General features: G+C 34.6%; 4 protein-coding genes, 2 long non-coding RNA genes and 1 pseudogene across 7 annotated transcripts; 4 read left to right on the forward strand and 3 right to left on the reverse strand.

Moving 5' to 3' along the window:
• Positions 1-7,962: 7,962 nt before the first annotated feature.
• Positions 7,963-15,239, reverse strand: LOC145725663 (L-dopachrome tautomerase yellow-f2-like). 2 transcript variants are annotated; one of them, XM_081974510.1, is made up of 6 exons: positions 14,994-15,239; positions 14,159-14,349; positions 13,738-14,010; positions 12,852-13,025; positions 9,085-9,374; positions 7,963-8,363 (listed from the first exon to the last, which is right to left on the reverse strand). In XM_081974510.1, the coding sequence occupies exons 1-6, from the start codon at positions 15,152-15,154 to the stop codon at positions 8,025-8,027; spliced, it is 1,428 nt and encodes a 475-aa protein (XP_081830636.1). In that variant the 5' UTR covers positions 15,155-15,239; the 3' UTR covers positions 7,963-8,024. The 2 variants fall into 2 exon arrangements, with proteins under 2 accessions (XP_081830636.1, XP_081830631.1); XM_081974505.1 differs by having other exon boundaries at positions 14,159-14,352.
• A 5,232-nt stretch (positions 15,240-20,471) lies between these two features.
• LOC145732074 (uncharacterized) lies at positions 20,472-21,461 on the reverse strand. The gene is made up of 2 exons (XR_014178945.1): positions 20,895-21,461; positions 20,472-20,777 (listed from the first exon to the last, which is right to left on the reverse strand). It is a non-coding gene; the product is annotated as an uncharacterized LOC145732074 (long non-coding RNA).
• A 10,529-nt stretch (positions 21,462-31,990) lies between these two features.
• Positions 31,991-36,992, forward strand: run (segmentation protein runt). The gene is made up of 3 exons (XM_081979738.1): positions 31,991-32,949; positions 34,639-34,803; positions 35,828-36,992. The coding sequence occupies exons 1-3, from the start codon at positions 32,493-32,495 to the stop codon at positions 36,313-36,315; spliced, it is 1,110 nt and encodes a 369-aa protein (XP_081835864.1). The 5' UTR covers positions 31,991-32,492; the 3' UTR covers positions 36,316-36,992.
• Positions 36,993-43,052: 6,060 nt separating this feature from the next.
• On the forward strand, positions 43,053-44,381 carry LOC145726728 (uncharacterized). Its single transcript, XM_081975952.1, has 2 exons — positions 43,053-43,210; positions 43,275-44,381. The coding sequence occupies exons 1-2, from the start codon at positions 43,171-43,173 to the stop codon at positions 44,285-44,287; spliced, it is 1,053 nt and encodes a 350-aa protein (XP_081832078.1). The 5' UTR covers positions 43,053-43,170; the 3' UTR covers positions 44,288-44,381.
• A 3,019-nt stretch (positions 44,382-47,400) lies between these two features.
• On the forward strand, positions 47,401-48,768 carry LOC145726706 (uncharacterized). Its single transcript, XM_081975936.1, has 2 exons — positions 47,401-47,556; positions 47,635-48,768. The coding sequence occupies exons 1-2, from the start codon at positions 47,517-47,519 to the stop codon at positions 48,690-48,692; spliced, it is 1,098 nt and encodes a 365-aa protein (XP_081832062.1). The 5' UTR covers positions 47,401-47,516; the 3' UTR covers positions 48,693-48,768.
• A 588-nt stretch (positions 48,769-49,356) lies between these two features.
• On the forward strand, positions 49,357-51,137 carry LOC145731710 (pyruvate kinase pseudogene; annotated as a pseudogene).
• Positions 51,138-65,628: 14,491 nt separating this feature from the next.
• Positions 65,629-67,662, reverse strand: LOC145725998 (uncharacterized). Its single transcript, XR_014177463.1, has 2 exons — positions 67,173-67,662; positions 65,629-66,827 (listed from the first exon to the last, which is right to left on the reverse strand). It is a non-coding gene; the product is annotated as an uncharacterized LOC145725998 (long non-coding RNA).
• Positions 67,663-68,355: the final 693 nt, after the last annotated feature.

The following is a 68,355-nucleotide window of genomic DNA, read 5'->3' on the forward strand; positions in this document are numbered from 1 at the left end:
CACTCATTAGACAAGTCATACAAAAATAGTAATTAAGATACCAAGGGCATTATAAGGACAATAATGCATGATAGATGAGAGAGATGAGTCGACAGGGTAGAACACGAGGGCCTCCAAACGCCAATGACCTTAATAGGTGTCACTATTGATGAAATAATAGCCCTGTCGGACATTATTATATTAAGACAACCCAAATTTAAACAACAAAGTAGTGTCCCACGAGTTCTCAAACAATCATAGTTGTGCCCGAAAATATGTTAAGTACCTATTCAGATATCATAAAAAATGTATGTTTTGACCTCCTGACACAAGGATGCAAAAGGAAAATCACACACACACAATATCTTTCCTTCTCTCAATTCCAACCGTTAACTAAAGTTGGTTAAAATTTTGAAATTCTGACAAATTTACTACGCCTCTGAATATTGGGAGCATTAGAAAATAGTCGTCGGTAGTCTTCGGCAGACGGAAGTGGCGATATGTCAGCCTTACCAATCGCAATTCATATTCCCCTAGGTGTCAGGGCTACCACTCCAGCCGCTTTCATTAAAACACTGTCCAGGCTGCAATTAGTTTCACGGACTACAAATTGCGTTATTCGTCTTTGCCATTCCCCGTAGTTAAATCACTTACAATACGGTGGATTTTGTGTCTACTTAATTTTGTTCCGAAATTCGTTGGCTCAATGAGTTCATTTAACTTTCGTTATTTGTCTAATTTATATACGGCAGATCGCCCCTTTGGAATTGGGTTGCGACTAGGAATTTATCCTGAACGTGAAAATTGTCTTTTGAATATTGGACATTGCAGTACAATATGCGCTTATTTGATAAAGTTTAACAAAATTATAGGGGCTGATATTGACTGCCAAAAATTGTCGAGCTTCATGACAAAATAAAAGGAAAGTCCTGTCGATGAGCATATTTGAACGCTCATTAATATTAACAATTTATGGATCAGTGCATTTTAACGCTCGAGAACTGTCAGCAAGCTCTAAATTATTATATCGGTTGCATGGCAAAAAGTAATCGAATTAAAAACCGCAAAAATCGCGATCAGTGACGTAGCGTTACGTTGATCCCATTAGCGAATTCTAGAACATATGACATTATCGCCAGACTGGGACCAATCCAGAAATAATGCCCATGAATATTAAGCAGCCAGCAGTGTCGGAACGAGCGTTCAAATTAAACCAGAATAACAGAAAATCACACTACAGTTCGCTAAAATATCCAGCGATCCAGCGCATTCATTATTAACCAGACATGCAATTCCACTAAAACATCGATAACGACCGCGAGCCAAAAAAAAGTGAGCCTAAACCGAAAAACAAAAACACGTTTGCTAAAAAAGGCCCAGCATAGATCTACCAGTTTCCGATTCCATGTGGATTTGCAAATGTGTTTGGTTTTGTGTGAAAAAAAGGGGTTTTTAGCGTTTGAACGTTGAGTTTTGCTCGTGGTTTTATTTTTGTCCATGTTGGGCGGTAAATATGTTAGGGATTCGACCGGAACCATATCCAACAAACACATTTACAGACCCCTGATGCCCTTCTGGAATCCCTTAGAGCTACAATACCTAAACGCGATATGATGGAGAGTTACAACCCTTGGCGAGACAATATTGTTAATCCACACTCCAATAACTTTGACTCTTGTTTACACGTTTTTCAAAATCTTTCAGAATATGCCTAATATAAGTTGAATAGTAGTGGATACAGCACACCTCCCTGTCGTACCCCTCTTCTAATCAGTATAGCGTTGCATATATTATTATTAGCAGTAGCTAATTCATTATTATCAGTAGCTATTTATACTATTCTGAACTACATGTACTTAGGTACAAATGATTATTAATATTCATCAAATGATAAGTTTGACCATAGTTTCATAATATTTTTGATCCAATTGCCAGACCAATTTGATGGAAGTTGTTTTTCATGTCCTGATAGTTTCATCAACCTAGTTACTGTAGAAGCTCTGTGTGAATGGTTCGTGACTTTATGGTACTAGTTTCCCAGTTGGGATTTGGGGTCAGGAAAAAGCGATTACAACAAATACTTATATTTGAATCAGCTTTCTGAATAAACAAAACAACAAAAACTAAACAAATTTTCAAATTTGAGGGCAAGGTTTTAATTTGACTTTGACATTTTGCACATGAGCTGTCACACTCAAATCACAACTTAGCCTAGGTGAACCTTAGGGTGCCCTTAATTACGTCGGTGGAATCCGCCATTAGCTAATTAAGGACTACCTTAGTTTTCTCATAACATTAAAAAAAATGTGCCCCTTTGTACAAATTTGTTTCATTTATTTTTATAGAATATATCCCAAATTTCAGTAAATATCGAGTTGATTAGCATTAGTGAATGGCTTGGTCTCTACAAGTGCGTTTGCTCCTCTCTTCTCCTTAAAATTGTACTAACAGGACGTTAAACAGATCTTGGACAACCCAAAAACTTGAAACTTGTATAATTTTCTTAGGCTAATTGTGACCAATATAAAGAAATTTTGAACTGAAACTGAACAACTATTGTTGGAAAAAACACAAACTATCAGTTTTGAATTTCCAACAATATTTTTGTTGACAACGTTGTAAACATGAGTTGGTACGTTTACACCCATTAGAGTAATATAGAACTAAATACTGTTCAGTAATGCGATAAACCAAATGTCAAATCCACGTGAATATACTAGTGAAAGTTATACTTTCTCCTGTCATCTGGACTGCGCCCATTTTCTATTATTGTATATACAGGAGTGTATACGACTCGTCGTAAGGTGATTCCGCAAAGTTAAATTAAAAGTAATCCTCAGGAGACCAAACGGCTAGATACCCAAATAGGTGAGGCCAAAGTAAGAAAGAAGAAAAAATAATACTTGTACCAATCTTTCTTATTATTTTGCAACATCTGCTACAAAAGATCGGAGTAGAAACTATGGTTTGATAGTTGGGCAGACTGATCGTAAAAACTTTCAGGCCAAAATATACGTAAAAATGATCTGGCTTATTGACCTAATTAATGACATCAAGACTGCATGTTTTTCAGTAGATCATCATAAAACATTAAAAGGAATCCTAAAAATGACCGAAAAACCCGAAAATAAAATATTTAAGGGCAGGCATTTAAAACTGCTTTAGCTGTGTGACGTTGATGAATAACTTTTCACTTAGTCGCGCCATCTGGTAGATAAAAGCACTTGAACAGCCTAATTATACCCCAATTAAAAGGTAATAAAAAGACGTCAAGCTTTTGGACGCGCGCTTAACCCTTTACCATCTGTCTTTGGTCTCGTTTTAAAGGGATTGGTGGCTTGTAAACGTTTTTTTAAATTCGCTTAATGTCTTACATTAGTTTAAATTCTTATGAGTTTTTATTTAAACTATTTTTACATACAAGGTTGAGCAAAAGTAATCACCCAATGTTCTTTTGCTGTAATGTTTGTTTTATCCAATTCTGGTCTGTGAGGCCTGTCGACGTCAACCAGTGACTTCAAAAAAAAACATAAAATGAAATCCGAAACGGTGAGAGAAGCAGCTTGTAAGGAAGCATCTTCAAATCTTCCACCAAAATTCTCCGTAGGAGTCCCGGCTAATGCCCAATTGCGTGGCACGTCGTCCTCTCCGTCGTCCTCTCCGTCGTTTCTCTCCTCTTCAACATCTTGGACAACAACAGCGATATTCTTGGTAAATTGGTGTTTCTCAGCAGAACGGATGCTCCGGGGTCTTTGAAAATCTTGTGTTGGTTCCTCAAGACTAGTGGCCAAAGGCCACAGTGTTGGCCCAGTTAATGTCGACGAAAAATGGAAACAATTATTCCTCGATCGTTTGCTGAGTAAACCGATTCATTGTTGGTCGATTTGTATTCTGTGCTTATGCTCTTCACAAATGTGATAACCCAATTGACATTAAGCACCATTTGCAACAGTTATTCCGTTTTCCAATAGGATGATTACTTTTGCTCCACCTTGTATATGTTTAATAGGTTTTTTTGGCTATCGCTTGGGTTTTGGATCACATGTAAAACAAACGGGGGTTGTTTACAGGGGTTGTTAATAACCGTCAACGTTTTGCCAATTTTATTTATTTTTGCATCCTCAGGATTATATTTTACAATATTTAATATATTCAGAAGTAAACCAGATGATGGTTGTGCAACTCGAATTTTGATTAAGATCCCCACATGCGACCAATTCACTGAATAAATCATCTATTGACTGAAATGATGCACATCGTAAAATAATTACTTTATGCTGAACCAAGCTCTATTTGCTAATATACGTCCTCGATTTCGACTAGTAATTGAAAGTTGAAATGATATTTGAAAGCTTTGAAAGGCTTTATACCCCTTTATGGATTTAAGCTTATTATTACAAACATGTGTTGGAGCAACAATCGTATTTTTAATACCACTTCAAAATAGCCGCATTTTTTTTAAATATTCTTTATTATTTCGTTTAGCCAAAATCTGGTTTTTAACAAACTTTAGAAAGAAAACTAAATAAAGTTTTGAATACATGGTTCTTGGAAAATAAAATCTGCAGAAAAGTTTTTTGCACTACCTCATCTTTTATTAAGATTTTATTATGATTATAATTATTTTAGAAATAAAGATGGACTAATAATTTTTATTATTTTATTTTACTTCTTGTAGTAGTGTACCCTGCAGATATTCTTCTATCGCCACAAATCTAATAACAAAACTATGTCATAATTGTAATGGCCGTTGATTTCATATAATATAATATAATCGTTAATTATAATAAATAATAATCGTGGTTAAGCTCTATGAAATGGTATTTGTAAGAACAATAAAAATTAATTAAACTCAAAATATAACCAAAAGATAACCAACATGTGCTCATTTTAACATGTTGTAGTGCAGTCAAAACCAAGTGTTAAATGACTTATTAAAACATCAATTAAAAGTCTCAAAGGAAATTGTATAATTTATTTATTTAATCCTATTAATATGAGTTCATTTTGTAATTAGGTATATCAAAAAAAGTTTGGTCGAAATTGATGAACTAATACATGAAGCATGTAGCCTATAGGTATGTTAGCTTTATAAACGTTTAAAGCAAACACAATTAACTAACACAAATATGCACAAATTAAGTACACAATTATTTAAAACATATCCATTTTCTTTGCCATTGGTTGATCACAAAACCGAAAATGTTATTAGTTAATTACTGATTCTAAAAAACTACTTCAAAATTACAGTTAACTAAATTATGCCGTTAACATTCACTCCTTTTTTCACATTCTTTCTCACATATCAAAAATTATATCGCAACTCTGGCAATATCCACAAATAGCACCGAACCGAATGCAATCAGTTTTAATTAACAGCGCAGAAAAGTTTAAATTTGCAATGAGTATAAATCTTTGTGTTCGGCCATTCGGGGATTTAGTGTGGAACGCATGATAAAACTGTACCTAACCCGAGTTTTACACGCTAATGAGGGCGGCCTGGCCAGTTACCCACCGCAGGGTTGGATTTGACCCCCCTTTCCAACGATTTCGGCGAATGACCCGCAACGAAAATCTACATCTAGATTTCTTTATACTATACTGTCAAAAATATGTTCAATGATTTTAGTAAAACGTGTTTTGTAACAATAAAGCGGCCTTAAAAAGGAAAATCAAATTATCTTTCTACAAACCCAGAGATCCTGTTATTATAATATTGCCACGCGAAGATTGACCGCATTGTCAAATAACAATAGTTACTTCTGGTATAAACAAATAGACATAACAACACTATAAGCGCCGCCAAATTTCTTTTTGTAAGCCTGACTTTGAAATCTCTTTTCTTCCTTCTCCTCCATTCTTCAGTTCTGTGGACATTTGAACAGTATTTCCACCATGTTGTTCCACTTTGTCCCCTACCAGTCGAGATTCCAAAGAAGCTTTGTGCTCGTAGAATCTAGTGCGGTCAAACAAGGAGTCCTGCCCAGGTATTTCAGTGTGTAGGAATTGTTAATTCTGGGAGAGATGGTATAGCCCCCGTTCGACAGATCCTCACGAGAGAGATTGAATGATTCATTATTTTGTTGTTGTCATAACCTTTAGATAGTATTTCTTCTGGCACTGCCTTTACGAATTTGTTTTAACCGGTTTAACTCCGATATTATAAAATTGAGCATAGGGCTAGTCTAGTCTTCCAGTGAATTAATCAGATTTTTAAATCATTTCTGAAACTTAAATGCGCTTGGTTAGGCAAATGCTTCTTAGATAGAGCCGACTGAAAAGCTGCAGCTCGGACCCAGACATGATGGTCTCGTTTGTATTACTGAACAGTATGTTAAGTGATTTGATGATCTTTATGGCTTTTGCCGTCAATTGGCGTCCACGTGTTTTGTCAAAGAAAGAAAGCACAAAAAATCAAATCTAACGTGACTTCCTAAAATTTGGAGCTTTTCTCGGGACGATTTCCTATGTCTTTTTGTGTGTCTGATGGTTAATAAAACCACAAAAAAAAGTGGTCTTCTTCAAGAACTATCTGGAGTTTGTTAACCTTTATCCAGCATTGAATGGCTTTTAGGGCCCTGTTACTTTTGTCAGTGGTCTTTTTGGGCATGTCAGCTTCTACGAAGTCACAAACATAGCATACTACAGATCTCGCGGAGCCAGTTTACCCATGCGTCATCAACTTATGATAAGGAAGAGCACATGCAACATTGTTTTCATCCTTGCCTATCGTTAACTTTTAGAAAGTGTAATTATCCAAATGAATGTCTTGCACAAAAAAGGATTAACTGATTAGCGCTGTAATTTCAATTTGAAAACTATATGCCAATTAATTTGATTTGTCAGACCATGAAACTTGACTTAAAATATGAAACTTATCCGGGCTTAAAGGCGTGGTCCAATGGAAATCCCTCCTAGCGTTTTGTCCACATCTGCGGCGGACATTATCCAAGGCGATGACGTACCTCTCGGACTTCTCGATAATGAGATCATCGAGAGGTCATCTTCGAGACTTATGAACTGACGTAAAAGCCGGATTATTGTTCAAGACCATGCTGACGTACCTACATTGTTATTAATATTTCCTTTGGTTGATAATAAAATGTTTAGTTTTCTATAATCAGCAAGTGTAGGACGTCGTTTCGTCAATCGATTTCAATCAAATCTGTTTCAAAAAGTTTTGTCAATTTTGCTAAAAACGAGACTACTTGTGGGTCTTTCTGAATACTTAACATTGAATAATGTACATATTTGCTCCTGTCATTTAAAAAATAATGAATTAGTTCCATACTGTATGGACATCTTTCATTATTAGTAAGCATGATCTTCTACTAGTGTATAATAAATATTACTTGGTATAAATAATAAAAACTATAGTCAAATTATTACCCTTTGAGAATGACGTCATGCAGGTGAAAAAACACGCATGTCTGGAATTAGATCACAAGTTTTAACCTACAAATGCTTTGAAAAATTAGTGTGTTCAGAAGTGACTGATGATCAATTGGGATGACATCTGGAAACTGTTTCTTTTCGTACTCCAAAGAAAGCAGCACATTTAGAACTAGCATTTGGGCTTGCTCATTGTAGCGCATCATTTTTATACCTTTGATATTGGTTTATATCAATCTGACAGTAAATGTCAACGTTTTTAATTTGACAGTATGACAAAATTAATAACGTGCCTTTTTTGTAAAAATTGTTTATTTCACATGTTTGATATGCGAGAAACAAAGATGTAAAAAGATGACGTCATTCTCAAAAGGTAAAAATCCGACTATAGTATCACAGGCTGAAATAAAAAGATAATCTCTAGCACTAAAACCTCAGTGGATTTATCCCCCCAGTTAAGCTGCCACGAACGTATGTGGAAGCTTGATTCATATGCACATTTGCGCGTATGTGCTTCACAAAAGAGGGTTAAAGGTTTAATGATTGCGATTAAAAATTGCTTTCCAGGCGTATTATAATAAAAATGGCTCGACAAATTAAGACACTTTTTTCTGTCAGTTTACTAATACTCGTTCGTACAATGATAATGGTTACTATGTGGATATTCTAGTTTGGCACTTGGTTCCTTCTATTGCTTTTCTGACGTCATTCGCCCACACCCTAAAGTTAGTTTCATCGTAGTTGAGGCGGCCATACAAAAACCCAGGCATAGTATTTGTGAGAACGAAGACTTTGTCTCCAAAAACTTTAACATCAGACGGGTAAATCATCTTTTGATCGTCTTTCTGCACTAAAGAAATAGTGGACAATTCGTTATTCACATTCCAGCATCCTAATGCGTTCTGATTGACTAATGCCAGAAACATGGTTCCAGTTGGTTTGTGAATGTCTGCAGTAGAAGTCTGGGAGTTTGGACCTCGATCACCAATAACCTATACAAAGAAATAACTTTATTATGCGTAAGATATCCAAAAACTGTCAGTCAAGAATGAAGGTGAACAGAGGATATCAAAATAAAATGTTTTTGATTTTCAATTTACCAAGTCCACTCGAGTTATAGGGAAATGGAAGCAGGAATGCCGCAAGGTGCAGTACTGTCGCCATTTCTCTATAACATTTATGTTTCAGATCCACCTAGAACTCAGCGGACCAACTTAGCGCTCTACGCGGATGACACTGCGATCATGGAGCAGGAGCTGCCGACTCCTGACCGGATATCTTCAAAAGGAGACCACAGCATCGGAGAAATGGAAGATAGACCTAAACGCGGAGAAAACGCAGGCCATAGTCTTCAAAAGAAGACCAAAAATGAGGATAGAAGGCAACGTCAGGTCAAAAGACATGGACATTGAGTGGCGCAACGTGGCGACGTACCTTGGGGTCAAGATGGACAAGAAACTCACGTGGAGAAGCCACATACAATACGCCAGACAAAAAGCCAGAGCGACCACAAGCAGGACATCGAAGCTGGCAATTTGGAACAAAGTGACGCTCATCAAGTAGGTTCTTCAACCGCACCCTTCAATTCTTCTTCAACCTACGCCTCGGCAGTCGCACCTAAAGAAACTCCACACACATTTTCTGTTCACTCTGTCATTCTCGACCAATATTTGAGAACTTTCTTCATATTAATTATACGCAGGCAAAACTTACAATAAAGTCATCTCCATGATAACTTCTGGTTGCCAAAGTCTCGTTCCTTAATATCCTGGTGGATACTTTATACATATGGGTGCCTGCCATTGCATGGAAATACATGTCACGATATCCATCTGATTTGATATCGGTCAGCTCCAAACTGAACACTCCATCGTTCCACTGAAAAGAATGACCTGCTATTCTGAAATTTCCTGCTAGCGGTTCGAGGAAGAAGTAATTGTGTGTGACTCTCCAAGCTCGATTTTTACGCAAACTGTAAACTATGACACCATACCCTGCTAGATCTACAAAACAAATTATTATTAGTATGTTGATGCATTTTATTTTTGTTGAGAAATTTGTGATGATTTACGAGTGCGAAACTATAATTTATTTGACCAATTTTTTCCGAAATGTTGCGCAACATTGTGGAATTTTGTTCAAAACATATCTTTGCTCTTACAAAAAATCTAATTTTATAAAATCGTGCAAAAAAGCAAAAAGCTTAAATGTTACTTTGACTGTAACAGATCGTGTGAAAATTTTGTAAGAGTCAAAGTAACATTGAACTTAAACTATAAACGTTGTCAGTAAGTCTGTTTTTGCGAAGTTTTGATTAAAATTTAAGTAGTGAGGGACGATTAATGGTTTCAATAATGGCGTTTTTAACTGCTTTAAATGCAATAAGGGCACTTTGAAAAATTTGGTCTTTACACTTGGCTGTGTTTTTGAGCTACGTGGCAATAAAATTTAAAAAATAAATGTGTTACTTATCCAATCTCATATTGGCATATTAATGAGTCACGTTAAGGGTTGGTTGAGGGGGAAGAATACTCAGGTTTCCACAGGTAACCCACTCTTTATTACGTAATAGTGCCTTAATCTCTAGACGATAATCTTACCCCCAGATGGCTAAGATGGCGGGGACCATGACGTGGTCTGGCTTCTAGGCAAAGGTACACGGAGGGCAACGCTTTAGCGGTGGTGAATGAACCCTAGACTTAGGTCCGAGGGCATTCACCGAGCCGGCAAAGACGCGAAGAGCCTAACAAAGGGAGGTAAGCTGGAACGGCAACTCGTGCTGCGCGTCCACACTAATTCCTTTGTTAGGGCTGATCTAGGGTGTGGCACTTGGTCACCTACTGCTCCACTTTTAAGTTGCACAATAGGCGTACCCAGACTAACCCGGAGATCAGTCAGTGACTTCCCTCTGGGGAAGACCCCAGAGTTCGGTAATCTGTACGTGCTTTTGGTGCAGTATTTATACCCACATCATGACCCCAATTCGCCAATCTTGCTGACACAAACATTGTACTGGGGGAGACCGGGGCAACTTAGGGTAACGGCACCTAGTGTAATCTTTATGTTACATGCCCCTCCCCTAGAAAGTGTTCGCCCCGAACACTAAAAGCGAAACTTATACGTAAAGTCTACATATACTAATGTTAATCTTAAATGCTATAGGGTGTATAAAGGTGGTGGAACGAGTCCTTTATTTCTTCACTAGATTACAGCTTAATATAGTCCTATTCTTAATGCTTGCGAGAGATAGGGGTGTACTTTAAAATATCACAAATGTTACATTGGGTCACCTTTCAACCTTGCTGTTGCGCCTATCTTATTGCCTTCCTTATTAAGCGAAATTCCGTAAATTGCTCATTGTACCCTTCTTTGGCACCATCGTCTAAGTGGAAACGCTTCACCTAGGCTTCATCTCATCATAGTGCCTTCTCTTGGCACTCTATTCTCTAAGCGGCAAACTTCATCGCTTAGCTTCATTTCTTCATATTGTGTCCTTTTGCGTGCTCCTTTAGCACACCTATCCTTGGACAAGTATATTTCTTCCTAATTAACGTGAGCCCATCTGGAGATGCTTCTTCAGCTCGACTTATTAAAGACTTCGGGTGCACACGAGTGTAAGTAGGACCGTCGTGGCGGGACCCATCTGAAGATGTCGGCTTCTTCAAGACATAAGGCTAGTTCGCTTTTCAACAAGGCTGTAGCAGTTGATCGATAGACGCAACAAGATTGCCAGGTTGACCCTAAAAAAAAATAAAACAAGATCCCAATCATTACTTTGTTTGCCATACATCTCTTAAAACATAAATAAAATCATTATGTAAACCTGTACACTTTGTTGTTGTAACCTAGAACTTCATAATTGCACGAATTTGCTAGGTCATCACATACCTACACTTAGGTCAGGGATCGCGACACTGGCCTAGAAATCAAGATATTGTAAATAAATAATTGCGCTAACTATACACATATTCTATGAAACCTAATTAAGAAAATTTTCCTTTTACCATACCCAATATAATACAAAAATAATGTGCTGCTATGCACCAAAAATGTTGCGCTATGGTTGCCTTCTTAGAGCGTCCTACAGGCCCCTCCTTGACATTGCCCTACTCAGTTCAAGCAACTGTGGACCTGCAGGCTAGCCCTTTTTCTTCCACAACCTATCATTGTGTTTTCGCTATGTCTCTTCCTTACCCTTCTGGCCCTTGTCTTAGCTTATCTTCTTCCACTTGAGCTTCTGTACCTTTTTCCTGCGCCGTTAACTGCGTCTGCGAGGGCGTGTCCACTAATGTGAAGATTAGCAGACGGGGATGAAACGAGGCGCCTCCACCATGTCACGTTAAGGGTTGGTTGAGGGGGAAGAATACTCAGGTTTCCACAGGTAACCCACTCTTTATTACGTAATAGTGCCTTAATCTCTAGACGATAATCTTACCCCCAGATGGCTAAGATGGCGGGGACCATGACGTGGTCTGGCTTCTAGGCAAAGGTACACGGAGGGCAACGCTTTAGCGGTGGTGAATGAACCCTAGACTTAGGTCCGAGGGCATTCACCGAGCCGGCAAAGACGCGAAGAGCCTAACAAAGGGAGGTAAGCTGGAACGGCAACTCGTGCTGCGCGTCCACACTAATTCCTTTGTTAGGGCTGATCTAGGGTGTGGCACTTGGTCACCTACTGCTCCACTTTTAAGTTGCACAATAGGCGTACCCAGACTAACCCGGAGATCAGTCAGTGACTTCCCTCTGGGGAAGACCCCAGAGTTCGGTAATCTGTACGTGCTTTTGGTGCAGTATTTATACCCACATCATGACCCCAATTCGCCAATCTTGCTGACACAAACATTGTACTGGGGGAGACCGGGGCAACTTAGGGTAACGGCACCTAGTGTAATCTTTATGTTACAATATCTTGATTTAAAAAAAAAACTTAACAATCCAATCCAAATAGGAAAAACAAAGTATCTTTTTTAACGATAAAAAAGCAAAAACCCCATGACAAAAAAGTTGTGTATTTATTTGCTTGCTTCCTTTTATTACTTGTTATGTTGTGAGTGTTATTAGCACTTTCCCTCAAACAGCATTTGAAAAGCCACTTTTCTGCAACTTGTCTTTTTTGTGTCGTTACCTTAGCGTCGTGTCACTGGTGTCCAAACTAATAATTCCTCAATCCTAAACATTCAAAGTAAATCATCGGTAATCATACATTTTTTTCATTCAAAGTTCAAAAAAAAGCTCTTCTTCAGAAGTTCTTCTGGCTTAAAATAAAACACTTAACATATTGTGAAGAAACATCATAGTTATAAAAAATGTATTCACAATTTGGTAAAACTTTTGTAATATTTGGTAAACTATGTGAAGCACATCAATAAGATTCATAAAAATTACAGAACAGCTGACTCTCTTTGATATGCCCATGTAAATCTTCACAAATTTTCTAAAACAGTAAATGATACAGTAAGGTCAAATTATAACCAACATACCTGGAAAATATGCAAAAGCATCCCCACAGGAACCTTTCGGTGTATCAATTGTCAGACTAGCCAACACAGTAACAGGTGTCAGCACGTTCTCTGGGAAGTTAAACCGGTGAATAACTTTGTCGGTTTGCAGATTTATGATTACCAGTTGATGGGGCTTTACTATGGTTCTGTTTCCTGTTGAAAGAAATGATGTTTTAACTATGACCTTCATATAAAAAATGACTTTACTGTAAAGTAATAATTTCATCGACATGTTTGACCTGTTTATCAACAACAAGCATACCTCGATAAAGCGATAATTACACGCCTTGATATTTATGTGTTCCTATAAATTTGCATTCTTGGGTAGGTTGTTTAGAACCAATTAAAAAGGATTTACTTCATTTAACACTAGCATAAACGATCCAATAGCTTTAAGAAAATATTAATATTCAAGTTTCCGAGAATAGTTAATCTAGTTCAATGTCATTGCCAGCATTAGAATTTATAAAAGTATTTCCTTGTAGCTTAGTTTATATGCATTGATACCGACATTTTACGTAGGTCAGGAAAGTTAGCGTAGCTTTTGCATACTGTTGTGAATTTAAATGTTATTTCTACTGTAGCCGAAAGAAACAAAAACGCAATAGGTTTTTATTCTTGAATAATCAAAAAAACTTAAACAAAACGACACCTAATTAACTTTCAAAAATTTTAAAATATGACACAAGAATTTTAATATTCTTCTAAGAAGAGAGAAGGGAAGAAGATTAAGAATTAAAAAGTAGAACATAGATGCCACAAATAATTTGTCTGGAGAATGTTAGAAAACGTGTTACAAAATTCACACATATGTAGGTATACACAGTATTCGCAGTATTGCATTATTTCACTAAATCACTCTTACCTAGTGTTTCAACAATTCCAGTATCGACAAACCACATCCTATCGCAAACATCGATGGCGATTCTATAAACAGAAACAAAATTCTCCAGCGAACTGCTGGTATCTGGATACAAATTCATATCCCAGTTAGGGTATGGATTTAGAGGAACATTGTGACGGTTCCGGCTGTTTAGTGATACATAGTTTAGGGTGGATGGCACCCCTAAACGTCGTCTAGGAATAGTTATAAACAGTTTATCCTTCCATACGTTGGCACCCATTGGAATATTGTTTACTGTAAATTAATTGGGAGGTGTAAAGGTTATTAGGTTACCAGCAGCATTATCAACTTGTTTGGGTAAATCCATAAATTTGTTGGGGTTATCATATCACACTTTTTTGAAAATCACAAATAATAATAGCACTATTTTTTTTTAGCTTACCATATTGATAGTCGATAGAGCCGTACGAAATATTTTCTTTATTATTGATATTATTTTCCTTGTTGTTTCCTGCACTGTTATTTTTTTTACCAATGGATGTAGCCGCGTTGGTTTCTCCGTCAAAGACGATGGGAGAACTGTCAAATTTTATACCAGAATCGCTTCTCTTGTACTTTCCTTCTCTAGCCAACCTGTTAATAAGTTAAGATACAGTTATTATTGGGAATCTGTAGAAAAAAGTAATTTAATTTTTATCAACTTATGCTTTTATTAAATTTGTTGGTAACAACTGTGTTTGGTGCAAATTGGTTCTCACCCAATTTAATTGCAGAATTTGCACCACATATGAAATTAAGTTCTATCTTATTAATTTGATTCAAACAGATGTACCTAGATTTTCCTGTAATTTGTTCTGTGCTTTATGCCAAATAATGCATTTTACTGCATGTTTCAATAAGTCATGTGTGTGCAAGATCTTTCCTAATGGCATGCTAACATTTATATGGGCAATCTTCGTTTCCTATTTTATGAAAAACATTTTGGTTTAAATAAACGTATGTAGATTCCTACACCTTTAGAGATAAAGGATGTATCTTGTCTCGTGATATACAGTGTGTCCTAAATTTACAACAATTTTGTTTTGCTTTCGAAATATTTTATTTCAAATTTAACTAAAAAAATCGAGTTGTCCGGTTAAAAATTGACCAGCAGTTAACACTAAATTTTGTAGTATTTTTCTTTGCAAAATCTAAAATAAGAATGATAAATAAATATTCAAATTTGTGTATAGTGAATCAGAATTTTCTTAAAAAAATAAAAATTTATATCTACTTACTGGTATGCAGCTCTTGAACTTAGCTGATCTTCAGGCCACTGAAACGTCATCCTAGTCCAGCTAAATTCCTCATTAAGACCAGCCGTCCTAACGTACGTCACACAAAATAATACCGTCAGCAACAAAACATAAACCGCCATAATTACGCTCCTTGATCGCATAAATAAGTCTATTTAACACTATCAAAACCTTAAGAAGTTATCCGTTTAACAGCTGACATTGAACTAACATGAGATCATGTTGCATGCAGAAATAAATATGGTTGTTTACGTTTTACAGTTGGTCTTAAAAGCGTTCCCAAGATAGTTGCATTAATCGTTTTTGGTTTGGTTTCAAGCTGGTGAGATTTAAACGAGAAGGTTTTAATGACATTCAAGATTAAAACGGTGTCATCAGTTTTATGGAGAAATACTAATTAATTCTAATTGCTATACCAGATACAATGTTAAAAATAAAAATATATCTTTTTGACAAACACAATTATTATTAGAAAACAGGGTGCTGTTTTTAAAAAGTAGAGTTTTATAAATATTCTATATTATCTCGATTTAAGAACAGATATGGTTTTTCTTTACAAAATAGCTTTATTAAATTTCATCCTATTATTAGTCAATTATTCAACGCTTGCAACGATTTAAAGAATTTTTTATTCACTGGAGGTTTAAAAAAAATTTAAATCACTCTAAATATCATTCGCTTATTTACAGATGTAAACAAACAAACATCAATGTCACATATACAGTCTGTCCCAAATTCGATGCTCACCATTGGGATCTCAGTTATTATCGAAGTTACAAAAATGTTTAAATTAGAAAAGTTTTAAAGAATTACATGGCTAATTAAAATCTCTTTTGAAAAATAACCCAAGCATGTTTTGTTTTCGAGATATTTGAACAAAACTGAAAAATGATGATTTTTTCTTTGGCCATTATTGTGCAAATCGTTTAGTGGACAACTGTTAAACTAAAATAAATATTTGTATACCATACGATACATCAATAAAATGGTAATTTTTTCGCCTATTAGATGATAATAAAATTAGATATGGCTTCCATAAGTAAAACAAAAGTTAGTGTTCTAACCTCAAAAATAAATAAAGATAGAACATTTTTGAACATCCCTTCAACTCAGGCTAACTTTAAACGAATAAGCTGTATGTGTAATTTTGATTGAATCAATTATTTGCTTTGGCTATTTAAATTGTTTAATAGTAGAGACCTACAAGTTTGTTAAATTATCAATTATTTTTTTGTTCGAATGAAAATATAAAACAACGAATGGTCCAAATTTAAATAAACGAAAAAAGAAAGAAATTCTTTTATTTATTTTATTAATGTAATGTAAATTATCACTTTAAAAGCTTTTATGCAAATTTTTGAAGTGCAAACTTGCATTAAAATTATTCGGATTTTTTTAAAAACCGATGCAACCAATTATACGTGAAAAACATAATGTCTTTCTGTATCGACTCAATATCTCGTAATCCATTAACTGCATTCGGTAAATATTCATACAAAATAATCGAAGTATTAAGGGGATCGGTAAAGACTTTACGTTTTTCGATCGCGATGCTTGGCCTACGTGTAGAAAAATATATAAAAAACAGTGTTCGTTCTTTGTTTCTGTCGATAAAAATACGGCAGTGTTAACACAGACATTACTGTTTAAGCGACGAGGCTCCTAGAGTGATATGGAACAAAGATGCAAGATTTCCGCTCCTTAATTCGAGCAATTTTTTAGTCCTATCTTTTAACCCAAATTACGACTTTAATTTTTAACTTATTTACGTGATTTTTTTTTATTAAATAGCTAAAGGTTTGGGGAATGTGCGAAAGTTATTTTTGTCACCAAAAAAGTTTTGCAGGTAGGAAAAATAGTGACTTGAAAATTATGGTAATTTTATCATTTTGTTAAAATGCTTCTAAATATTTTAATTTACGTACTATTAAATAGTATATTCTATATTAAGAGCGGAAAGTATATATTTGCCGCTTGCACATGAAATTTGCAGCTTGAGGCGAAGCCGAACGCTGCAATCATGTAAAAGCGGCAAAAGTACTTTTGGCTCGAAATATAGACGATATTTTTTCGACGACTGCTGTGGGGTGGATTAGAAGGACAACTCACATCATTTTCGTCGCTCGAACTCATTGTCACCGATAAATCACTTTGACGGAATGTGGTTATTTCAAACAGGTATGTCAAGCGTTGTTATGGAAACGCCGAAAAAAGTTGGTGACTAGATTGTTAGTAGAAAGCGAAAACGCTCTAGAGCAGAAAATGATTCACTTTCTGCGCACGTGCGGCGAATGACCACTTTCTGCTTTGAAATGGAAGCGTACATGAGGTACTTTCAAAGTCAGTCGTCGAAAAATTATATTGACTTTCGCACATTCTAGCAAGTGTCTTCTTTCATATGCCGTTTAAAAAACAGCAATACCTAGCCTAGTTTTTTTTTTAATTTGGGTTAAAAGATTGTCATAAAATGCATTGAATCTCCCATAAGAGGTTTTGCTTTACCGATGCCCTTAAGTGAACCCATCAAGTGTTTTATTTGTGGCAGATTCGGATAAGTTTCCGCACTCGCTTAACAAGCAACAGAAGATTTATTGTTGTACTAGTCTTGCATATGGTACGAATAGGAATACGAAGCTTTCCAGAAAGAGTGTACCGACAAAAAAAATTAAACAGAGATAGGTAGTGAACTTAATCTCGAGACAGAATTTACACTTTCCACCGTGGTTTGTATACTCTTTTATTTTTAACAACGATTAGTGATTTGTTTACAATCTTGACAACGTCATCATTATTCTATTGTGTTTCTAATATTTTGAGCTGAAACGTTTCTTAAAGTGCTTTTAACATGGAGAATTCTGTGTCTCGAGATAAAGTTCACCTGGTCATCGTCTCGGCGATCTAATCTCTCGATAGAAATCAAACACTTTCCACCTGAGTATGTAATACATACTCATACATGTATGTTTGTATATACTATTGTATATGGGTAGGTATAATCGAAAAACTAACGTTTCAATTTAGCTATCTACTTGAGCTGTTCTAATGTGCATCAGGGACTTTAGTGACATGTAGGTCACTCCTAACACTTCTACCAGTTGATTTTTTCTTTCTATTTTAGTTAATCACCTTGTTAGCTTCTACTTAATACACCTTTACTCCTTCCATGTAAATGATGTAAATCCATGTTTCTTTAAGAAATTGTGAAATAAAATTGGAAATTTCTTTAAAAAATTCTTCTTGTGAGTAAGTAACATAAGGCTTCTGAGCTGTTGTATTGTAAGTAATTTCTATTAGAAATAATTTTTTTGCTATACTTATAGAATGTTTCAATTTTTCCTGCGACCCTTGACAGTTGTAAGTATAAGTAGGCATTTTCAAAACTGATATGGAAACACAAACCCAAAATTTCAATCTCGCGGTTAAAATTAAATAATCATTAGTAATAACCTTACAGGTATTATTAGTTCAAACTCGCTTTATTGTAATTAGAGTTTAATTCACTTTATACATTTTATTACAGTGTGTGTGTTTTTTTCATTATACGCCACTGTGCAGGAGACAAAAGCCGTAAAAGGAAATAAAAGCGGAACCAATAAAGAGCAACAAAACTCGAAATCCCAGGGCTAAAGTGCCAAATATATGGCCCTGTATAGGTCGGCAACGATCCCAGTTCTGGATCTATGCTGGCGCGATTTCTGGTAAGCCAAAAGTCAGGATCAAGATTGGAGTGCAGAATATACGAGCAGATTTCGCAGACGATGCACTGCCGATATTCCCCAAGGAGGGACCGAGTTTATCAGGACATTTTTATGGCATTCGGATGTGCATACCCACCCATATGCACCGTTTATTTCTGTTGTCTCTTTTATCCATAAATCTATGACCGTATTCACTAAATTTCGTAACATAATAAGCTCTATTTCATTTCACTTGAAACTCTCTGCACAACTAACCATTTTAACGACCGACTCTTTCTTACGATTTTATTTCTGTCATTCTGCTTGACTGGAGAGTCCTCAAAATATTCTATTGTGTCCTTTGGAATAAAGTTGTGAGATAGACCTAATCCCAACTAATTCTTCTTTTCGCTACCAATACAGCAGTGGCATTTGTCGGTATAAAAGACTTTTTGTCGGGGACGTTTATTTATTTCTTTGCATTGTGTAGCAAAGGCAAGTCGAGAGGCTTGTAAGTTTAATTTAGGGGAAGTAATGACTTTTAAGGTAAACAATCAAATCTGGGCCGCTTGTTTGTCAGTAAACGGAATAGTGGGTTATATCGTTTTACAAAATTATTACCCGGAGTTCTAAGTGTTGATCTATCCACGCAATTTTATATTAAGCCAAGCATGACATGATTTATTTATTTAATACAATATTATTTTTTACTTAATGTTGCAGGTATTTATGATAAAGTTATTAGAAAGTTTTTAAGCCTTGTATTTATGCGCAGAACTAAAATGGCCGTTCGGTTTTATTAGACACTTTAACTGTCAGGAAGACGTAATACTCAAGATGACGTAAACATTACACACGCGTTTATGTTAAAATTTGTTTGTTCTTGTTTTCTTTGTATTTTGTATACTTATAACACGTATGCTACATAATGGATGACATTTTTTCAGGGTGTGTATTCTTGAAACGAGGGAAGGGAGTTATTAAAAGAATGACCTGTAGAATGTGACAGGAACCCGTTATTGTCAGCTTTCTGTCACATTCTATCAACACTTCTCCTGAGATTTCCGTTCCCTGCTTTCAAGAATTAGGTCCCAGGTGTCCAAGAGCACCATGGGCATAGGAGATTAACATTCAAAAACATTTTGGTTTTCTTTACGCTTGTACGGTTCAGTTGATTGAAAAACTTTCTTAATAAAGTAGAGTGCATTTTCGGCTATCAACTGTGATTTTCCAATACTGTTTCCAATACAGTGTTGCCAACCTATTAAAATCAGAAACAACAAATGCCATTTCATCTCTTTAACAAATTTGAAAATTTAAGAATAATTTTGAACCCACCTAAAGCTAAGAAAATGAAACATAAAATCAACCGATGAATCATCTTCAGGCCTGTAGGTAAAACTTGAACATATTTGAAGTATTGATAACCGAAAATACTATATTGTTCAAACTTTGTTGAACTGGCTACAACCTACATCAAAAGCGTCTCCTGTTCCACTCCATCTTTAATAACATAGTGCTATATCGATGTGAAACGTGGCAAATGAATACATTTTTAGAACGTCGTCTATTGGCACTAGAAATGGACTTCTGACGAAGAGCAGCTGGGAGATCTAGACTGGAAAAAATACCCAATGATCAGATTAGACGAAAAAAATGTCATCAAAACAGTGTGTTGTTCTATTTTCCCAAGAAACCTTGTTGGTGGAGTGAGACGGAAATCTCAACAAGCCAAGAAAATGAGTCGTCTCCACCAATTTATAGAACATATCTCCAACAAATTTCGGTAAACCAAAACGGGTTTTCAATAAAAAAAAACAAGTTTTTATTTAAACATAATATTTCGTATTTTGTCAGCACTACACACCAGCAATAATGTAGTGGTACGCTCCCAATATACAAAACTCGTTTTGTTACAAAAAATAGCTTAAACAGAATAAAGTTGTAAATATTATTGGCATCAGCTGCATTCTTCTTTGACGAATCGTACCACCCGCAAGTAAATCCTAATCCCGTTATCCGTAACTCCATAATATTCCCTCTATTTGCTCATCGCATTCAATTCAATCGGGCAAAACATGCGTGAGTTCTGTTCAAATTTAACCAATATTCAAAAACGAGGCCACTTTACGAAACAAATCAACTCGAAACAAATATTGGCACAAGTTTTCCGCTACTGCAGTTTCAAATACAAATGTTTGCTTACTTATGTTATTTATATTGGACCGGATTTTCGTCCGATCTGCGATCAGACTGTGCCAAGACCCTTCAAGAACCAGTAGACGATTAGTACTGTCTAATGTTCGGACCCTTGAGGGTTCACAGTAGCAGGGCAACCATAAAAGAGATTGCCGCAAACCTTTTAGTTTTGGTATAGTAGGTAACCATTGTAAGGACCGCCTGCTTAACAATAGCGGGACTTTTTTTATGAGATGGATAAACACGCAAATTGCCGACGTGCCTTTAGAGTCCGTTTTCGGGCGGCATTGTGATTGAATCTTTACAGTTTAGACGAAATATAAATACAAATTCTAGTTTATTGCGTTGTAAAATAATATCGGTTTACCACAATATAACTTGGTACCTTCCTAATGCAATAAAAACCTTTCAGACTCATAAAACTAAATTTCATGTTTGAGTGTCAAAAACGATATTTCTATAAATACAAGAGCTTCCATGCTGCCTCGAGCTGGTTTCTATAGTATACAGACTGTTTAACAGTGAATGGTACCTTTGGTGTTTATGAAATTGTGGACATACGGTCATTCGGAAAGCTTGCGTATTTACGTAATGAGTGACGCTCTATCGATATAAAATAGTTTCCTCATTGATACGTTGCCGCTTGTACTAAAAAGTAACAGCAACTTTATTATTTAAAATGGAACTTACTGTTATAATCTCCACTGTTAATCTGAGGTACTTGAATGGTACTGAGATACTTTGGAGAGTATGGATTTTTTTTTATCTCCGCCTGGATCGGTGGATTGAGCAACTCACCGGGTGGCAAAGGAAGAGGATTTCTAAGCCAGGCTAGCCTACGTAGGGTAAAAAGTAGCCTAGCTCACAGACCCGAAAACGCCTAGGAGTCGGACTCACTCAAAGATGACGACCCCTGGGAGAAAAAGCATTGCGAATTGGAAAATAACAAACTTAGAATTGCCACCTGGAATGTCATGTCCTGGACAACAAAGGTTCAAGAAATAATTAATGAATTAAAAGATAATGGCATCGAAATATGCTCTGTCAGTGAAACAAAAAAGGAAAGGATGGAACTCACTGTTCCATCTTTCAGAACTTGAGAATTTAATTAATGTTTAGACTACCGTTGTGCTGACAATTCCACCATTTTTATGAATAAGATAGGTATAGGAAAGTATTAGCATCAATTGCGAACATTCTTGCGAGGAATTCAAAAGTGAGATTAGAGACAGAGTGTTCCATTGGTGTTCTTTCCGACCTGGCAACACCGCAAAATATTTTAGGTAGAGAGTTTGGACCCAACCTAGGCTACACTCCAAATTTGTACAAAATTGAGCCGTTCTCTAGTTACTTCCAGAATCAATTTCTTCCCGTAATAATAGTTCGTTAGTCCTTATTATTAAACTCTGAACAAAGCTTGTTCTTTCTCGAATCAAAATAACCAAATAAGAACAATTTTCAGCAGATCTCTACAAACGTCTACGGTACCATCTATTGTGGACACACTGTATAAAGTTCAAGTATTATGGATGCTACTATCATTCTGATGAGGTTTCCATCAGATAAGGGGAATATATTGGAATAAAGTCTCGGTGTACCAAAATGAATCAATTCCGCATACGGATGGCAATCGGGAGATCAATGGGGGGAGACACAAACCCACGTGATACGGCCGCATTGTTACACTAAACTACCGACTTATCTCTGCACATTTATCTGGGAACATCCTGAGCTATTCTATTTCGGATTTTAACAGTGACACTCAAACTGTTACCATTTTAATACAATCTAGTATACACCCTGATTATTATAACGTTAGTTGCACGTCATTTCACAGGTGATTCTATTGTCAACCGAACTTACTGGAAAATAACATTGCATAGATATGGAAATTTAAATTACGCGCCATAAAATATGTCGGCGATAGTGCGCAATATTGTCTGTTTTTGAGCTATTCCGATCACCGATTATCTCACCAAGTGTCAAAGTTTGACGTAAATAACAGCGTTTTAGAAATTTTTCCTCCTTTGTGATCCTATTTTACGTTTCAGCAGTCATCATTCAACGGTTCACTTGTAGACAAACAACATCTTAACAACCTGCTATTTGGCTGTTTGCTATGACAAAACCGTCGAATAGTGGCTCCAAACAACTCTATTCTATTAGATTATTGTGTGAAGCTTAGCTCTATAGTTTGATCTGAAAATGTTTCTGCAGTACTAAAGCTAAAGTACTACCACTTACTAAGGCACTTGATCTCACCAATAAGTTGAATTTTTAAGCTTCTACCTAAAAATTGGCGCAACAAACCAATCTCCATTATTACTCAAAGCTTATACACAAATGCGGAGTTAAAAACAGATTGGATCTCAAAATCATTAATCTAGGTCTTAAAACGCTAAAACTAAGCTTTCCTCGCCTTCAATACTAAAAAATGTCGTTAAAACAGTGAAAACCACTGTTCAAAATGTAAACAAACACGATTCTGACATTAAATGTGACATTTCAAAGATCATAAATCAATAGTCTTCAAATTCGGTTTGTTTTTTATAACATTGACAACGCCGCCCATTTTCACCTTGATGACAGTTGACAACACAGGAGTATAGATTTTTTTGTGTAGTTTACACATGTTCTGGTTTATAATAGCTATTTATGTACCAAGGGCGTTAGAGAGAACATAATGCCCAATCATTACGTTGTTGGGAATCTTTTTGTGACCATAAAAAAATTTATTAAAAAAAAATTCCTGACTTTCTCTGCTATGGAGGTTCAAGAAAGTTGAAAATACTACTATTATACAGTTAAACTGTTTAAATAGACCTTTTTGTATATTAATAGTTCTGTTTGAAGTTTTTTCAATATTTTTTAAAATAACTGATTTTGTGGTAGATTTACAAGTAATCATTTTAGGATTTAGCTGGGAGTTTTCTAGTCTGTTGTTGATTGAGCGCGATTTTTAATAGGGGGAAAATCAAACAAAAATAGGATGTCTCAACAATGTAATAGATAGACAAATGTTTTGTATGTGACAAATAAATAAACAAATATCACAATCAAAATATTGTGCATTGTCACAAATAAAAAGTCAAATGCTTGTGCTTTTGCTTATTAGCAGAACTGTATTATAAAGAGAGCGTCAGTAACTGTTTGAGAACCCCTGATTTAAAAACAATCGAGTTTATTATCTCGACTACTTGATCTCTGTAAAGCGCTCCTGTTCTTTATGCATACCGCGCTGAGGCAACCCTCAAACCTTATTCTTTTATGCATTAAATGACAACAATGTAAATAGGGCTCTTAAACGTTATTATCCAGCATAATGAATCTTTGAGGCAAAATCTGAGATGTTTCTGGACGAGCTCGAAATGCCATCTTTTTCCGAACAGATTAAGATGCATTTAGGAAATTAACATTTCACTTTAATCAACGCAAAACGCGCAAAGTTGTTGTTTTTTTATTTTTTAGAAAAAGAAACAAAAGACGCACGTCGAAATCAACTACGGCCGTTCAGCAAATAACCAGACAGAATTAAAACAAAAGAAGCGCTAAGTTTTCCACTTGAGGAATTTTCCTGAAATACTCGGTTCTTTTGTTTTTAGGGCGACCGAGATGGGGAGCAACGTTTCTTTTTTTTGCGTAACGGGAGGTCTTGATTGTTTACATTTACGTTAATTGAAATGGCGGCGCATTAAGAAAATTACGACCTGATGGTAAATTTGTATGAAACGTTAGATTTATAGCTTCATTTGTTTGTAAATAAAAAATGGTATTGAGCAATGATGTTTGCAATGGATCTCTTCATATACAGATAATTTCCTATAAAATTATCATACCTGTATATTCACGTTTCGTCCAGAAAAAGATTTTACCCTTTGAGAAGAACGTCAGCAGGTGAAAAAACACGCATGTCTGGAATTAGATCACAAATTTTAACCTACAAATGCTTTGAAAAATTAGTGCGTTTGGAAGTGACTGATGATCAAGTGCCTTGAAAATCACATGATCATGAGAGTTTCAGTTTAATCATCATTCATTCAATGAATAGGTGTGCTTGCACTCACTTAAAAATCTCTCCTAATAACATAATATATTAATGTTCTTTGATTTTGTGCTGTGTTATTGTGCAAAGCACAATAAAGCAAAAATAGTAATTTCACATACCAACATTACCAACTTCTTTGTTTTTCATAAAAGCGGTGAAAATTTTGGTTTTACTGACCGGCATTTTCTTAGAGATGTTGTTGAAATAGGAGTCGTCAGCTGGAATTCCAGCCTTTTTTATTCGGCATAGGGTAGCAGTACTCACTTTTAAAGCCTGTAATGCTCTATCATACACATTGGAATAATCAATTGGGATGACATCTGGAAACTGTTTCTTTTCGTACTCCAAAAAAAGCAGCACATTTAGAATTAGCATTTGGGCTTGCTCATTGTAGCGCAGCATTTTTATACCTTAGATATTTGTTTATATCAAAGTGACAGTAAATGTCAACATTTGAATTTGACAGGATGACAAAATTAATAACGTGCCTTTTTTGCTAAAATTGTTTATTTCATATGTTTGATATGCGAGAAACAAAGATGTAAGAAGATGACGTCATTCTCAAAAGGTAAGAATCCAACTATAGAGGCTCCCTCCGTGGAATTCAAAAATGAGATTAGGAACAGGGTGTTCCATAAAATAATTTAAAAAAGGAGTTTAACCCGAACCTGGTTAATTGGGGTCAAAAAGGTTTTTGCGAAATGTTAGATACCGTTACTTTTCAGAGACGAAAGATAGGACAGATTACCCAGACAATAAGCAATTTGTTTTGTGGACTACTGACCGCACAAACCTGAAGAATTTTCTTTCAAAAATTTTACAGCTCCTATAAATTATAATGTGCATATTTATGAGCCCAGTCTTTTTCCCTTTCGAAATACCAAATGTCACTATTTATGTAAAAGTAAGGGGGCTTTCACACCAAAGTAGACATGCTGCCTCGAAGCATGTTACATATTTTACCTACGACCTCAATGTTAATAGCTAATTACGCATAGTTTTCCGTTACGTAATAACCCTCTTTACGCACAGTTGGTTGCTATTGGATATACAGGGTTATTCATGTTATTCGACTCGGAAAATTGTGACTAAAGTATTCACTTTCAACAAAGTTTTGATTCTGGGATGGATATAGACCTATTGGAGGTATCTTTTAAAAATATTTTCCAGATCGATAGACCGATTGTCCCAAATGCTGAAAAAGTATCAAAGTTATATTTTTCAAATGGAATACCTAGTATTTTATTTGATTTTCAGAACGTTTCTACGTTGAAAATAAAAGGTCTGAACTTTACAGTTTCTCAGACATTCGTTAATTTGTAAAAATTTAGAACTAATTTTAAGGTTTAATTACTCAACCTCTGTTTGATTTTTATTAATCAAAATTGGCTTGGGAGCTGCTAAATGATCAAGTTTTGGGATCCATGGGTGAGAAATTGTCTAGCTCATACAGGATGTCTCAAAATTTTTGAAGACCACCTATTTTATGGTTAAAGTAGATGCAAAATTTAATTATCTATCGAAAATTATTGAAGTCTCCTATGGCTAACTGTTCGCGTTTTCTTGGAAAGACAACATTTCTCGCACTCGCACCGATTTTGAGTGATTTTTGATTCCCTTGAGAAATTACCACAGATTCAAACTGTTTTCAGCTTAAATAGCGAATTAGCGAAATTTTTAGGACTATATCCATTAAGATACTTAATACTGAAAATCATGAACCGAATTTGTTTGGGAAGACAATTGAGATGACACTAATTCAAAGAGAGACGCACTTGTAAAAAATTCAAACTAAAATAATTAAATATTAGATCTGCTTGTTGCAGACATTGCTCTATTACTATATTTTACATGCAAGTTAAAATATTTATGTAATTATTACTTATTTGCAATTATGCAGATTTTTAAATTAATTATAAGTAGGTAGTATAATAATTGTTAGTTCTAAGGTAATAAGTTTTTATTAAAATATGGAATTGAAATAATTTCTTAGATTTTGCTTTTAGAGGCACAAGATAGTTTTAGCAATTTCAAAAGAATTAGGAAATAAACCTCAATAGTGACTACTATTGTTATTCAAAAATCTCTGTTAAAAAACTGCGTCAACTTCTATATAAAAAGTAAATAAAAACAAAATTTATGTAAAGTTCGGGTTTTAATGAAAAAACTACACATCTGATTTTATTATTTATTATTTGTTTTAATTTAATTGATTTTACGTATTTAAATCCTTTCCATTAAGTTTTATTGTAAGAAGGACCAGCAAATCTTGAAAGACTATCAGAATTGAACTTGATCGGATTAGGGGCGCGTGGGTTGGTCCTTATGAAAGGTCGACCGTGTGTTCGTGCAAAATATCTGTTTCTCATCAATCAATGATATTTTTCAATTTCTCTCATTTTTTAATGTTTATATGCCATTAGATTTGAGGATGTGTAAGAAATATGCTATATTGATATGCTTATAATCCGTGCCTGAGTCAGTGTCTTTTCACTTTAGAGAACGTTTTACAGTTTTACTGCTGCTATTCGCTTAAATCAAAGAAACGCCACTGTAGTGTATAATTTATTTATTTTAAAACTCAACTAAAATCGGATTTGTCGCTCATACGTTACGCACATTAAATATTAAATCTCGAAATAATGCCCATATAATAAATCAATATTTAATAACATCCAGCATTACGTTTCGGGTGCGAAACATAGGCTGCCAACGACACTTTTAATAATGCGCATTATGCTCACTGACTCGAAACGTATGAAATTGCATTGATCAGATTCCGGTAATTAATAACCTATTTTACGGGGATATATTTAATTCCATTAATAAACCCTCAGCCTCAATATCCCGGTTAAATTAAAAATTGCAAATTCATGTTAATCAAACAACGGAGCATTTTAGAAATAATATAAGAAGCAAATCACACTGAATTTCTTTGAAAGGAAGTAGCTCCTACACCGTTTTATTCACTCCAACTCTAACGTCATTTTAACTTCAGCCCAAAGTTGGCTCTGGCTCTAAAAACAAGTGAAATTCGGTCCCGGTGGTGGGAGTAAGGGGGTGGGTGGGCGTCGGGGCAGGGCCAAACCGCGCCGAGGCCTCAAAAACCACGTCGGATTGGCTATATAGCGTCTCTCTCTCTAATACCGACCGAACCACGTCGGCGCTCTTTTTCTAACCCGTACGTTTTTATACCAAATCTTCTCCGCACCGGCGCGCTCTCACTCTGACTTGAGGGTGTAACGTTTTTCTATCACTTTTTAAATCAGTCCAATCCGTACAGGACCGGAGTTAAACACAAAATTTCTGAGAATTCGAATATTTTGCTAGTTTAGGATAGGATATAGAAAAAGTAATATCGTATCTAATAACATTTCCTGTAAATGACATTTGCGGTATTTATGTGGTAAAACGTTTAATATTATAGGCTTTATAATAGCAATACTATTAATTTGAATCCTATTATTAACAAGATTGATAATGATTTTCATAACTTTATTTTTTTGTGAAATAAAAATTGAAAATAGACCAAAATTTGACATCGGGGCCTTTAATAAGTGTATAATTAGATTTGATGCTTAGTTTTACGATAACTAGTATAGGGGCGCCACTTGAGCATAACCTTAGAGCTATTTGATCTTACAACTTTGTTATAGGCAGTCCTAGTAGAATTTTGAATAAATATGACAAATTGACTAATTTGAAGAAAATTAAGTGTACTTATTTGAAATGGATGAAGGAAACAACTTTAAAATATTCCAATAAATGTTTCGTTTTTGTATTTTTCTTGTTATTTATTTTGAATTAAAGTTTTAGAAAAAACTTTTTCTTTAATATAAATGGCAAATTAATATTATATGCTCTGGAATAAACTTTACTGGAAATAGCTGTGACTTTAGAAATGACGTATTTCTGATAATTTTGTGGATTGAAACAGAAAAATAATTCCCAAACATTAGGTACAATGTCATACTTTAGGCATCCAGATAAAGTTCTTCCCAAGTGCAATTACCTTGGTTAACCAAAATGGTGTAAGTTTTAATTAACTTCATTCATTTGAAGGTAAAATTTGAACTCACAAATTAAAATGATATAGTTTTAAAGTTAAGAAAGGTAAAAAAATAATTTACATAATTTACGGTTCCTAGTAGATACAATTTTCAATGTTTGTGTGATTAAGTCGATGTTTAAAATTGAAAACTAAAATTGAAACTGTTTTATTACTGTATATAATTTTAACTGTTTAAATGACAAAAAAAAATCAGCAAAGAAAGTGTTACCGCGTTAGTTTTTACTGTTATTAAAAATTTATACTTTTTAACTAATTTATAGGGAATAAATATCACCAAAACAGATATTTTGATTTATGTATTGGCATTTGGAAATGCCAAAAATTATTTTCTCTTTTTTATTATTGCTACTAAAACAAAAATATTTGACAACAGCATAATTATTCTTGCATAAAGAACGGAGTCTTCAAATATAATGTAATTTAAAGAAGGTGCCAAAATCAAAAAAATTGAATACACCCTGTATAATTATACTAACATTTGTATTTGACGTTTTTTTATTTTTTCAATAATATTTAACTAAATCAATGTAATAATAATTAAATTAATAAAACATTGCGTTTTTTAACGTGCGCACAGCGTTAGGTACTATTCATTTTTTTTGTCTTAAAACGACTTTTTGTATCCTACGGCTGATAAAGTCTAATAATTAATAATCACAAATCAGTTTCACAAATTAATTCATAACTTTTACTTAAAACTCAATAATAAACTCAAAAATTAAAAAAAAAATAAGAATTTCTACTTCAAAATAATCAATGGTTGGTATTCGTTTTATTATTGGGTCACATTGTGTGCATGAATTTACCTTCAGAAAAAACACAGCCACAAATAAAATTTGTTTATACAGATAGTGTACGAGTATGTATATTATCTTTTTATATTTACCTTTTTAACATACCTTCTTAAATATGTCCCTTCTGCGAGACACAGGATAAAAAAGATGAAAACATATTTTTTTTGTAAATATCTCCGGAACTGTTTGTCACACTTGAGACCAACTTTTGCAAGAACAGTTTCTTGGGAAATGCATTTTATAGTGCAAGTGGATTGATTTTGATGAATAAAGCAAGAGGAGATTTTAGGTTGACAATGTTTTTTTGCCCCTAACTTTCACGTTATACTGAAAAAATGCTTTAAAAACGTTTTCTACAGCCTTAAGATGTTTTATTGTTCTTTCTTGCAGCCTCATTAATCTGTTCTATGGAACCTTCTTTATTTATTTATGCCACGAAGTTGATATTAAAACGTATTAAAAATTATATTCACAAAATGTTTTTAAATTGGATGAGAGCTAAAAGCTTTTAAACAAATTTATTTTTGAGAGCAACAATGATCGTTCTGCAAATATGGACAAATAGAACTGGTTTGACTGTTTGTAGAAAAAAAAGTTCTCAAATATAAAAAATCATTAAAATTTTTAATGCGTTTGTAGAAAAAAGTGTTTTTAAGGCATTCATGCGAATTGACTTTCACATGCGTGCTTTAAAAACGCACTTTTAACACTTATATCATAAATAGCTATTAAAAACGTTTTCCAGATTATAAAATATCATTTTCTTTAAAACAGTCGGTTTTTGAAAAATTACCTGAAGTAATTTTTGCTGTAGAATACTCTAATGCTTTAAGGTACCCAGTTTTAACGTGGAAGTGAAAGACACTGGTTTACGTAAAATCAATAGTGCCTCTTTTATAAATGAGAGTTTGAAGAAAAAATTCCGTATAAGTTTATGTTTATGCGTTTCTTATGTTAACGTCCATTTTGGAAGAAGCATACCTACTACACTAAAAAAACTGCGTTTTCTAGGAAAGTAATCCTTGCTCTCAGTACGATAAACCTAAATGTAACCTAGCCGTGTCAAAAACGTGATCTCAGTTACTAGAATTAAAATTCCATGGTTTAAGTACCAATGTCACTTAGCATAAGTTCACCAGCATTTTTTTGTTCGATTCGTAAAATTGTCGATTTTCAGAATGATTTTGTGACGAAATTTCTGGATTTTTTTCAACTTTCTTTTTGATCTATTATAGGTATAGGAGTAACCTAATAACAAAAAAATGTAACAAAATTTGTGGTTAGCTATTCTTTAAGATAAACCCAAAAAATAACTGTAGAAAATTCAAATTTAGACCGAGATTACCGAGCTTCTTAATATGGTGGGTTTATGCTCACTTAAGATTTAAGAATTTTCGGTAATTAGCCCGCTTATGCTCAAACTTAACATTTATGTAGCAGACAATGAAAACGTACCTAAATATCACATGAGTTTGACAAATGGCATTAAGATTGATAGTTTATTGTGACAGAGATGACAGTTTTCAGGTGAGTTTGAAATTGTCCCATTTATTTTAGAATTTGTAATTTGAATTCTTACTCCTAAATCAAAAACTTTTATTTTATCAAATTTTATGCTTCAAATAAATTCTTGAACTTCTTGTAGCATAAAGGGATTTGATTTTACACTTATCAAACTTTTATGTCAAAGCTGTCAATGAAAACAGTTTGCCCAACCAAAGCAAGTGAATTTAGGGTTTGGGTGATAATAATTATTCTTACATGTTTTTCTGGTATTCTTGATATTTTTATTTTGAAATTTCATAATCATCCTGAATACTGTGTTTATGTATTGATTTCTGCAGGTCTCACTCTCACTTTTTCGTTTTTGTCTGTTGGCAGTTGGCATTACGCAAAACGGCCAGTTTGATCAAATAAGTTGGATAAAAATAGAACCTGTCCTATTCGGTAAAAAATTTGACATAAAATTATTTGAAGGTAAATTTGACATAAAATTTTGTTTGACACTGATAAAATTCGTCCTTGCAGCAGCTTCTTGAATTTCTTTGACATCAAAGCGCGGCGTAAAACCTGCTTTAACACTTTCGAATAAAATTGGCAGTTATTTTAATATCTTCTCAGAAAATTTTGTAACTCCGGCCCTGGCTTACACATATTTAACTCTACCAAAGAGTATATCTCACTTCAACAAACGAGCGGCCGAGCTTTGATCTGCGTCAAATTTAAAACATGCACACGTCTCACTTTCATTCACTACCAACGCCTATTTTTCTCTTAACTCATCAATAAAACCGGCATAGTCGATCTCTGTCCCGTGGACGAATAAATGGGATAGACCGTCTCTGTTCGCTGTTCGGATTTTAAAAGTGCCGAAGACTCTATCCGTCTCGCTCTGTCCGTCTATTGTAAGGGGACAAATCACACTCTGCTATTTAAAAACTACCCTCCTTTACGCGATCGAGGAGGTGGGGAGCCACGTAACACAAGGGTGAATCAGAAAAAACTGCCGCTCTGGGTTAGTTTAGTCAGTCCAAGTGTGAGGATTCCAAGTGACTGACAGTCTTAGTTCGTTAGAAACACGCGGCTGGACGACTTCGAAAAGTTCTTCAGGACAGTTTAGTTTTTCGTGAGATATTTAGTTCGGTGGTTTGTGCACGTGTGCTAGGTTGTCATAAGACTTTTTCGGTTACACAAATGCATTTACCAGTCAACCAGAACAATAACATCCTACCAAATATGGCAAATATTTACAACAGCTATCTAGAGACTCTCCAGGAATACCATGGTGAACTAGTGCAAACCGGTAGTCCTGCTATACTGTGCAGTGCCTTACCAAATCATTGGCGATCCAACAAGAGCCTGCCTATAGCCTTTAAAGTGGTAGTACTGGACGATATTCCTGATGGTACTATTGTTTCACTAAAGGCTGGCAACGATGAAAATTGTAGCGCAGAATTGAGGAACTGCACTGCGATCACTAAGAACCAAGTAGCCAAGTTCAATGATTTGAGATTTGTTGGACGAAGTGGTAGAGGAAAATCCTTTAGTCTTACAATCACCATTAGCTGTTCAGCTTTTTATCAAGTAGCTACGTATAATAAAGCTATTAAAGTAACTGTGGATGGACCTAGAGAACCTAGAACCAAATCTAGTAAGTTAATATTTTTGGTGGTTTTTATAAACAAGTTGAAAAAATGGTATTTTTAACATGTAACATGAAAACAGGGCTTCACATGGTTTTACCAACTTGGGTATCATATGATCTCCTTCAATTTGCTGATGTATTCAAATTAATGTGTATTTGTTCGTATTTAGGTATCTTGTAGTAGTGTTCTATAGCCCATACCTGAAATAAAGGAAAAAAGAAATGTTTTCTAGTAGAAACACCTTTTTCGGTTTACATTGTTAAGTTCTGCATCAAACTTTATCTGCCACGTGCTACATATAGGTAGGTACCTATCTAGTTTCAACAGTTATTGAGATATTGGTTATTGATTAGACTTTCTCAACTATGAGCGGCTATGAGGCACTATCCAAAGAAATTTAATATAATTAATACAGTGTGAATCTAAACATATTGATTAGTTTTTAATTTTTTAATAGGAGCCTCTTTAAATTACATTATATTTGAAGCCTTCTTTCTTGTTGTGGACATTATACTGCATAATAAAAGTTATTCTCTTGTCAATCATTTTGTAACAAAATAATGAGTATTTATTATTTTGTTACTGAAACTACTTTACTTTAATTACCAAAAATGATTTAGAATTTAAATTTAGGTGAGCAAACCATTTTCAAGTTTTTTTACTTTCAAAGTGTAAAAACTGACTTAATTTAATTCAAAAGATAGTTTAGACTTGAACGAAGTATGATTTTCAAGGTTTAAAATTTGCTTCTCAGCTGGTTTTCTTTCTTTTGAACTACGAAAAAACCCTTTTATATTTTTTTAGTTTTGAAAGCTTGTAGGTAATTTGCTGTTTAGTGCAAATTTTTGTTTTAAAATACTAAAATTGACTTAATAAATCATTTTTTTTCATATTTTGAGTTTGTAACTGTGGATTACTCAGTCAACATTCAATTTTGATTTTTATTTTTTGAATATTGATTTTCTAATTTATATTTAAAATTTGCATTTTTTAGTTGAAATTTCAGTTTTAGATTTCCAAAATTTTTTTTTCAGTTTCAAACAGAAAAGAAAGACTTACCAACTGATATATTTCTCATATAAAACTAGTAAAATCTTAAACCATACATTATTGCCAAAAGACGACAATTTTAACGATTACTTGATTGATTAAAAATAAGTGCATTTTTTAATACACTCTATATTAATTATAATCACAAGCATATTAAAAATGGTAGTAGCAAAAAAAAACCAAATTTTACTAAACAATCTGCAGATTTGCTGTCACTTAAATATTAACAAGTAGGACCTAATCAGGAAACACTCTATATTAGTATATTATTTATATTACAATTAATTTGGATCATTTGATAGCAGGGAAACTATAAAAGATTAAACGACTGCTGGAGCAGAAAAACTGGAATAAAATTTTAATTTCGATAGTAAATCGACCAAGCGTACACACATGCTGCCAACCAGTTAAACTCGGATTAAAATAAACATAAAATATTTTACGTTTGTTGACTGAACTCTATACGCCGACAAACCCAACCAAACTATTAAAACTTTTATTTGTTTATGCCCTGTTCGCATGTTTATGTTTGGTTTAATAGTATTGTTCTGGTTGTTTATTAAACATAACACACATTAAAATGGTTTACACCCTCCCACGATTTTTTTTCTGCGTTTTACCAACATTGTCTCGATTTGTTGCAGATTTCCAATTTGGCTATGGAATGGGCTTGCATAATGCGTTTAGTCCGTTATTGTTCAATTCTGTGTGGATTGACTCGGTATATTCTTCTTATGGACTAGACTATATGAGACCTAGAAGCAATCCGATTGTACCGCCAAATGGACTTCATTCTCCAATGAATAAAGGTAAATAAACATTTTTTTAAAATAGTAATAGAATCGACAAAAATGACTAATGTGAACTGTGTACGGAACCTTTTGTCAGTTATTTCAAAAACTTAGTTTATCATTCTGAATGTATTAGGTGTGTACATTTACCAACGTTTTGTTGGAAAAATTCATCATTACTTCAATATAGGTAGTCCTATTATTGATGATCATTGAATTGAATTCCGTTTTAAAGAATTTAGTCCAGTTTTGCAAAGTTTGGCAACATCACACTATTTTACAATAACTCGTTAGGGCCGTGTTTTTTTACTGCTAGGGCTTCATACCTTTCCTGAAAAAAAACACATTTTCTTGTTTGTCTGGTAAAACTGTGTTTGAAAATGTCCCGCTATTTTAAAATTTCTATCTGTCAAATTACCATTTTTTACCTTAAATTGCCTAGTTTTGTTGTAACCACTAATAAAACTGTTCTGACCATGTTTTTTCTTAAAAAAATGCAGAATGCTTTCAAATGTTCAAAACCACCAAAAGCAGCATTTGGCAACGCCTTAGTTAGAGCTTCATACTGTTCCTGAAATTTGTCAAAAATGTACCTAAAATAAGGGACGAGACTCATCATCAATAATAATTATAATTATCAACTTAACAAAAGCTAACCTATAATAAAAAAAACACAATGGTTTACAAGTAAAATTCAAATCAATAGCCAATTTTTAACCTTCCTGAACTACAAAAGTAAAAAGACCGAGAAAAAGACTCTAAATTACGTTTCAATCACAATCTAATTATGCCTGTACGTGTCTTTGCTATGTAATTAATAAATACTGGACCAACAAAAAAAGCAACACCGCAGCTGAAACCTCTCTTTCTAGTTTCCGTTGGCGACCAATTCATCTCGATCTATTCACTCAAACAGAGCTTTTAAATCAGACCCCACTTTGATTAAAATCCGAGATCAAAAGAATATTTAATTTCGGTTCACATATGGTCGACGCTCTCTCCCATTTTAATTACTATATTTTAATTGTGGCCTTGTTTGCAGGTCCGGAGTTTTACATGTCGATGCCGACGTATCCGCCAGCTTTCCGGCCGCCGCCCAACTTTCTGCCAGTGCCGCCACCCAGTGTGGGGACAGCGTCGCCCGAAGTGTTAGTACCTAAAGAAGACGCCCGAATAGTGCCCAATCGTTCACCCATAGAGCGAATATCGCCGACGGCGACCCATCAGAAGACTAGTCCCTTATCGCAGAGCCCTCAAGAGAAAAAGGTACATTCTACCATGGATACGGATCGAAGCTCTGATGATGAAGATATAGACGTGGTTAAATCGGCATTTGTCCCTATTAAGCCTGCGAACTTGTTGCTTCAAGAAGCTCAACATCCGGATTCTACAGTGCAAGATAAAGAATCTGTGAAATTGGAGTCAACTAGAAACTGTCAGCTGAAACATACTAGGCCATTGACGGAACAGAGTCCAAACCGAACGAAAATTTTAAGAGCGTCGCCTAAAAATGTTTGGCGACCTTATTAAATGATTTACTCATAAACCCTACCAGTTAAATTTGGTTTTAAATAATAATCATTATTACTATTTAAAACTAAATTGAACCATGCTGAAAATCAAACTAAAAAAACAGATACGTTTTTAATGTGACATCCAAAACACTTATTAGTTGCATTCACTGAATCTATGGAGTAACAAGGAGGCAACCTCAACAGAAAAGCAAAATTGAGATAACTTAAACTACTTAAAACCGTTAAAACCAACCATTTAGAGCAGGTAAAACAAATTTCAACCCCGCTATAATAATTTATTACTCTATCAATCTAGTGAATGAACTGTTCCTACCAAATACCTATACCTATAGTACTCGTATAAAAGCAAAATTGTTGTACTGGCACTTGTAGGGCATCGGCATATACTACACTAGTTTAATAAGGTTTTGTTATACACTAATACAAATTTTATCTAGTTCTAAGTTGCGTTGTTTGTACAAATGTAAATATGTATGTCTCTGTGCTGTATAAAAGTAATATTTAATGTTAGTGATTTTTAAAAGTCTACGGAACCTGTACTGCAACTTGTGATAGCAGCTGTAACAGTATTTATAGATATTTAGATATTTTTGTACCATAATAGTGTTATTATTGATGTAAAGATAGCAATTGCAACGATAGTGAAAATTAAATCGACTTTATTAATAAATATTTGCTTGTTTTATTAAATAACCAATACAAATGTTTAATGAAAGCCAGAGAGGGCTGTATTTCTTTTTTTCAGCTCATTAAAATCAGGGGCTAATTCAGGTAGACAGATTAGAAACTGATGTTACAAGAGGATGATCTTGTTGGCCTCTTGAATGAAGGAACTAAAACCGTTAAAAAAATATTACCTCATAAACTATACAGGGTGTTTCAAACACAATTTTAGACTAATACAGTTAACATACTTTAGAAGTTATAACAAAAGAAATTTCGTAATTATAGTGAAACTAACAAGAGACAACAAAATGTTGGTAATTTTTCACACTCTATATCTCCGAAATGCCTCAGCCGAATTTAATGAGCGAAATAGTGTTTGAAATACCGTTTCTTAATGAGGTTTGCTGATTAATGATGTTACTCAACGACAGGGACTGGAGCAGGAGTCTACGGGCCTCTGCACCAAATACTCCGAACCCATGGGCCATGGGCATTAACGGGGTTTCTAACGGGTCATTGCCGACATAGAGAACACCTAAGGAACGTAGGCCTAGAAGAGAACAGAACCTGCAGGTTCTGCGGAGAAGAACCAGAAACCTCACTACTACTAGAACTGTGCGTGTGCAAAGGAAACCACACGACGCTTTCTAAATCCATTTTTTTACAGATAAAGCTACCAACACATTTAGTAAAATGTTTATGCTACTAAAATTATACATTATCAAATGTATCATGATAAATATAGACTTTTACGACCAACCTACTACCTTGTAAGCAAGCAAATAATTAATAACTTTATTATCTATTCAGCAATCTTGTCTCCTCTACTACATACTCAAGGTGATTTGAACAATATTTAACATATTATGCATATTTATAAATTTACTAGCCGATATACTTTTACATCAGTAAACATATCACAGGTAAGAAATACGTGCAGTTTCTTCACGACGGTCCTCTGTTAGAACCATCAAAAAAAATGATAGAGTTTATTGATTAATTCCGCAAAAAAGGTGAAGCAGAAATGAAGAAGGATGATAACCCGGCGACACGTGTTTCTGCTTTTTGGCTTAATCAGGCATGTCACTCCATCTGCATGCGAGGAGGTTTAAATATCAACTGGGCCTTAATTCTTGAAAGCAAAGAACGGGATTCTCAAGAGAAGTGTTGACTGAATGTACCAAAACAAGTTGACAAAAGCATGTGACTGTCACATTCTGAATATATTTCTCGGCAGTTCGGCTTCTGACATACACATAGTGAAACATATACGGATGTAACCTGAAAAAGGAAAGACAGAAACAAACTTGGATATCACAAACGGCCGGCAGCGACACAGTAATTGTGATTTTCGCAAGAAGATCCATATATCCATGGTATATACCGACGTCAAGTTTATTTAATAGGGTGACACTTTTTGACGCAAAAAGCATAGTTAAACCTTTCCATACATACATTCCATAAAGTTTTTCAAATGGATTTTTCAATTGGTTTTGAATACTCGATCCACTCTTTTAGAAAATATGGACCATTGAAACTCCAACCACAGTCTCCAACATTAGTGTGACAAAAAATGGCCAAATCAATTCGTTCGTTTTGTTATAAAACTTATTAGATAAGTAAATGCTCGAATTGCTGTCAGACAATTTGCATAAGTATGTTTTTTGAATTTACCGAAAAGTTTTTTCACTCCCTGTAATGCCTGGCGGTACGTTTTTGCCATCCTGTATTTATACAGTATTAATTTTTGATGTAGAACATTCCCAAGCTTCAGAAAACACTTTTATTGCATTTCTTGGGAACTATTTCTGCAAAATTTGCTCATATAGTGTGACAGACGGATCCGGAGATATTTATAAAAAACGATATTATTTTTTCAAATTTGGCAACCTATTTCTTAAAAAAATGGGCATTTAAATGGTGTGATTATAGAAACATTTCTCATATTTTTGGATGTACTATTTACAGTTTATGACTTGACTAAAACTTTGTATATACAATAGTGTTTGAAAAAACAAGATGGCCTACAATTGTTACAGCTAAACATTTAGGTTAATACTTGCGGCAAAATACGGCTTTTATTGACAAGCATAAATAGGGTCAGTCACAAAGTATACCAACTTTCTTAATTCAAACCTAACACCCTGTATATTACTTTTAATAGTACTCATAAAGATTAATTCAACGATTTTATAACTTTGAAGGAATGATATAAAAAAATTCCAATAAGTAATTAAGTTCCTATGTGCCTATTTACCTACTTAATTATTTAAAACTCATGTTTTTTCAAAGGTAAAGTGTACCCACATATAACAATGGTAGGAGTAACAATGATAGCTATATCGCAATATGATGTTATATTGTTATCAATTTTCCTGAATCCTAAAGTTAATAAAACTTTCGTACTACATAAAATAATGTTTTTGATTCAGAAAAAAAGTAACACTGTAAATCGTTGAATTTTCAACTTTTTCCATATCGTGCGTAAAATGCTTCTTACAGCACTAGTTACATAATATACTAATAAAAATGACTGAACTTTGAAAAAAATAAAATCAGTAGTTTTCGACATATTTGCAATATTCCAGACTTTTTGAACATTGTGCATATTGTTTATTAAATTATAGATTATAATTTTGTTGCATGTTCAGACTTACTCAAAAATTAGTAAATTCAAATGTAATTGGTGAAATCTACCTACTGACGAACATTATTTTAAATACAGTATTATCCGAAGTAATGCTATCGTCGATATCATTATAAAATAGGGTATAATTAGATACTTCTATATACCTACAAATTTACATGAATTTGTATATGATACTTATCGAAATATGTTTTAGGCAGTATCTAGACAGCTAACTTTTTTATTATTATTATTAACAGATTACAACTTTTTATTTCAATCATAACACACACATATAAACTATATACAAAAAAACTTTCTTGAAAACTTGTACTAGTATTACAATATAATTTTTCAGTACTTTGGTAACGATTATCATAGTCATCTAGTTTAAGCTTAGTTATTAAACTTTTCTAAACTCGAATTTCTTACAAATATCAATCTGAACAAGACCATTTTATCGTACAAAGCGCAATAAAAGGCAAAATGAAACTGAAGAACATATAATTCATTACAAGTGAGAAATAAATCGACAAAGTTTTAAATCGGTTGCACGTCACTTCGGCAACTCGACAGCATCAGTTCATTGAGATTTCCATCAGATCGTGTCAGACACTGATAGCATCAGAATAAGTCGTTTTGGTAAACAGAAAATGTACGCGAAATAAATCAATACTCGAATGTAAAATCTCAAATCAAACCCCATATATTACGCTCTTACGCGTATTGTTTAGAAGGGGAAACGCAGAGCGCAGTTTCATGCGTATTAACCCCTTTTGCTTGGCAAGTAGATACTTTTCAACAATAAGACTGCGCAACATGTCTTTTATAAATTTTTGATTGTAATGGTTGTATTAGCGATGACTTTCGAGACAAAGTTGTAGAAAACTTTTGTGTGGAGAGAAAAAATTGTGATTTTACTGCTTGTAGGTCCGCACCGTAATCGGTGTCAAACAAAGGGACCCCATCCGATGCATGTAACAGCTGTGCAACCGAATCCGGCGTGATTCGGCCCCACGAACTCCCGAAATGACTCTATTTAGGGCCTTTCGAGTAGTTTCGTGTTATGATTAATGTAGGGCCGTCGCCCAGTGTGTGTTTATGCCATCCAGCCCTTTTGCGAGCACGCATCGCTGCGTCCGTATCAAAACTTTCGTTGCGGGAGCCCTCTCGACGCAACAGAGTTTGTTTCAACTTCCAACGGAAAGTTGTGGGGTGAGAGTTTGGCCATAGAGCGGTTTGTTTCTGATGTTGCAGTCGAACGATTTTACACGCGTTTTATTTGATGAAACTTTTAATGAATATAATAGTCGAAAATAAATCATGATATTCTTAATGTAACATTTGTTCACTATTGCCTGTAAGATTACAGTTTTTATTAATAATATAAATGCTATTTTTATAAAAATGAAGTCAAATATTCAGACATAAATAAGACAGACATAATTAGAGAGAAGCTCACAATCGTCATTACATGAATGATATACATAAGATCACGACACTTCAACCAATGAAGTAAACGACTAGAGATAGAGATTTTCAACGGCTTGGGTAGTCGTGGGATGAGGAGGGTAACAGAGTCATTCACGTATAGGTAGTTTAAAAAAGGGCACGGTAAAGAGTAATTTTTTTAAGCACGATTCAACTAGATCGGTTATAAGAACGGCCAAGGTCGGACTTAAAGGATTTCCCATATCGTTACCATCCAGTTGAAGGTACAAAGTGCTGTAAGTGAAATAGCTTGAGTTAAAACAGAAACGAACCATATCCAAAATAACATTCTTGTACTCCTGTGTCTCCATTAGCACCGTAGAATTTTTCTTATCGGATTTTCCCACTAACACATGTCGGTTATTGGCCTTCAAGAATTGTCTAGTGGCTGTAACGTTGTTCAGGAGGATTCTATATTATTTGGGTGTTTGATAACTGTTGAGGAAGTTGGTAAATATATTAACAGCCTTTCCTCTAATAAGGTTCTTGTCCTCTTCACTGATAGATTGGTTGCTTATGCAGTATTCCAAATCCTTGACCATCGTTGGAACGTGCACTTCATCAGGAGTGAGGGGTAGTCCAAACTTAGGACCAAGGATGAAGTTGACCGTACTTCTCTTGGCAGGGTCTGTAATTATACACCTGTTGGTCACTTGTGTCCGATGATACAAGTGTGCAATCCAATTCCAAGTTCCTAATTTTTTAAAGATTGTTCTAAAGTAAGGAGACGATAGTAAAACAATAGAGATTTGCATTAAAGACGAGCTTAAGCTTGAATGTCGTCAATATACTAAGTGGCACATTAAGCTTTGCACATGGCTGGTGACATTCGGTTCAATATTACCATACAAGAAACTAAGAAAAATAGTAGTTTTCCTAACAAGTGTGCAAAGTAAGCGAATGATAACATTCCCGCACTATTTTTGTTCTCGATATATAACTTTCCCTCACTTTTTTCCGCACTAGGGTGGGAAAATTCAATTATGTTAATTTATGTATCATACGTTTCAAATTATTTGTGCCCGTCAAACTAATTGTTTAAACTTTAACATTCAGTATATCAAACACGGTAATCTATACTATGAAGCACATACTCATTTTGCTCAGATATCCTGATGCTGATATTTCTGTTCTCGCTTTATTCTACACTATACAGGGTGCCCGGGAATTACATCAAAATATTTTGCGAGATGACTCTAGGGATGAAAGTAAAAGAAAAGTTTGTTTTAATAACATGGCTTCCGTAAATATAGCGTCTACCGTTAAAATCTTTAGTAAGGAATTCCCTCAAGTTTTACAAGTAAATAGATCGTCTGCAGACCTCTAAAACCTCTTGCACACTAAGTACAGGTACGCATCGACATGAAACATTTAACATACATGATCTTCCATATTTCCAACTAGCTTACTTTAGTGCTGTTGTGGGTTTTTTTAACTAAGAAAAAACTGAACAAAATACCAAATATCGCATAACTTTCGTTTAATGCCTTGGTGTGCAGTCTGCCCAAAGGTGTTTCAGTAGATCAGACACTATTGTTTCTCAAAACTTTGTCGAAATCTCTTAGGCTAAAACTTATAATATTTAAGTAAAAATCACATTTATCACAGTCATTCCTGTATGTCGAAACCTCACTGTTTTTGCCCTCATAGACTATTTCTGCGTAAAAGGAATTATGGTAAAAAATAACTATACCACAAAACCTATATTAGATTGCTAAACTTCCAATTCCATAAAAATTAAATTTATTTTCTAAATCTGTTTATGGCGTTATTAAGTTTATACACCTTATCTAAAGTAAATAATGACCAGAATCGTCTCAGTAATATAGTTTAATTATTAGCGATATTGTTCACTAATCCTTTCTCCTGTATTGTCCAAGCAATTTTTTATTGACGACTATAAATGAACATAAACTGATTAAAATATACTTCTAAGCAGAGCAATTTAAAGTAAGTCGTTTGGCTAGCTACGTCAGAACTGTATAACCATTTAGGTAGTATAAATAATACTCTAAAAACCAAACATAGCATCAGTTTCAGCTTATTCAGCGAAAAACAACAAGCATTATGAAGGTATTCATTGTTTTGGCTCTTGCTTTGGTTCAGGGTAAGTTACTTATAAATGACAAGTTTACTTCAACAATTTGTAATTTAAAATGTTTCTTCATTAGGTTTTGCTCTCCCAACGAGCGAAATCGGAATCTCCAACTTGCCAGTTGACATCGAAACCGATGGAGCCATTGAAATCTCCAACTTGCCTTCCGGGGACCAAATTGAGATCTCCAACTTGCCCACTGAAATTGAATCCGAAGTCGACGCCTCAAACTTACCCACTGAGATTGAATCCGGTGATGTTGTAGACCCCTCCAACTTGCCTTCCGAAATCGAGTCCGGAGATGTCGTAGACCCCTCCAACTTGCCTTCTGAGATTGAGTCCGGTGATGTAGAAGCTCCATCCAACTTGCCTTCTGAGATTGAGTCCGGTGATGTAGAAGCCCCATCTAACTTGCCCGCTGAAATCGAATCCGGAGATGTTGTAGACCCCTCCAACTTGCCTTCTGAAATTGAGTCCGGTGATGTAGAAGCTCCATCTAACTTGCCCGCTGAAATCGAATCCGGAGATGTAGAAGCCCCATCCAATTTGCCAGCTGAAATTGAATCCGGAGATGTTCAAGACCCCTCTCACTTGCCTTCCGAGATCGAATCTGGTGATGTAGAAGCTCCATCCAACTTGCCCGCTGAAATTGAATCCGGAGACATCCAAGATCCTTCTCATTTGCCTTCTGAGATCGAATCTGGAGACATCCAAGACCCCTCTCACTTGCCTTCTGAGATTGAATCCGGTGATGTAGAAGCTCCTTCTCACTTGCCTGCTGAAATTGAATCTGGAGATGTAGAAGCTCCCTCTCACTTGCCTTCTGAAATCGAATCTGACCTCGTAGACCCCTCTCACTTGCCCTCTGAGGTTGATTCTGCTGACCCCATCTGTGTTCAATACGTTAGGACCCTCCTTGAAGAAGTCCTTCGCAACTTGCCAGGAGAAACTGTTGTACCAGTTGACCGTCCAGCTGTCTCTGTTGAATCCACCCCAGTGACTGAAGCTAACGCTTGCGATCTTTGCATCCAAAAGATCCAACTTTTGGTTGAGAGGGCTAACAGCAAGAACAGCGACATCATCTTCTAAGCTTAACGGTAATTGAAATTCCTATCTGCTCATTATGGCTGTTATGTTAACAAATAAGCAACTGTAATCTGAAAATAAACAGGTCTCTACAGAACTTTGTTTTTATTGAATATGTTCTACAAGAGTGTCCTTTTAGTAAAAATACCTTAGTATTTTAAGCACATGTAGCTTAAGTGCGATTTACACACAAGAATAAGTTGGTGAGAGAAATATCACGGATATCCAGTAAGATATAATTCTTCCATATACCATGCAAAACTACCTATGTACCGCATGCCACATCAATAAAACTGAATGCATAGTAATATGTTTAGAATGTAAGCTTTAATAATAATAAGGCAATGGAAAACATAATAATACTTAGTAGCTGTTAACACCAAACCAAAATAATAGTTTGTTATTAAAATTTCCCACTTCTTATTTTTCTATTTATGCTATAAGGAAACAAAGACTCTGATCGTTTTTGTGTTGCATAGTGTTTTCATTTTATTGTAGGAATTGTGATCGTTTTAGACTCAAACAAACTATACCGTATAACTTAGGTAAAAGACTGTAAAATGTAGCTTTTTCAGCATTTTTGTCAAAAGCGGTCGGTTAAATATTAATTGAACAGTAATTGAAACTTAAAAGACTTCTTATTTCCCTCAAAACGTAAACCAAAATGCAATATTTCCATCCCAACTGTCAGTGAGGATACAACCAAAAGATTTTTTTTTTTTATGATGAAGATGAGCTGTAGCTGTACTCTTTTGTTGGCAACTTTTTTAGTTTGCATTTTTGTGTGTGGGTGGGGCTCAATTACAATAATATGCCGATTTCTACCGCTAGGTTTTATTACTCTAATTTTTGGTGCTGGTGAGCGGAATCTTCAACTTTAAATCTTTGTATCAGTATTGTATTATTTTCTGATCAGATCGAAATCGTGCAAAGTATTAAGGAAAACCATTCTTTATTTTCTTGAATAGGTTTGGCACTTGTTAAACACCTCTAGACATCTTTAGGTTGCCAGAATAATTTTTGAAACTATTTATTAGTTTTTCCTGGTATTCTGCTGTTTTGATGTTCTCCAGTCACCTGTTATCAATCTCTGGACTTCATTGCCTGCCTGGAACTGACTACTGAGGACTGGATATTAGAGATCTCAGGTTCCGGAAATCATCTTAAAATGGTAATGGACAGTTTAGATCAGTTTTACAATAGAAAAACTTTGTTTTTTAAATTGAATTAATAGTTCTAATTATAACTTTTCAGTTTTCTTTTCTTTTTAACTTTTTCAAACTTTTGATTCAATTCAGCAATTTTTCAATATGTTCATCTTATTTTTGCAACCTTTGTAAAGTGTTGTTAAAATTATCAGTGATTACATGTAAATGTGGCAACGCTGGAATAACAAAACTATTTCAGACAAAATTACCATATTACGTAATGAAATGATTGCTTCAAACTTGTATCATTATTACAGCAACTAAAACTAGTCTTAATTTACACCATACCCTTGTACAGGGTGTCCCAATCAACCGTGTACGCCACTATTCCAGGAAAACAATTTATCGTAAGAAAAAAAAATCCATCTAATTTCATAATGCCCTTGGTATCTTAATTATAGGCATTTTTTATTAATAAAATTAGATCACAAAACGTTTTAAGTGATAATTAAAACCAAATTGAAAATTTATTTTTAGTGCAAAATCTTGTATCATAATACACTTTCAAAATTGAGAAGAAAACAAAAAACTAATAAAACCTGAAACTTTACATAGTTTATTTACTTGAGTATGTATTCATTCCTTAATTTAAAATATTTGTGAATAAATTGCATATCTAAATTAATTTCAAAGCTAAGTTCTCTAAGTTTGATCGGTAGAATCGCTTGAGGGACCCCATTCAGGCAGTTTTTCTGTCAAATTTTTTTTCAAAACAACAAACGTTCAAGAGAGGATACGCAAAACTATAAAAGATATCGAAAATCTTGACTGATTAAAACTTGTAGAAAATTTTATCAGCTTTTAGTTTGTATAGAGTGGTCATGTCGGTAGAACAAAAAATGAGATTTTTAAAACCCTTTCTCTCCCACGGCTTAAAGACTACGGACAGGAACTATTTATGTTTACTCCTAACTAGTCCTAACAAAGTTTGAAAATCAAAAGTTGTTTCAAGCATTTTCCTCCATACCTTTTTTTAAGCATTTGTTTGGTGTGTTTTCAATTTAAATCTTAAACCATAATATACCCTAAAATATTTAAAATTGACATTTGTTAACATTGTTGACCAATGTGGAGTCGACTATTCCAAATTTTGTGTCAAGGCCCACACCTAATCGTAATGACATCAGACAAATACTCAATTTCTTCATTAAAATTATTTTTTTTTTCAACTTTTTTTGTCAATGTCTGTATTGCTGTTTATTTACCACTTTGCCACTGAAATGAACACGGTAAAGTGTACTTTTCCGCACGTGAGTTGAAAAGTTAAGAGCGAAAATTATTTCCTTAACAAGTGCGAAAATCAGTACTTACTTTTTCGCACTCGAATGAATAATTTATATCCGCTCGTAGAACAAAATAAATTGTTCCCAACACTTGTGGAAAGCATTTTGTTCGCACTCGACTGCCTGGCCAAGCGACGTGTAGAGGACCAACTGCAATCGCGTGCAGAAAATATTGTGTGTAACTTTCTACACTCATATGCGTGCAAAAACAAAACGCTTTTTAATAGTAAAATGTATAACCAAAGCCTAAAATATCACATACATTTTTTTTAAACTTGGTGACTGTAAATTAATACATAAGCAACATGAGATATTTTTTAAGTCTATTTATTGAGAATTATTGCGAATGTAATTAAAAACATGAATGTACAGGTTAGTATGAGCGTGTAATACTCAATAGGCCAATTTGCCATTAGTGACTTACATACATGATCACCGTTGCGTAGTTTTCAGAACTTTGCACTTTGAGTTTTAATCATTATTTATTTAAGGTGGGACTTAAGATACTAGACAGAGTAGGTACACTGAACGTAAAAGAATTAAAATAACTTGATATTAGTTATTGTCCGAATTATTACTTTATAGCCCAATCATAAAATGGATTAATATGCTTATGAATGAAAAACTTATCAAGAAACTACGTCACGTTTAGGATCAATTTAACGAGTATAAATTGTCAGTTCACATCATTCAAATCATCAGTTTAGTTTTGTCGTTTCAACAGCTAAACAAGAAATAAAAATGAAGGTATTCATTCTTTTGGCTCTTGCCCTCGTCCAAGGTAAGTAATCTTATTTCTACTAATATTTTAAGCTGTGGTTAATTTTACATACAATTTTTTTGAAATTTCTTTGCTTAGGCTTTGCCCTTCCAACTGGCGAGATTGAAATTTCCAACCTCCCAGTTGATATCGAAACTGATGGAGCTATTGACATTTCCAACTTGCCTTCCGGTGACCAAATTGAAATCTCCAACTTGCCCACTGAAATTGAATCCGAAGTTGAAATCTCCAACTTGCCCACTGAAATTGAATCCGAAGTTGAAGGATCCAACTTGCCAGCTGAGATTGAATCCGGAGATGTTGTCGACCCCTCCAACTTGCCCTCCGAAATCGAGTCCGGAGATGTTGTAGACCCCTCCAACTTGCCTTCTGAGATTGAGTCCGGTGATGTAGAAGCTCCATCTAACTTGCCCGCTGAAATCGAGTCCGGAGATGTTGTAGACCCCTCCAACTTGCCTTCAGAGATTGAGTCCGGTGATGTAGAAGCCCCATCTAACTTGCCCGCTGAAATCGAATCCGGAGATGTTGTAGACCCCTCCAACTTGCCTTCTGAGATTGAGTCCGGTGATGTAGAAGCCCCATCTAACTTGCCCGCTGAAATCGAATCCGGAGATGTAGAAGCCCCATCCAATTTGCCAGCTGAAATCGAATCCGGAGATGTCCAAGACCCCTCTCACTTGCCTTCCGAGATCGAATCTGGTGATGTAGAAGCTCCATCCAACTTGCCCGCTGAAATTGAATCCGGAGACATCCAAGACCCCTCTCACTTGCCTTCCGAGATCGAATCTGGTGATGTAGAAGCTCCATCCAACTTGCCCGCTGAAATTGAATCCGGAGACATCCAAGACCCCTCTCACTTGCCTTCCGAGATCGAATCAGGTGATGTAGAAACTCCTTCTCACTTGCCCGCTGAGGTTGAGGCTGCTGCTGACCCAATCTGTGTCCAATACGTCAGGACCCTCCTCGAAGAAGTCCTTCGCAACTTGCCAGGAGAAACTGTTGTACCAGTTGACCGTCCATCTGTCTCTGTTGAATCCACCCCAGTGACTGAAGCCAACGCTTGCGATCTTTGCTTCCAAAAGATCCAACTTTTGGTTGAGAGGGCTAACAGCAAGAACAGTGACATCATCTTCTAAACTTATTTTAAGCAAATTTGTTGATGAATTTCCAGTGATTTAAAACATGCAAATAAATACAATTTTATGTTGACAAGCTGGTTTTGTGGTTCCAAGGATGTGAAATGCTCTATACCCCAACAACAAACAACATTATATAAAAATCCAATGGATTATTTTTCTAATCCAACGGTGATTATTAAGGTCCAATTTTCAATACTGGATATAAAATGAACCTCCATCTATGGTTGGATGGATTGTTTATTTACGGTCTTTTTGGGGATATGTTTCCTTTTCGAACTTCTAGCAAAGAACATATTTTTGATATATTCAAATGTAAACTAAAAAAAATAAAACGTAGAGTCGAGTTGAACCTATCAACAAAGATAAACATCTGGTCTGAAATTCTTTATCTAACATCACCAATGTACCACAATGCGCATATTGCTTGCACGAAAATCTACATAGACAACAAAACATAACCAGGTTTACGTTGATTTGTGCAAACTTGGTATCGGTAAGTCATCGTTTTTGCCTGGCAACAAACCAACCCTAACAGCACTAAAATTCTAATGACTATTCCGATATTCTATACGATTCAAGAAGTTTTTACAAATTATTTCTTCTAAAAATTAAATAAATCAATTTTACTAATGGAACGCACTTATAACTTCTAACCAACATTTGGTAAGAGAACATCAATCAATGTAAGTTTTCGTGACACGTTTCAATTAGAATTCTACATTTGTGAGTTCCTTCTAAAAAAATTGTTTGTCAGCACGTTTAACCAAATTTACAACTTGCACAATGGACCTGTATAACCCAGACTGTCCAAAACTGCCTTGGATGGTAGAATTTTTCAGCACAAGCGATGGTAAAGTCTTGAACAACCAACTAGAAGCGGCATATGCTGAAACTACCTTAGAGCATTTAAGCCGTTTGAACATAAAATCAAAAGTTCCACTATTTCGGGCTTCTCAGTTGGTGTGCACTATATCTAGCAGCATCACATGCAACGATATTGAAGATTTGATACGTCTAGGGATGTCAGTAGCCCGAATTGTGGTCCCTGCCAAACAAAAGAACGAGTTTCTTGAAGTGGTAGCTAAAGTGAGAGCGATTGTGGATAGTTACAGCCGTAAGATTGGCAGAATATACCCGCTGGCGTTTGCTGTTGACGTAAAAGGACCTGAAATACGAATAGGTCAGTTGGAGAAAAATAGGAATTCGCTTTATTTAGAGCAGGGAAAAGTGACAACTTTAACTACCAACGAAGCTTATGAAGAATTTGTAAACGAGGACATGATTTTTGTGGATTACCAAAAGCTTCCAGAAATTATTCAACCGGGTGACAAGGTCTTGCTCGACTACGGTGCCTTGCATTTATCTGCTATTGAAGTAGCTGAAAGCATTGTCAGATGCATTGTAGAGAAAGCCGGAACATTGATTAGTAGATCCTCTGTCATTGTACCAAATGCCCCTATGGAGTTACCATCAGTTTCTGAAGATGACAAAGAAATACTTCAGCTTGCAATAGATAATCACATAGACTACATTATAGTTTCTTCCATATACAACAAAGAAAACATAAATGATATTAGAAAACTTCTTGAAAGTGATGGGGCTAAGCTGCAAATTATTGCTAAAATAGAAAATTCATTTGCCGTGGAGAATATAGACGAAATTATTAAAAACTCGGAGGCCATTTGTTTGGATTTTGAACGACTTCTTTATGATATACCGAAAGAAAAGATTTTTATAGTCCAGAAGTCAATTCTAGCCAAGTGCAGCTTGGAAGGGATTCCAGCAATTTGTTTCGTCAACATATCGGACAATTCGCTTTCCAAGTCAGTAGTTTGCGATATTGCCAACTGTGTGCTGGACGGTGCTGATGCTTTGCTAGTTAACCAATCAGCTTGCACAAAAGACACTGTTACACAAATTACAACAGTGTGCAAAGAAGCTGAGCCAGCAATTTTTCAAAGACAACTGTTCAGTGAACTAGTTTTCAGTGTACCAACCCCCAACGAATCTATATTCTCTTTATGCATGTCTACTGTGCAAGCTTCGATGAAATCTAGCGCAGCAGCTATAATTTGCCTGACAACTTCTGGAAGAACAGCTAGATTGCTGTCTAGATTCAAACCACGATGTCCTATTATAGTAATAACCAGATATCCTAGAATTGCTCGTCTTCTAAAATTGTATAGAGGTGTTGACCCTATAATTTACTTAAAGACTTTCAGTGGTAATTACGATAAAGATGTGGAAGAACGAATTCAATTAGGGATTACCTACGGCAAGAATAGTGGGTATATTAGAATGGGTGATGCAGTAGTCACAGTAACTAGTTCCAGACCGGAAACGGGTATTCCTAACTCTATGAGAATATTATATGCTTCTGATTATGATACATTCTTGACAAAAGTGAAGTCATAACGTTTCAATAAAACTTATTTAAAAATGTACTAGCCAAGTTGCTTTTAATGTGTACCAGTACAGAAAAATATTATCATTATTATACTTATCATTCAGTTCGATTTATTTAAAAATCAATTAAAGCCCTGTTTGCTGATCGGTACTTTGGTAATTCTGCCGCTGATAAACTGTATGCGATATGTGCGTGATGATATTAGTCTAAAGATCTGAATCAGAATACCTAATAAGATATCTAGATGGCCAAAAATTTGGGACAATGTTGCCAGAAGTTTACCTGAATTCATCGTGTTCTTCTACCGCTTATTAAACCTATAATTTCCAATTTTCAGTTCCCAATGAGATGCTGATTTGGAGGTCTTCCCAAGAGGCGTCGTGTTCGTGGTATACCGTCTCTAGCGATATTTAACGATAGCAATTCTATTCACATACAGGGTGTGCTATTTAAAATAACCAAGTAACCTGATCTTAAATTTGGGCCGAATTCGTTTTTACGTTCTATGGAGCGAACAGAGCGAATGTGACGTCAGAATGACGTAATTCGACAGTTTATGGTAAAATTTTGCCAAATTACGTCATCATTACTTCATTACTTTTGACAGTTAAAAATCATCCTGTAATATTTTCTTAAACAATAAAGGTGTTTAATCTTAAATTATTACCCTTTACTTTTAATTGAATTGAATTTCGTAAAGGTAGCTTTTGTGTTTTAGACATACATTTTTTTATTCATCTTACATCATTAAAAATTTATTTCACCTCTAGAGCTGTATTTATTTTGTAGTACCCTGTGTATCAAATAGTTTTAAATTGTTCTTTTAAACAACTTGTATATCTCTGTAAAAAATTCCGGAAAATATTTCGCTTTTTGTAAACTCATTCAAATAAATAACCCGCAAACTTTTAAATATGTACCCATATAATATGTTATTTTGAAATTATCTTATCCAATTTGACAAATTCTCACGTCTCACGGCTATCTAAACGCATTAAAAATTTAAATGATACTAAAAAAGCATAACCCAATTTACCACGGTTTGAAAAATTGAATAATGCCACCGAGGTGGTTTTATCGGTATGAATTGCAAGCCCTGACGAATTTAGACGTTAACATGACAAGCGATTCTTTGTTATGGCTCATGTGTGTAGAACAGCCCTCCGTATTCATAAAGGGTAGATGAGAGGTCGAGTTGTATGAAAAATCTAGTAAGGGCGGTATTGGAGGTCGGTTCAGTTGGTTAGCATATGAACCTTGCAAAATAAATAGTCACTATCGCTTCCTGATATATTACTAAAATAAAAATTGACAGGAAACATTAAAAAACCAAACAGTTGATATAAAAGAAGGCGAGAACTTTTGTGCAAAAAATCTTTTGAGCGTTAGATGAATGGGATGAATGAAAGCCAAGAAGCTAGGAACCGATTCGACCGCAGTTGTAATGAGATTTATTATCGTGAATCCCCAAATATTTATTTTAGAAATGACACGTCAACAATTCAGGTGGGAACACTGGCCTCTCTCTCAATAAAGACGTGAAATTTCTGTTTGGCGATTTGGGCCTTAAAGGCGTTGCCGCCTTTTACGTGTGTAACACTTCGACTGAATGAGATTCAAACCGAGTGTGGAAAATTTATGTCTTTTCTGACATCTTTTCAACATTCTTTGGCCGAATGATTAAGATGTTCCTAGTGAGAAATCGGATTCAATGCAATTGGGTTACTATAGACTTTTAGGCGACAGATTTTTGATTTTAACTCTGAAACTTTTAATTTCTTTTCCTCTTTCAAGAAATATTTAAAACATTTGTAGCAATGTACAAAACATATAGTTAGTTTATCCCCAAACAACACACAACGTCCAATGGAAGTCCATTTCAGGTCCAGCGACGGCTATTGAGGTCCACAAGGTCAAAATAAAAAAGAAATTGTATTTTATTCTAATGATTTATTTACAAATTATAATAAAAATTTAAATAAAAAATTAATAAAATTTCTAAACTAATGGCTTTACTACCATTGCATTAATTGGCAGGCAAAGACCTGGTTTTGTTACTTTTCTCACATATTTTTTTTTGTTTCTATAACTTTAGGGAGTATATTGATTACAACCTACCATAACTGCTTTTTCATTTTTCACCGCTCTAGTTTGACTTGATTTGCATATCAGCAATTATTTACTGTTTCTGGCATTGAAAAGTAAGGTATACCTTTACCGGTATGTTGTTCAGTGTTTACTGTACCTGAATGATGTGACTTTGATAGTCCTGCCAGTCAGTGAAAATGGCAAAAGTTGATTTGATTTTTCAGTTGATTTTTTCGAAATATCTAGGATGAAAGTGCAATTTTTGAAAAAACGCCCTCTATCGAGAAGACACTCTACAGGACAGAAAATGCTCTTTAAAATGCTGCAAAAACCTAGTTTCTACGATTAGACGTTTTCGAGATATTTCATTTCTTTCAAAGCAAACTTTGGACTACTCCCACCATTTTATTTGAAGAGATAGAATAAAAGTTAAATAGTAAAATTCTTCGTAGAGAATAGGAGATTACTTTTATTAGATTTTTACTATACCTTTCCATTTAAAGAGTTTTCGGAAATTTTTTATTTTAGTGGTATTGAAACGCCCCCTAGCGGTGGATTTAGAAACATGAATTGCTTACTTTATTTAATAAATTTTTTTTCCGTAGCCACACTATGTATAGTTTTTGAGAAACTGCCGCGTGCACTGCTTATTGGGACACCCTGTACAGTCAAGCATCTACAGAAAAAGTAGTGTAGGAAATTTTCTTCTAGAAATACTAAAAGAACCCACCTCACTGCACAAATCTCAAAAATTAAGTAAAGCAAGGATTGATCACTACCACCTTCAGCAAAAAGGAGAGGTAGAGTTGCTGCAATATTCAGAATTTTGTTACTTCCAGTATAAAGCCTACTATAAGCTTGATAGAAAAAAAACTAAATTTTATCCTGAGTGACATGCAGAAACACCTTTTCATTCACAATAAGTCTTTCGTGCTTAATCATATAATTGAGATATCAACGCTGCTTTATTTCTTCCGATCCGGTCTCAAAAAATAATTTATTACTGCGACCTAACACCTAAATTGAGAAGTTTTCGAATAAATCCGCGGTCACCTAATTTCCGAGGCCGATTCTTTAAACGACTGGGGCAAAAAGTCTCCCACGCTTTCTCAATGGAATAAAAAGCTCGACGGGTCAGCGTACACGCCACATAAGCCCACAGTGTACACAAAACGAAATCTCATAAATAAATCAAAATGTTGGCTGTGTTATAATGGGTTTGACCATTATGCTTCACCTCAGCGAAATGCAAAGAAACTTGTGTTGTTTGCCGTTTAGCCCGTTTAAAATATTAAATGGTGTCTTGTTATCGGTTCGACTAATTAGGCACCTGAACAAATAACAATTAATACAAAAGTTTTATAGAATTATTAAGTTTTTCTGTTACTAATGTTACTGATTTAGCTATTTACCTAACCAGTTAGGAAATATTTAATTTTGTATAGCGTACGATTAGAGATTTGTGATGATACGAGCAGTCTTTTTAACATCTCTATACAACAGTTATTGTCTTCGAAGGGCATCCACTACAATGCTTGCTTGAATCAGCAAATGCAAAATGGCCTGAATCGGCAAATGGCCTGAATCGGCCATTCAGGTGCAGATTTTTGGCAAAGTTCGTATGCCAAACAAAAGTAAAAATGAGTAATAAATAAAATACATATTGAAGCCAACATGCAAGCCGTTTTGCTCTATCTTATTCTGGTTAGGCGTTATGACACTTGAAAACCTGAAAGTGTCATTTTTCTAACGTGAATATCTCGAAAACCGTTGTAGTTAGATATAGGTTATGATACATGAAATATATTTTACCTACGACCTCAGTGTAAATAGCTAATTACGCATAGTTTTCCGTTACGTAATGAACCTCTTTACGCACAGTTGTAAAAAAAGCGTACAGTTTTAAGATCGGCCATAAACTATCGCTCTAATGCTGGGAAAAAATGATTTTGTTTACATTTCTTCCTTTATCAGAGTATATTAGATGGAGATCATCGCGTAATGGCATTGTTCATACAGTTTTAAGTAACTACCACTTCGTCTAGAATATTATCTGCAATAGCAAACACTTCAAGTAATATTACTGAAAGTTTTCCCTTTCTTCTTAATAACTGTAATGTCACCATAAATAATTATTTTAAGAACTAATAATTATTTAAGTAACATGATTTGTGAATTTTTTTTATTACCTTATTATTTTTTTCTTTAGTGGCATAATACCTATGATTAGCACAAATATGATGTCAATACATTGAAAATATACTTTTTTAATGAAAAGTTACTCTGAATTATATGAATTGCGAAAACAGGACTTTCCATTTGGTCGTAGGTAAAGTATAGTACGTCACACGTGCTCTAAGGCATTTTACGCACTCATGGAATTGCACATTCGCCGCTACGCGGCTTCGTACGTAACTTTTTCCATATCGTGCGTAAAATGCTTCTTATAGCACTAAATACGTAATATGAAATCGATGGGACTATTCAAAAATACAATAATATATAGGGTGTTCCATTGAAAATAAGCAAGTTGACATCTACATCCGGTTAAACCGGATGTGCCAGGAAGATGAAAATATTTTTAAAACATAGCACTGAAGAGATTTTTAAATTTTTGCTGGTGATTGTGACGCAACAGTCAGAGTCGATGAATAGACTGAATAATTATTGTTCTTATGTAATTTCGCAAAATACTTCCAGAACACACTTTATAAGTCATACGAATGTGAACTCGTAGTGAAGTGCAATCTGCATTTTCCCTATTCTCACCCACATAGTCGATAATAGATTCAGGAATTACCATTATACAATGACAAAGCACTATGGGAATGATTGATATCGGCCAATAATCTCTCCTTATTTGCAATATTCTTTATCAAGCACATGTGCGAGTTGTGTGTGTTTGACAGCGACACCCCTATTCGATCGGGTCAGCTCGGAACAACACAAAAGGGCCATTCGGCTGTGAAATTCGATGAAATGTGACGGCCTGCACACATGTGACCGCGCTTTCTATCTGACAGCAAATCAACCGAACCGATTTTCGGACTGGCGATAATTAGAGTTTTGCTTTTTTTTTTTCCTGCATTCACCCCTAAAAAAAATGGGTCACTTGAATGTTTGATTTCTTCTCGGAAGTCCGGTTATTGTACTAGCTGCCACGCTTAATGTAATTATCGAGACATGCTTCATTACTAAAAGCATGTTTACAAAATATTTGTTTGGAAGACAAGAAGAACCCCGGTGGGAAACGACATGATATTTGAAAAACATTTCAGTTATGCCCCAGTTCTTAAACGGTACCTATTTTTCACTTTGATTGGGGCAATAAAATCCTAACAATAATAAGTCAGGCCATACTCGTGGCTTCCGTGAAAAGTATAAAAAGTGCTGAATACTGATGGTTGTAAAATTTGGCCTTTTTGGTCTGGTTCAGAGAAAGGAACTTTCTTTTTTGAGAGGTATATTATATCATAAATTATCAATAGCATTGTTGAGAGTGTTACCTTTTACTTTAATGACTGTCTTACAATGGTTTGTCAAGTTTGCACAAAGTTAAGTTTAAGATTTTGGTTTGGTTTGCATTTTTGTTCTGTACTTACGTACTAGTATAGTAAGTAATATAGTAAGCAAGATAAGGAGGGCCACTATGCGGAATTTAAAAATGGTTAAGATACAGATTTCGTTAAATGAGAAAAAAATTGTCTAATCATGACCTTAATAAAATCACATTAGAAAACGTCGATTTGTTTGATTTTTGAGATATTTGAAAAAAAGTGATTTTACCTTTTTTTTTTGACGTTAATATTGGACTTACTAGGCTAGATCAAAAGTAATGACACTTCTTTACAGCCCCTTTAAGTGATCTTTAAACTGACGTTGTTAGTTTTTAATTTCAACGTATCATCAACTCTAACTAGTTAAATTAGAAGAGTAAGGTATGCACACATTTTAACAACTAGTGGAACACCAAAATACAAACTGAATTCTTCTAGGTGTCCTACACTATTGACAGAACATCAGACAGAAAACGCCAGTTCTCCATTAACCAGGAAGGAACAGTTCCAAGTCCAGGAAAGGCACCAAGTCAAGATCTTAGCCATCGATGATGGTATTCCATCAAAAACGGCCACCTCTACTCTTACTGCAATCGTTCATATCAACGACAACGCTCCCACCTTCCTCAAAGACTACAGACCTGTGATTACTGAACATGTTGCTCCAAAGAAGGTGATTAGGTGATTAAGGTTCTTCTGAAGCTTAACTTAATGGCATTGCAGGTTGTGGAAATCCTAGCCACTGATGATGACGACAGATCTAACCGACTTCAAATTAGGAAATTATTTAAATTCCGACTTCAAACTCGGAAATTAACTAAATTGCGTATTTGAACTCAAAAATTAGTTAAATTCCGACTTAAACTCAGAATTTACATTGTCACATCGCACAAATCCTTTGCACCAAAATAGTAGTTTGTCACATTGGCATCATTACAAGCACACTTTGAACCAAATTGGTCAGTTTGGTAACATTTCTAACCCTCTTCGAACCAAATTAGTCGAATTTGACCGTTTGACAACATTATAAACACTCTTGAAACTAAATTAAAAATTAAAACACAGAGTCTTTAAATTAGAGGGCACGCAAAAAAATTCTACGGAAGACACATTCAAAAAATTTGCAAGTTTTCGGAAGAAATAGAGAAGAGAAGACGAAGACTGAAATTAATCAACACATGAACTCAAACTTCACGTTTTATATTGTTTGATTGTGATATTGTTTGTTGATTTTCATATTATTAACTCAAAACTCTCAAATATCGGTAATAACATTAATAAAATTAGCAAATAAATATGTGGAATTAAGTGAGTTCAGTCAACAAAGAACGAAGACGAAGAACATTGAATATTGAACTAAATGACAACATTGACAGTTTGACATGACACCAAATGTCAAAATCCGTCATATAACCACAAACTTTCGGAAGAAATCCAAAAATTCCCAGATTTACCCAACTCTACTTTAAACCAAATTGGTAGAATTTGTCAGTTTGGCAACAATTTGAACCAAATTAGTACAGGGTGTCCGGATTTAGAGTGTTTTGACAGAAAACCCCGATTTCAAGACTAGATAGGAAAAAAGTAGTAAACATGTCGGGAAGTCGATTTTTGAGAAAAGATTAATGGCATTACTTATTTTCCTAACAAGTGCGGAAAGCGATACTTTTCCGCACGCGATTGCAGTTGCCCGAACGACGCCTAGCGGAGTTCAGCCAAGCAGTCGAGTGTGGACAAGATGCTTTCCACAAGTGTTAACTAAGTACGCCACTGGAATCACATCAAAAAAGTGCCTTAAAATGTTTGTGTTTCACTTCCATATTTTAACAAACAAAAAAGTTGTTAAGAGTTTCAAAATGAGCGTAATTGAAAAACGCCCGCTAGCGCCGCAAACTGACAAGATATCGAAATACGGGTTTTGCCATTAAACGTTTTAAAAATCTAGCTTTAAACATGTATATTAGTTTTTTCCTATCTAACCGGAAAATAGAGTTTTTTCTCTCAAAACACACTAAATCCGGACACCCTGTACAATTTGTCAGTTGGGCAACATTGCAAACACACTTCGAACCAAAATAGTCGAATTTGTCAGTTTGACAACATTGAAACTAAATTCCGAATTTGAAATCAGAATTTAAGAAACATTATGTCTGGTCTTTATACACTTTCGTAAGGTTGTATGAAACTTTACTTTTTTATTTTTTACTCCGAAACTATAGTTAATAGAGCTTTAGTTAAATGGAAGCAAATTTGCTCATTTTATTGCTAAATAATTTGTTAATAAAAATACAAAATTTCCATTGCATCCGGAGATATACGACAAAAACGTCCACGCTGGCTATTTGCCCAGCCCAGTTCCACTTCATTGTGGCTATTCTCACAATAATATCTGACATCCCAATTCTTCTTCGCAGTTCATGGTTTGTGACATGGTCCCTTAACTTTAATCCCAGCATTGCTTTTTCCATTTTGCGTTGTGTGATCCTGAGTATTCTCGCTAACAGTCAGCACTGGCAGACCGTTCTTTCTGCGGAGTTCACATGTCTGGTTGTCCCTAGATATTCTGATTTCGTGACCTAGATATGTCGTGACCTGGTAATTGTGGACTAACTCTGTTTCGTTATTTCCTATATTCATCCTTTCACTCATGACAAAGTTGGTCATTATCTTAGTTTTAGAGAAGTTCATTTTTAAGCCAACCCCAGAACATGCGTCTTTCAGCTCATAGAGCAATTGTAACGCCACCCCTCTAAAAAAAATAGAGCTGTACTGGAGTAGGTAACTCTTTGAGTAGGGTTTAAGGATAAAAACCCCTTAATTTAGTAGAGCTTGAAATTTGCTACAACTTTCTTTATTGACACGTTTTGAACGATACACTAGTTTACACTAGTTGAAAAACAGCACTTTGGTGCATCCTGTCACGTTTGGGCCTGTAACTACTTAAGGAAGCCCTTAAGGATAAAACACCTAATCTACCTAACCTAACCTAAATCAAGTCCTGTAGAATCTGAAATTTATTAAAAGAAAGACAATTTTTTATGGTACTTTCCATGCATTTAAAAAATGTTTTTGTTAAATTATTTATTTTTTAGATACTCACATGGTTTTTGAATTCTGAATGGGCTGCGTGAATGTAAAACAAATTATTTGGCAATAAAATGCGCAACTATGCCTCCATTTAACCAAACAGCTCTATCCGCTTTAGCTTCTGAGATAGCACTGTTAGCTAATGCATAGAATTTGTAACACCCTGTATAGAACCTATTAATCACATCCAAAAGTTGGTTGGCCCCGTAATTTTGAGACACCTTGTAAGATTAAAATTGGTCTAGAAATACAGGGTGATTCACGGTGATGGTATATTAGAAGTATCAGGGAGAACGGCTTAATATTTTTGGAATTTTGGAGTGTAGCTTAGATTGGATCCAAACTTTTGATTTTCAAATAGAATATGTTTCCATAATCTCATTTTTGAATTCCTCACAGATCGTCTAATAGTTATTCTTGATACTTCCCTATAATTATCTTGTACCGTTTTTTAGATATTTTATCAAAATAGTGGATTTGTCAGCAAAACGCTATTCTAAACAATTAAATTTATGTAATCTTTGGTCTTCAGTTAGACAATGCTACATGGTTGAAAAACACAAAGACTGAAAATGAAAAAAACCTACAGGGTGGTCAATATTTACATACAGACCTTTTAATAGGACAGAAAAACTGGATCCATCGGTGTAACAGTTTTTCACTAAAGGGCGCATAAAATCTCTCTCAGTCTCAAAGTTTTGGAAACCGAACAGAATTTGACAACATTGCCTCCAGATTGTCAATTTTTGTCTAGTTTAACAGAACTTTTACTTAGTATTGCCTGTGTGTGCGTAAAATTATGCTCATACCACACTAGTATTGAAAACATCTACTAACTCATAAATATGTAAATAAAATATAAATTTGCTTTATTTTAAGCAACACGATCCTCAAGTTGTTTGTTTCCCTTACGGAAGCATTTACTCTTAACATCTATGTTTCCCTACGTAACCCTTAACACCGTTGAAATGATTTGATTAACAATATGCCCGACACTTTATCTGGAGTGTTTCAAAGTGAATCGTGTTTACATAATGAAATTACTTCATAAAATTTCCTAATGGGCGTACACGCGGGTGCAAAGATTCTATTAAAACCGGGTTGACATTAATTTTTAGCACGTATAAAACCATTCACTTCTCAACATCTGCCTATGTTTGTTACCAGGAAAAAGTCAAGAATCCACGCTTCTTTTTATATTGGTAAAAATCCGGTAAAATATACATGCCACACTGGCCAAGGGCGTTATGAAATGAATTAGATTGAATATAACCATTCGAGTATAAACGCATAAATATAAAAGGTAAAAACGGTCTGCTCTTATAATGATGTATCGAGGGAAGGTGGCTATTCTTCAATTTGGGACAAGAGGAGTAGGGCTTTCTGCAAATATTTAGGATGTGTGGACAGATATTATTCTCTTAATGGCTCTCGATGATTAATGTATCTCTTGGATGTCTCAATTTCCAATTGAAATAGGTGCTGAAAGAGAAAGATGTGCTCTTCTGATGAATGCTTTTCTTCCCGATCTATTATTCAGTGCAGGACTTTTTATATTGTATCACACGTTTAATTTTTTGGGTTTTTGTAAAGCACTCTTTCAGCTTTATGCAGCTACTGGGTTAAATTAACCCAGTGAACCTTGACACGCGATTTTGTATTCCAATCAAAAAATGTTTGCCTCGCGTGAAATAGCGTTGTCTCTCTCTCTGGATAACGAGGTTTGCCAAAAGTCAGTCAGTGGCAAAACCCCAGCTCTGGATAGGCGGACCTATTATGTTTATATGCAGCCAAAATTTGTTTGTCAGTGTTTTCAACTAATCCGATTCGCTATTGTGAGTTTGATAAGTGGTTAGAGCCCACCAATTTTTATTAAATATTTAACTGGAATAAATGAGTGATTTGTTAAATTATTGTACATCTGTTAGTGAGAGGGTATTACGGCCTGTATTGAGATTGTAGGGGCCAATCCACTCCCAACAATTCTGCTAATTAGGCCTTTGAGTGCGCGTCACAATCGCCCTAATCGCTAATCAAGTTAGGCTACCTGGTCAATCAAACCCCTGCAAATATTGGCGGCTTGCTCTTGTGTAATGAATCGATTTTTATACGTTTTGCTCGTATTTGCTTTTGGCCCATTTCAACGAGACAGTGTTGCTAGCAGGCAATTTTGGACTTTATCTCGTGTGACATTTTGTCGCACAAAGATTTTTCTTTAATACTAAATATGTATAATAATTAGTTTGTTACAGATTATTTTGCAAAAACGCTGCTTGTTTCATGATTGATTATATCTTTCTTAAATTCAAAAACGTTACTCTACACTCAACTATTTTTTTCTTTCAACTAGTAACAATTGAGTTTTTGCTTTGGTGAAACTATTAGCATTATACTTCGCAACTATTTTACTTTTTCCTAGATTCCAAACACTTTGAACACATACCTTGTTTCCATAAACGTATTTTATAACTAACCATCTTGTGTTTAGTTTAACATTTTAGACCTTTTTTACTGAACAGTTTCACTATATTGGTCCCTAAACGCTATAAAATTACTTTTACAAATTTTATTTGCCCCTATTGGGTGACAATAATGTTTATGGTAGCTTCGTCCATTCAGTTTTTTGGTCAGATTTATCACCCTGCACGCTTCTGTGACGTGACTCAATTTTACACGTATTCCGTCCTTGTTCTACTCCCAAGTAGAAAAAGGATATTCGATGCACAGAAGATCGTTCAAGATCAAAAAGGCAATTCTACGCTATTGTCCTTTACTGTGTCAACCATAAACCAAAGTTTAGAACACATTGGCTAAATTTTTTTAAATCGAAATCTAGGTTAACGTGTCCACCTTAAAAGTTAATGTTTCTTTTGTAAAACGTATTTTAGAAATCGATTTTTTACAGCCATGTAGTGACGCTCGATAATAATAGAAGCAGACGTTTCTTAGAAATAAAACTATGAACGGCAATCTAAAGCTTAGGAAACACCTAAAATAAACGTCAAGACAGCATGAATTAGACAAAGGCAATACATGTAAGCCCACTCAACCCTTACATACGGTGAATAATGGCCAGCGGCGCACTATTTTCGTTTGGGTTTTATCTTATATTCTATTTGGGTAAATCCACGTAAATACCTATAATGCCCGATCCGTGATCTTTGTCGCTCCAAGCCCTAAAAAGGATTAAAAGTAATCTGGTAGGAAAATATTATTCTTATTCATTAAAGTCACAAAAGCACTAAATTGGATTAACCCTTTTCGACGGCCACCGAATTTAGGATTTGTGCTTTCAGAAAAGTTTGCGATGGTTCAATTTGGTCTACACAGTTTATATGATCAAATAAGCTCGTAATAATTTGTCCATTAAGAGATTGAACAGAAATGAGCTAAGGCTGTCACCTAATCATGAAAATGTACAACCCTATAATACTTTTGATCATTTATTTAGACTACTGAAATCAGGAGCTAATGAAAGATAACTTAATGCCCAAATTTGATTAAATCATCTCAAACTGTAGAAGCTGTGTTGAAAATACTATAAGGGCAATTCAAAACTTTGGCACCCCGTATCTCAAAAAGGAAGTGATTACCGACATGTGTGTCGTCTACTACGCGTACATTTACACCTAAACTTGTAAACTAGCTCTATATTCCAGAAGCATGATTTTCACACTTTGTCAACAACTCAATCCTTTGCTACTGTGACGTATTCTTAATTTTGTTTGATTTTTATTATTGTTCATATTATCCTATTAAGTTTAATATAAGCTTATCGCAACCTAAAATAACCATTCATTCTGCATCCAAGTCGCGTGACAAGCAAGCAAATTCTAAAATTATATTTATTGGTTCGCCTGGAGTGGCTTTATTAGGAACTCAAAGAAAAGTGCCAATTTATTGAAGTGGTGAAAAGTTTATTCAATTCGGGATTTCCATTTTCATATTCCAGTGTGCTTTGGAGCAGCTGTACGCTGGTGCATTCAAAAAGATCTGGACTAGAATATTAATATTATTGGTTTTTAGAACTGAGTGCATGTGACATCCTCATTTCGGTTAGATATGAATATACTATAAATAAACCACGTTTTAAAAATTTAGAAAATCTTGCTTTCAGACTTGTTGCCCTAAAGGAACAGCTTTTCGGCAGTTTTACATGGACATAACATATTACTATTGAAAATAGATTATATTTTTGGTTAGCCCAAAAAGAAATGCATTTAATCAATTCGAAGATAATAGAGATGAGCCACAATGTAGGAAGTACTGAAAAAAAGAAGAAAAATGTAAACTATTTACGGTTGGTTCCTAGAGCACCAGGAATTCGTTTGCCGGACAATCTGCAAATGCACAATTTTTAAAAATGTTGGATTCAACTCATCACATTCAGAACGTATCAGACCTTCCAGCTTTTGTGTATTTAGGATTGGGACATTGCTGTAAACTTTTGTATTCAGATAACCCCAAAAAAAAATCAGTTAGGGAGAGATCAGGTGATCTAGATGGCCAAGCAATGATCCTAAATCTGTCAGCAAAGGTTCTGGTTAAGAAAATCTGTAGTGACGTTTGTAGATTGAAGAGGAGACCACAAATTCTTTATAGCTAAACTTTCTCTGGCATAATTTTATTTTGAAGTAGATCCAAAATGGCCCTATTAATCTACTGCAGTATTCTACTGAAAGTGGGTAAGTGCTCATTTGTAGTTGAGCAGTGTCTAAAAATATAGAAAACATGGAATTTGACACTACGCAATTTGAGAACAAATTTTAACTAAACTTTTGTAAAATCGCACAACCTTTTTAGTGGAAAGATGCCTCATCAGCAAAAACAATGTTTTGTAAAATATGCTTAATGCGTTAATTGAATTTTACATTTTTTCACCAAAATTGATTCTCCTAATTGTATTTGATGACTGAGCCATTTGATGACTGGAGTATTGATTTGGAGTAACTTTTAGAGATTTTAGAACTAAAACTTTGAAATTGTGAAATATTCACTCGGTTGATTCAAAGATGCATTATCAGTTTCTTCTACAAAGCATAAAATAAATAGTGTCTTCATTTCTTTCTTAAGAAGGCTAGACTTTCTACGTTTTTCTTTGTGTCAATTTACCAGACAACCATCCAAGTTAAATATGTAAACAAGATTGTACCAATGTGTAGGACGTTCAGGATATTTTGATGCAAACAAATCGCACCATAAGCTTGTAAGTTTTGGAAGAAAAGAGAAATCATGGCTAAGAAACATGAGGAACTGGACCAGTACAAGCGGAAAGGCACTACTACATAAAGCCCAAAACAGAAACAAATTTGCCATATTGGTCACCAACCTCAAACGAGACGGCACTGGGAGGAGGGAGAAAATCTCACACTGCTCTGAAGCTGTGGCCGCTTTTGTAAAGAGTAAACTCTATTTTTTCTTCTTTAATGATCATTCAAATAAACATAGGTATAGCATAAACTATAGCAGACTTTTTCTATCTGAATTTTTGTATCAAATTTGAAGTTATTTACGTTTGATAGTTCCCATAGATTAACACACTAGATAGATATTAATCTCCGTGTTAATAAGGTGAAGCACTGTATGTATGATTTCTTTCGAGTCACAGGGGTCGCCACATGTTCACATTTGATGGTCGTCAGATGTCATTTTTACGTCTCTATTGTCATGACAGATTTTTAAAAGCGCCATCTGTTGGTAGACTTGCATAAACTGGTATTGGCGGGCTTTTTGAATTAAATTAAGTCTTTCTTTCATGGTTTTAGTTCAAGGAACAGGTAAATAAAACAAAGTCCAGTGTATGCAAAATATATTATATATATTTTAAGGAAATGAACATACAAAACACATACTCTACAAAAATAATAAGCTTTTGGTTAGTAAGTTGGTGCAAAACCCAAGACCTTAAGACTATAGTTAAGAATAGATCATAAAGCTACACTTTATACATAAAACATTACTATTATAAATAACATGCACATGCAAGTATCAACCATTGTATACCTATAGGTGTACCTCAAAGGTTTTTAAGAATGTTTCAAATATGGTTTTTTTTTTTGGTTGGTTTTTTTTGGTTTTTTATTTTTTATTTTGCTTCTTTAAAACGTGAAACTTACCAGAAGACAGGGATTCATTCTTGGAAAAGATGGAGGAAGTTGGAAGCACATCTTGATTAGGATTGCCTGTTGATGGATTACTTTGTGAAAATTTACTTAAAAAAAAATATATATAAACCTAGGAATACTTAACAGGTTTATAAATATTATTCTACTGGATATGCACAGATACCTGTATGAGAATTTGAGGATTAAAGAGCGTATGTAATTTGATTTGGTTTGTGCATGTCAAACAAATGTTTGGTCCTGTTCATTTTTGCTCGTGTTTTTGGTGAATACGTGCCTAATTATTATAGATACATCAAATCAATTCATTCAAACGTAATGTGGTGACGCGGGATATGATATAGCTAAACTTTTGAAAAAAACAGACTATACCAAATAATTATATGTATTCATATTTACCAGAAGTTGATGGTTTTTGATCTGGTAAGTTCTTTAATTTTTCATAGTCAATGGAGGGGATTTCAAGAGATTCTGTGAAACAAACATTTCAAATATTACAAGAACGAAAAGTATATAAGTCCATCTTCACATTTTCACACAGTGGAGGTGTTAGGTAAGTGCAACGAAAGAGCACTCACTCAATTTCCACATTTTTTTTATTAGATTTTAAATGGATATGCCCAACATGCTATCAGCAGTTTTTCCAGGAAACAAAACCTCTATTAAAAAGAAAATACTAATACTAACATGCGCGACATCACTGTATAGGTACATTTTTATTTGAATAAAATTACTTGGGGAATCTGGGTCCTTTGGTACTTGCTGGCAAGGACTTGGTAAGAACCTTGAAGAAATCACTCCCTTTTTTAGCATGCGTCTGTTATTTGTATTAAAGTCTTCAGGCAAAAAGTGCTTTTCACACACATAATACCTGAAAATACATTTCAGTTTCATTTTTATCTACTGTACCTTATTTCTATTAAGTACTACTATTAGTAGTACCTAGGTATAGTGCAAAACTAGGGTATTAAAACAGATACATTTATTAGTCTCTTAGTCAGTGAGTCATAGTACTATTTAAACGCACTTTATGCAAAAGAATACATTAGTTTTCCACTATACTTACTAAAATAATCGTCATAAACTAAGAAGCTATGTTGAATTCTACAAATTATTAAACCTATTTTCTCTTTGCCTCCTTGAAAACCTCTTATAGTAATCCTCTTACTACCTTAACATTATAACAAATAAAAATGAACTTTACTTGAGAACTTACCTGCTATAAATTTCCATATTAGAACAAAGAAGTATAACAAATTGTCCTAAAAATTGTTTCCACAGTGAAAAAGTAACACTGTCTTTTTCCGGGTTAGGAAAACGAAATCGTCGGGAATGTTTTGAAGGGCTGCACCCCTTTATGGCACATCCCGCCTTGCCCATAGTGACAAAAGTCGTTGTAAAACCCAGCCAAAAGGTAAAAAACTAAACTAAAAAAACCTACGAAGAGAACACTATAAAAACACCGCCCACGAACTAGTATAAATCACACGTATAAATTAAAAACTACAACCGTAATATCAATATTTTAATAGACTTGAATAAAAAAATTTGAATTTGTCAAAAGTTGTTTACATCCTTTTCATTTTGTTTTGCTTAACCACAAAAAACCATCTACAGGTAAAAACAATACAGTAGCTCCCCCTGTGTCTCGAAAGAATCCAAAACATGGCTTCACATTGGCTATATGAGATTAGTGGGCCTGATAGTTCCTGTTACCTGTACATACATCAATATATTAAGGTGTGCTTTTTGATACAAAAATTATGATGGTTAATTACTTGAGTTATTAGAAATTGTTGACAATTTTAGAGTTGATTCGTAATTTCTAGATTCCTCTAGATTTCTTTTATGAAAAACTAGTATTATTTTACATACAAAGCAAAGCCAAAGCAAGGCGATTTCCATATAAGAAGGGGGTAAACTTCGAGCACATTATCAAGACTTAACGTGATCCAGTGCGGCTAATTTATATGCAGACAGGAAGGTCCAGTTCTATAGCTGTAAGGCCAGATAAATCAAAGCCCAAATTGGGGTATGACCCCTGAAATTTTAAGCCCCTTCCAAATTATACAAGCGAGTTTCTCTAAAGGATCGACATCGAAGCAAAATCAGTAGGAATTTAAATAGAACAGTAATTGAAATAATATGGTAAAGCAATATTTGGAAAAATGTAAGCTAGTCAATAGGAAAAGAAGAAGTATTAAAAAAATATAAATCTATACATAGAATTTATATCATTCTACAGAAACATTTTAGTTTTAGTTATTTTACTAAGAACTGTTAAGCATTTTTATAATTTTAGTTTTTCTTACTGGTTATAAAGAGAAACGTTGTTATGGTGAGATTTTAAGTTCATGAATTTATACAATCTTTCGTTGGAGTATATGGAGTAAGAATTG

Source organism: Ips typographus, linkage group LG1 (genome assembly GCF_016097725.1).
Source record: "Ips typographus isolate SLU linkage group LG1, UJ_Ityp_2.0, whole genome shotgun sequence".
In the NCBI taxonomy this organism is placed as follows: Eukaryota; Metazoa; Arthropoda; class Insecta; order Coleoptera; family Curculionidae; genus Ips; species Ips typographus.

Bases quoted from the DNA above. Each gene is read 5' to 3' on its own strand.
- LOC145726706 (XM_081975936.1), top strand. From the start codon at position 47,517: ATGAAGGTATTCATTCTTTTGGCTCTTGCCCTCGTCCAAG. The intron at 47,557-47,634 runs GTAAGTAATCTT...TTCTTTGCTTAG, and splicing joins GGCTCTTGCCCTCGTCCAAG to GCTTTGCCCTTCCAACTGGC.
- run (XM_081979738.1), top strand. From the start codon at position 32,493: ATGCATTTACCAGTCAACCAGAACAATAACATCCTACCAAATATGGCA. The intron at 32,950-34,638 runs GTAAGTTAATAT...GATTTGTTGCAG, and splicing joins AGAACCTAGAACCAAATCTA to ATTTCCAATTTGGCTATGGA. The intron at 34,804-35,827 runs GTAAATAAACAT...CCTTGTTTGCAG, and splicing joins TCATTCTCCAATGAATAAAG to GTCCGGAGTTTTACATGTCG.
- LOC145725663 (XM_081974505.1), bottom strand. From the start codon at position 15,154: ATGCGATCAAGGAGCGTAATTATGGCGGTTTATGTTTTGTTGCTGACG. The intron at 14,353-14,993 runs GTAAGTAGATAT...TTAACTTATTAA, and splicing joins AGTTCAAGAGCTGCATACCA to CAGGTTGGCTAGAGAAGGAA. The intron at 13,026-13,737 runs GTAAGAGTGATT...TTCTTTCAACAG, and splicing joins TGGAATTGTTGAAACACTAG to GAAACAGAACCATAGTAAAG.
- LOC145726728 (XM_081975952.1), top strand. From the start codon at position 43,171: ATGAAGGTATTCATTGTTTTGGCTCTTGCTTTGGTTCAGG. The intron at 43,211-43,274 runs GTAAGTTACTTA...TTTCTTCATTAG, and splicing joins GGCTCTTGCTTTGGTTCAGG to GTTTTGCTCTCCCAACGAGC.